The sequence below is a fragment of the Pinus tabuliformis genome, chromosome 5_2 (genome assembly GCF_031772625.1).
Source record: "Pinus tabuliformis cultivar Carrire ecotype Pingquan chromosome 5_2, CPIR1, whole genome shotgun sequence".
NCBI lineage: Eukaryota > Viridiplantae > Streptophyta > Pinopsida > Pinales > Pinaceae > Pinus > Pinus tabuliformis.
In genome coordinates, this window is record NC_142306.1 from 116943299 (window position 1) to 117015387 (window position 72089).

General features: G+C 39.2%; 1 pseudogene; it reads right to left on the minus strand.

Annotated features, from left to right (window-relative positions):
* Positions 1–16035: 16035 nt before the first annotated feature.
* On the minus strand, positions 16036–51174 carry LOC149157774 (uncharacterized; annotated as a pseudogene).
* Between the last annotated feature and the right edge of the window lie 20915 nt (positions 51175–72089).

The window sequence follows — 72089 nt, forward strand, 5'->3', positions numbered from 1 at the left end:
TTTCAATGGCAAAGTGCACTAAACAAATTTTGAGAGATAGTAACACCGAGCAAAAGATCAATTTCACTCAATGAGAACACAATCGAATCCCCAAAACACCAAAACAGTCCTTCAAACCAAGAAGAAAGCACAAAGACCTCTATGAGCTATGTGATCTAAGCCCAAACGAAGCCAAGCGAAACCCAAGCGAAAAAGAAGCAAATCACTTGAAAAAAGCTTTGACAACTACTGAGAAAATGCAAAAAGTAATCACAAAGTCGACTGGACGATCAAAGAACCCAAGACTCCTATGGAAGGCTCGATGCACAAAGCCACTAGATGCCCTAGGGCTAAAAAGTGAAATTGATAGAAAGAGGCAAACACCCGAAGGATGAAAGTCTAAAACCAGTCAAACAAGGATCAAACACACTCCAGTAATTAAAAAAGACGCGGAAAAATACAAATCCAAGCTCAGAGGGCTTGAAGACAAGCGAACTGGAAAAGTTGACAGGCCTGGCGCGACTGTCAAGCTGCAACTCACACTTTTATGGGATTGGCGCATGTTGTTTTTGAGCAACTTGCACCAATTGGTGCAACTGTAAGGCTAAAAAGCACGCTAATCAAGTTTGCTAAGTCAAAAACAAAAGCAAGCAACTCAGGGCTTGAAGATAGTATCTAGGCAAACCAGGAAGCAAGAAACAGCAAGAAATCCAACCCAGAAAGCTATCTAAGCAATCAAAGCAAGAAAAACCAAAGAGACAAGACAAACTCCAAGTTGTTTAGTCCGTAAACCAAATCGGAGATTGACTGAAGTGGCGTTGATCTACTTCGCTAATGCAAAGCAATAGCATTTCGAAGGCTACCTGGCTGTACTTCAGGCTCCGTCTAAAGTTTACAAATCAAACAACAAGATCTCCCCAGCGGAGTCGCCAAATTGTTGTGGAGGTAAATCCGCTCTGCGGACAGAGGCGATCCCTACTAGCCCAGACCGGGTCTAGCAACAATCAAACAATGCTATCACGCAAGTCCCTAATTGCAAATAAAAAGTAGATGGTGAGAACCTACTTGGATTCCAACGCTAGTGTTCGTCGAAGAGATATCGCCCTCGTTCCTTTGCCTTGGCCGGTCACGATCCCCACGATCTCCATGATTGGACACCTGCACATGCAAAGAACAACACAAATACAAGCATAAAATCCAATAGATGCAACTATATATCAGTCAGAAAAGATATAACTCAACATCAATCATAAGACAATGAGAGTGGAACCATAATGATAGTCATCTATCATTGATAAATAACAAAGAAGAATGCAACCATAGTTCTGACGTCAAATCCTCCTTTGGCTGGGTGATCAGCTACACAAGTCTTGCAAAGCTTTTTGGGATGGGAAACAAGCCTCTCTCTCCTTGGTGACAAGAATCTCCTCACTTAGATTTGGCCTTATGGGTGCAAAGAAGGCTCTTGCAACTTCAATCTCTTGAACTCCTGGAATTCTCACTATCACTAGTACTAGCTTGAACTAGCTTGCTCAAGGCAAAAGAACAAGATTTTATAGATAGAGGGGAAGAAGATAGGATCAACCACAATTTCCATGGGATTGGCTTTATCACTTAGAAGCTTCCATGAAAGGTGGCAAACCACTTCCCTTCTATGGAGATTCGAAGCCAAACCATCCTAGCTCAACATAGATTCAGTTGGTGAATGGGTTAAGGAGAACCTTCGGAAGCTTGTTTGTTAAAAACTTTACTCAATTCGGCTGGCGCGAGTGCGACTTTGAGACAGAGCGCTAATGGCGCGCCCTCTTTAGAGGATTTCCCCCATTGGCGCGGGTAGTACACTGTGGACCCGCGCTAATGCAAAAAGAGTTGTTTTCATGAGTATTCTGCAGGAGATGTCTTCAGGGCATATGAAGCTCATACTTAGAGGAATATGATGCAAGTGGTTTCAGGTCATGTCACTTCTCACAGGTCCCGGAATGAGTCCTCCAGTGTGCGGGTGAGGGGTAACAGGGACGGTGACAAACGGTGACAAATTGCTGTGTAACACTTCTATTCCTGACAATATTACCAATTGGTGAGTCTTGAAGGCTCTTACGACGACTGTATAATATATGAAGATCAACATGACTCCCAACTTAAGCAAGAAATGACTACAAATTCCATGCCTAAATTTGTGGTTAAGCTAGAAGACTTATATGATCTTAAGGACAGCTCAAGAAACCCATTGACTCAAAAATTCAAAGCTAAACTTTGAGATTTGAATTAGTTAATCTTCAAACTGACCTTAAACCTCAAAATATCAATCTAGGAGTTAGTCTTACGCTAGATGAAAGATCAGCCTTTGTTTAATTGTTAAAGAAATAAAAAAATGTCTTTGCTTGGAACTATGAAGATATCAAGACATATGATACTTCCATCATTCAACATACCATTCCCATGATATCCAATGAAAATTGATGAGCCTCATCATTGGGTAATTATATGGGCCTTAATTCACCTCCTAGCTTAGTCAAACCAACTATTCTCACAACTTATTGCATACTTTTGATCATATTTTGTTTATGAGATGGGTTAGAGTTGGATGTTTTGCTTTGTGGTCTAATGTGCACTTAATGCTAGATTAAAGGATAAAAGAAAGGAATTTTAGCAAAGATCTTTGTCAAAAATCGGATGGGACAAGGGAGAGGAATTATAGGAGGGAAATCCTCCTCATTTAATACCCCCGCATTCGAATATTCCTCCATCAGCTCAGAGTACAAACAATCAAATCATGAGGACTAGAAGGCAGTCGAGCAAGTGGAAGTCAAAGAACCAGTTTATCTCGAGTTTGGGAGCCGAGACTCCCTAATTTTAAGGAAGTCATTGGAGACTTCAGACATATAAATAGAGAGGCCTAGGACCTCAATAGGATTCGTATTCTTGATTGTAAAACTTTACTTTATTTTCAAGTTGCAAGACTTCTGATAGTTGTTGATGTAATCCATTGTTTTGATAATAAGAATGAGTTTTGTTTTGAGCCAGCACTGAGTTAACTCAGAGGGCTAAATCTCTTGGGTTAGGGCCCAACCCTAGTAGCTAAGGCTCCTCTTTATTGTACATGTATGCTAGCGTAGATTCATGGTTTAATTGATCATTTGCTTAAGTAGCTTCAATTCCATTATAGCAAGGTAGAGTAGATTGGTTGTGTTTCATATTTCTAGTTATCACATGAGCTTTGGATTTTGTTGTCTTGATTCAGACTTCAGTACTTGGTTCATTTGAATAGATCTCACTCACATTCTCATTTCCTTCAGCACAAAATGATTAAGCGAGAGCCAATAACTCACATCTTAATTAGATTATACATAGATCACTTTACCATCCGATCCACAACAAACCTAGCCAATCACCGTTAACCACATGCATATTCATTTCAACGTTTGACTTTATGTGCCCTAAATCTCCACCTTCAGTCTTTCTAGCTTGATCCAATGGCTATCGTGTCCTCTCAATACTTTATGCGCCCCAAATCTCCACCGTCGATCTGTCTATCTTGATCCAAAGGCTATCGCGTCCTCTCAATACTTTATGCGCCCCAAATCTCCACCATCGATCTGTCTAGCTTGATCCAACGAGTATTGCACAATATCACATGGATTCTTGCATGACCGATATCCGCCTGAGAGCACATGCGAAAAGTGGTTTTCTTGTTCTACGTGTCACCTAGTTAGGCTAATCGCATAAAATTTTGGAATTCTGCTTACAGCCTTGAGGGCGCATGAGAAACTGCTTACCACCTACGAAAACCCGCTCCATCATTCCACACGTTTTTCCCACGATAAGATCTCTGCCATTCATATCCCGTTAACCCTGTTCGTCCATCTATTCACTTCACCTTTGCGATAAGATCTCCACCATTCATCTCCTGTTAACCATGTTCGTCCATCTATTCACTTAACCTCTGCGATAAGATCTTCACCATTCATCTCTATTCGTCCATCTATTCACTCAACCTCCGCGATAAGATCTTCGTCACTCATCTTTCGTTAATCCTGTTCATTGATCGATCCACCCATCTCTTCATGTAATCTTCTGCGATAATATCTTCGCTGCTTATCTTTCGTTCTTATTGTTTGTTGATCGATCCAGTGGTTCATATGCACTGTTGCTTCATTACGTCTCCCTTTCACTAATTTCGATCTTCGATTGCCTTCCGCTTGACTCCTTCCCGAACTTTTTTCTGCATATACTTAAAAAGTTGCCACTCTCGAGATTTGACTTGGTCATTCAACACTATCCGATCATCGCAAACACCAAAAAAACAAAAGAAAGTGAAAATAGATTTAGTTTAGTTTCCTTGCTTACACCTTAGTTTGGTTTGATTCTCTTTACTTCTGTAGCTTAGATAGCAGCATTAGGTTAGTGTTGATTTAGCAATTTTTCTTGGTTTGGTTGTTTAAATGGTTAATTAGGATATGGTGTGATTTAGCATTACAAGTTGTTTTCTTCATTACTGCAGTAGAGTAGCTCTCTTAGAATAGATTTTATCTTCTTCGATCAAAGAATCAAGCTTCTTCTGACTCTATAGAAGTCTGACTTGGAACCCCTAGGGTCTCTCGTGAGATGAACAAGTGACAACAGGCAGGACCTTCACTTCTACTTGTGCATATAGTACTGTCACCTCCAATTTTATACGAACCCCGGGTTGATAAGTAAATCTAGTAGCCCAAGAGTTGCAGCATCCTTGCTACAATACTGGTGCTCATCACTTTTTGGCGTCGTTGCGGGGGAGGTGTCTGAGTAGAATATGAGTACTGCTTTCTTTTCTTCTATTTCTAGTTTGCTTTCTTTTCTTCTATTTCTAGTTTGTTATTTTCTGCCATTATTTTATTTATGCAAAATTAATCTAGTAGCTTCCTTTATTTCAGTTTTCATTATCTGCTTTCCTTTCCATTCAGCAAGTAGAATTTTAATTCAACAAGTAGTTTCTTTCTGTCAGTAGTTTTATTCAATCAACATTCTTTTCTGCAAAGTACTCTCTTGCTAAAAAAATCTTCCAAAAACCAACCCAAAAACATTTCCTTTCACACCTCATAGGAGTAGGGACAATTTAACAGCCAACCTTCTCTCTTCTTCGGTGGGTGTGAACTGGAGGAACCTTTAAGTGAGAAACCTGACATATTTGAAGAACCTATAGGGGAAGAAGAAGAAGAAGAACCCATTCCTATTAAACCAATGGCTGAAAAACGAAATGACAGAGGAAATAGAGAGAGAACTGAGGGTGCCTTCCCCATCAGGGAAACTAATGGGGACACTAAGATGAAGAATATAAGCCCCTCTGCTCTACCTCATTTCCATGTCCTGACCACAGAGGACCCTGACACTTTCATATTTGAGTTTTTTGTTATATGCCTAACCTATGACTATACAGATGATGAGAAAAAGTTAAAATCGTTTCCATCTATCCTCAAGGATGAAACATTGCGCTGGTTCATGGGTTTACCTGGAGATAGCATCACAACTTGGGCTCAAATGCAGCAGGCTTTTAACAACAAATATAGGGACTATTGTAGGTCAAAGGATACTAAAGAAGAGATTTTCAGGATGACCATGGGCCAGGATGAATCCTTACAAGACTACGAAGAAATATTCTAGCTCAGTTACAAAAGGGCCAGGTGCACGCTTGACCCCGAGTCACTAAAGTTGGTCCTGCTCAGAGGAGTAAGGGAGGATCTTCTAGATACCTTAAATTTGTTAGCAAGAGGAGATATCTACCAATTACCCTATGAGGATATCAAGACTATCTTTAGAAACCATTCTAGGGCAGCCAAGAAAAAGGGTAGGGGTAGTCAACCTATGGCCAGTACATCATCTTCCAACTCATCCATCAAGGGTGAAATTGGAAATATGCTGGAAGATTTCAAAAGTGAGATGCTGCAAACCCTTGCCTTGCAATTGGACACCATGAATATCAAAAGGAAGCAAGAGGAAGCAATGAAGTATTGGCCATCTTTTGTCCTAGATGCACCAGGAGGCATCCTAGGAATGAATGTCCATTGAACTGCATTGATATTTGCTTGGTCTGTGAAGAAAACCACTCCACAGACAAGTGCCCTTCTTTACCTGGACTCAAAGTTTTATATCAAGGAGCTAAAGGGGTCAATGAGCAGCTTTGCTACATCAACCAAAGGAGACCTCTTGGGCCTAGACCATACCAGCAGAGTATGCAAGGGTCATCCCATGCATATTACAACCCCAACCAAACCACAGCTATGCCTTCTTGGGGACCCCCTACTCATCCTTCCTAGTCTGCACCCCCTCCTTGGTCCTATGCATCTCAGTATCATTCCCAGCCAGCCAGCCAATCATTTCAACCTTATGTTCAGCCACAACCTCAGTGGAATACCCTTCTCCAGGGGTGGAGGCCCCAATACAACAATATTCCAGCTCTATTGCCTCCACTACCTATCCAACCACAACTCCTACACTCTACTCCACCCAAGCAACCCCAGATGCCTGCCCAGCCAAGTCCGAACCCAAACAATAGGCAGGCTCAACAAGTATACAGTGGAGAGACATCATACCGAGCTTATGCTATAGAAATCTAGGAGATCAACCTAAGATCTGGGAGAATTCTCCTAGATAACCGACCTCCCTCTCCACATAGGGAGGTTGAGGAAGAAAGAGAGGAAAGCAACCTTAAATTAAATCCACCCTTTCCTAAGAGATTAGCCCAACTGCTCCAGCCTACCCCAGAAGAAACTGAACTTCTAGGAGAATTGAGAAATCTATGCGTAAATATTCCCCTTCTCCAAGCAATAAAAGATGTTCCCATTTACAATAAGTTGATTAAGGAGAAGTGCTTCAAGCATCCAAGAAGAAGAAAAAGGGATGCCCCTACCATTAATGTCATTATGTAGATGTCTGACTTAATGCTGGGGCAGGTAATATGTCTGAAGTATTTGGACCCTGGAAGCCCTGTAGTAGATGTGCACATCAATGGCACCATTGTCCCACACACTCTGATTGATCTTAGGGTTGCCATTAATGTGATGACCAAGGACACCATGCTCAAGCTCAACCTCCAAGGGTCATTGAGGAAGACCACAACAGTTCTGCAACTTGCAGACTGTTCCACAGTCACCCCTGAGGGAATTGTGGAGGATGTGATGGTCTCCATTGACTCCTGGGAGTACCCTACAGATTTTCTAGTTCTCCAGCCTAAGGCTAAGCTTACTGGTTACCCTCTCATCCTTGGGAGGCCATGGTTGGCCACAGCTGATGCTTACATTAGCTGCAGAGCTGGGAATATGACCATCAAGAATGGGCATATGTCCAAATAGTTAGTCCTATACCCTCTTGCTCAACCTTCTCTAGAGCATGATTTACCTTTATGGTTGGAGGAGGAGGAAGAAGATGAGGTTTATTCAGCCCAACTTTATGCTTTGGAAGCAACCATAGGAGGAGGACAACAAGATGAGGATGACTTAATTGAACACCTACTCCAAAGTCCAACTCCTAGTTCATTACCATTAGAAGAATAAGTAAAGGAAATCTAGAATAGTCATCCAATTGACTTATGCTTGGCCAATTCTAGCCCATTCCACATCAAAACCATAGAATTTGGCCCAGAGAAAACTTTGAAAATTAATCCATCCATTTCTTCTCTCGAAGAGGAAAATCTATGCTACATGTTGAGAGAAAACCTAGAAGCCTTCACTTGGAGTTACAAGGAAATGAAGGGAGTGCACCCCTCAATGTCTACTCACCACATATACATCAAAGAAGGTTGCAAGCCAGTCAGGAAACCACAGAGGATGAATCCAACTCTTAAAGATATAGTCAAAGAGGAACTGCAAAAACTGCTAGATGCAGGATTCATTTACCCTATCTCTAACAGTGAGTGGGTCTCTCCTTTAGTGTTAGTTCCTAAGAAAAATGGTAAGTGGAGGATTTGTGTAGATTACAGGGAGTTGAACAAAGCCACAAAGAAGTATCATTTTCCCCTACCCTTCATTGACCAAGTGCTAGATGGCCTGGCAGGGAAGAAGTTTTCCTCTTTCCTAAATGGATTCAATGGGTACATCCAAATCCAAATCTGCCTAAAAGACCAAGATAAGACCACATTCACCTGTCCTTGGGGTACTTTTGCCTATAGGGTCCTTCCTTTTGGCCTATGCAACGCTCCTGCCACTTTCGAGAGAGAAGTCTTGAGTATTTTTGCCGAATTAGTACATGATGTAGTGGAAATCTATATGGATGATTTTACACCTTATGGCTATGATTTTCAAGAAGCCCTGACTAACCTAGACAAATTATTGCACAAACACATTGAAATGAACCTGTCTCTCAGTCCAGAAAAATGTGAATTCTTGGTGACTGAAGGGACCATGCTAGGTCATTCAATATCTCATCAAGGACTATAGGTACCCAAACAAAATAACAGTCATCCAAAGGGTCCCACCTCGTCAAGAGTTTCTCGGGTTTAGCTGGATACTACTGAAGGTTCATAAAGGACTTCAGCAAGTTGGCCTCTCCTTTATTTGGGTTGTTGGCCAAATATTTAGAGTTTATATGGTCAAAAAGCTGTCAAGAGGCCTTAGACATTTTAAAGGGTAAGTTGACCACTACACCAATTCTTCGAGGCCCAAATTGGGCCCTCCCTTTTCATATTCATGTTGATGTCTCACACAAATCCATAGGAGCAGCCTTAGGTCAGGTAAAGGATAAATTTCCCTATGCCATCTATTTTATTAGTAAGAACCTGTCACAGGCTAAGCTAAATTATATTGTGACCGAAAAGGAACTCATGGATGTTGTGCATTCATTAAAAAAATTTAGGCATTACATTACAGGTTATCAAACATTTGTGCATAATGACCATGCTGCAATCAAATATTTAATGAACAAGCCAGATGTGAATGCTAGAATTATAAGATGGTTGCTTTTATTATAGCAGATTGATCTAACTATTGTTGATAAGCCTAGTAAGGAAAATGTTGTTGTAGACTTTCTATCTAGGATGAATATCCTTGCAGGGGAAGAAGGAATGGTGGATGACTAGTTACTAGATGAGCATTTGTTTGCTATTTAAGTTCTCTCCCCATGGTTTTTTGATATAGCAAACTATTTGGTATCAGCACAGTTCCCACCAAACTTTCCCTCCAAAGAAAAGAGCAAGATAGTCAAGAAAAGTGCCTCCTTCACCTGGATTTGCAATCTTTTCAAACTTGGCCCAGATCAAATCTTGAGAAGGTGTGTAAGGGAAGAGGAATTTTTTGACATCCTTCTGACCTGTCATGATGGGACTTGTGGAGGTCACTTTGCAGCAAAGAGGACAACATTCAAAGTGTTACAAGCGGGCTATCATTGACCCACTCTTCGTCAGGATGTGAAAAAGTACATTAGTCAGTGTGATCGGTGCCAGAGAATGGGAAAGCCTACTCCAAGAGATGAAATGCTCCTACAACCTCAAGTGACTTTTGAGCCATTTGACAAGTGGGGCATGGAATTCATTGGGCCTATCAACCCTCCTTCAAAGAAAAAACAGTACATTATTGTGTGCACTGATTATTTGACTAAGTGGGCTGAAACCAAGGCAATTAAGGCAGCAACAGAAGAGAAGGTGGCTGAGTTCCTAAGGGAGAATGTATTATACAAATTTGGGTACCCTAGAGAGCTAGTCACAAACCAAGGCAACCAATTTACCTCCAACATGATTGAATAATTGCTCAACCATCACAAAATCAAGCATAGGACCTCCACTCCTTATCATCCACAAGCTAATGGGCAAGTGGAGGTGACCAACAAGGCACTGGAGAGCATCTTAACCAAGGTAGTGAGAAACAACAGGAAGGATTGGGCAGAGAGACTAGTTGAGGCCACCTGGGCCTATAATACAACATGGAAGACCACCACTGGATTTACACCCTATGAGCTGGTCTATGGGAAAAATGCTTTGTTGTCCATTGAGTTTGAATATAACACATTAAGGATGGCAGCCCAACTATAATTGGATCTCAGTCATGCACGAAAAGAAAGATTGTTCCATTTGAATGGATTGGATGAATTCAGAATGCAGGCCCTCCTACATACATAGATAGTTCAGCTTCAGAGGAAGATCTTGCATGATAGACATATTAAAGAGAGGAAATTTCAAGAGGGATATTGGGCATTGTTATATGATTCGAGGTATAAAGAATTCAAGGACAAGCTAAGGACAAGATGGCTCAGACCTTATGCAGTGGAAAGATTCCATGATAATGGTTCAGTGCAAATCAGAACTATAGATGAAGAAGCCATTCCATTGCTTGTTAATGGACACCGATTGAAAATGTACAAGAGGAATTTATCAAAGCAAGAGTTCATTGACAATATCAATAAGATGGTAATGATGGTGGAGAAAGTTCCAGCTCCTCCCTCATCAGGTCACTGAAAAAAAAAAAAAGGATTCAGATGAAAACCTCCTTGAGGCGCCTGAGTCCCATCTTTGGGTTGAAAACCTCGTGAGACGGCCTAATGATGAAAAAAAATGAAAAAAAAAAAGAATAAGAATATCCCTGGGTGAAAACCTTCCTTGAGGCGCCTAGGGCAAACATCTAAGGTGGAAATCTCTCTCAGGCAACCTAGGGATTTTTCAAAAAAAAAAGAGAAAAAGACATAATTGTTATTTGCAAGTGCGCAAGAAAGACAATAAAGGAGCAAAGAGAGGATCCAAAGGGAACCTTGCCTCACATAGTCATCTCCTCCACTCCTTACCATGCATCCCTCCATCAATTCCATTTTTTTTTCACTTCATTGCTTCAATTTAGGCGAAGACTTTGATTCCTATAGGATCCCTCGAAAAACTACAAGAAGCAATCTGAGGGTGAATGGTAGGTTGGTTAGGTCCTGTAGAAGCCTGTCCCATAGCATATCAATCATCAGCCGCAACTCTTCACTAGGATGATCCAAGAGCTCCACAATAGTAGCAGCATCAATTCTTCAGTCATAGATAGCAAAGGAGGAAGAAGAATGACCATGTAGCAAATAAACAAAGTAGCGCATATGATTTTCGACAACTGCAACATGGCATCGAGACCACAGGTAAGTATCCCGCTCACTCACTCGTATGCATCATTTGATCAAAATTTGTAAAGGTTATGATGTAGTTGGTTTATAAGTGAAAAGGTGGCCAATTAACTTGGCCAGCTTCGTTCAGTCATCACATACAAAACTGGGTGTCCTCACACGTGCCCACAGTCAACTCAAAGACAGAGGAGTAGGACAAGAAGTGGTCAACTATGGATCTATGAGGTGGGAGTTGATTACGAGAAGTGGGAAACAAAACATTGTTGCATGCATTCATGCAATCCACCTCCTCGAAACTCCCTCACTCAAGTCGCTCTATAACTCTGGCCACCCACCAGAGGCAAGGATCCATTGTTCTGCAAGAGAATTTCTACAGGAGCATGCACAGGAATTCCTACAGGAACAGTCTACAAGAGTAGTCTACAGGATACACAGAGGCAGTCTACAAGATAGGCAGAGAGGGGTTCAAGAGGGAATATCACGAGAACTATCCACTGCCACCATTCTAAAGAGGTAGGATCTAAAAATCCATCCCCATTTACAAGAAAATGAACTAGAAATGCTCTAAAATCTAGTGGATATAACAACTGTGGGAGGTGAATTACATACACAAGAAACTCTGTTTTCTCTTGAATTTAAAATTCTTGTGTCAAAACTCTCATTTCCTCCTCAAGCCTCACAAGCAAGATGACAGGAGGGTTTAATAGGAGAGAACCCACAAACACTGTGAGGATACAACAACACCCCCAAGTGCTTGAAATCTTTATAAGACACCAATGGATGGGGTTTTTTGAAAAATTCACAGGGTATGATGATGAGGTGGCTCAAGAATTTGCTCATTCCCTCACTCCACATAGCAGAATCCATGCCACTGTTATAGTTAGAGGGCTCACTATAGATCTCACCCCAGAGCTTATTAGTAGGGTCACCACACTTCCCCTAGGAATTCCATGGAGAAAATAAGACAAAGCAGACAATCAAGTGGCAAAAAAGGAACTCTTTTTAGGAGGTGAAGAAACCACAGAGGATAAAAATGGAGTATGGAGAGACAATTTACCATACCCATGGAGTGAGGTAGGTTACCAACTCATCAAATATATCTCATGTAGATACAGTGTTGTTTATGGCTACCATTTTAGGATGCTTGAAGAATTAAGATTTGGGGTAGAAACACCAGTTCACCAAAGACTCAGCATACCCTTAATCTTGATGCAATCATCATAGACTCCATTAGCAAAGTAAAGGAAGGGAATTCCCAACAATTGGCTCACCATGGGTTGATCAGGATCCTCATTGAGGATGCCCTCCAAAACCTCAAGATCCCTATAACATGGTCAATCTTTAGAGACTTACCAGTGAAGGATGACATCAAACCCTCACCTATAATATTAATCCTTCTATCAGTGAGGTGGAGGCAAAGCAAGAAGAAGAAGATACAAAGCTAGATGGGGATGAGATGGATGAAGAAGAAACTAATACAGAGGAACATGATGAAGTAGAAAAGAAGGAGGATGATGTTGAAACAAAGGAGGAAACGAAGGAAGAAATTGATGGAGATAAGAAATAACAACAAGAGGAAGAAGATAAGAAAAACAAAGAGGAAGAAGGCATCGAAACAAAAGGGGAAGAACACGAGGAGGAGACACTTAGGGTGTCTACAGAGGCCCCTGAGAAGGAGGTAGCAACTGCCTTCACTGCTCTCAGCACCCCAGGCAAACAAAAAGGGAAAAGGAGGCAAACCCCCCTATATTTCAAAACAAGAAAGAGCACAAGAATCAAACAAGAAAATCCACAAATATCAACAAAAATCCCTATTGAGATTGAAGATTCCCCTACAACAAGGGACAAAGAAGAAGTAATGAGAGATAAAATTGAGAGGGAAAATTCATGGCTGAGAGGACAACTGCAGGAAAGGAAAAACAACTAGCATGTATGGCCAGCCTCTCCTTGGAGGCCATCCAGTGTAGGATTCCAGCTAAATCCTATGCTCTTTACCTCAGAGAACAATAGCTGCAATTTCAAATTAAAACACTAGCACAAAGGGGAACAATGCAATTTCAGGACTACAGGTAGTTTATTGATCTTTGTAACCAAAGTACACTAGAGGATAGGTCCAAAATGGTTGAGTTTTACTTGCACAACATGGCACTCACAGACATGAATGTTTGGGATCCTAATGCCAAGCTAGGAGATCTAGAATTAATGGCTTTGGCATCATGGATGAACCATGAGGAGTCAAGGGCTGCAGAGATGAAAAGAATATTGGCCAGAGAGAAAAATGAACCTCTTTTCATCATAGCTAAACAATCAAATCCCATGGCCCTAATCAACACCCATAATCTAATTGCAAATGATCCTCAGCTCGCACCTAGATATCTCACTGCCTAAGAGCAATCAATTTCACATTTTGAGGATATGTTTAGGCTGCTAGGAGAAGATAGTATACATGCCTGCTTAAGGAGATGGAACACACTACCACGCGGCTTGAAGATCAGAGAATATCACACCCCTCAAATTTTGAGAGAGGCACTCAACAGGACACCAATGTATAAGCAATCAATGCAAAGGTTGAAGGTCAATTAGATAGGCCTAAAACTCAGTCCACCACTACCCCTAGGGATGCTAGAAGGGAGAAAATAAGAAGAGGAAAAGAGGCAGTAGGAAGAAGTAGAGAGGAAAGCAAGCTTCTACGAACAAGAATAAGTGACCACAACAGAAGCATGGGATGTCAAAGAGGCTACCAAGGCCATGAAGGACATGGACATTGACTAAGTTGCTCAGAGGATGAGAAACATTTTCAGTAGGGGGTGATGATGAGCCTCATCATTGGGTAATTATATGGGCCTTAATTCATCTCCTAGCTTAGTCAAACCAACTATTCTCACAACTTATTGCATACTTTTGATCATATTTTTTTTATGAGATGAGTTAGAGTTGGATATTTTTCTTTGTGGTATAATGTGCACTTAATGTAGGATTAAAGGATAAAAGCAAGGAATTTTAGCAAATACCTTGGTCAAAACTCGAATGGGACAAGAGAGAGGAATTATAGGAGGGAAATACTCCTCGTTTACTACCCCTCCATTCAAATATTCCTCCATCAGGTTGGAGTACAAATAGCCAAATCATGAGGACTAGAAGGCAGTTGAGCAAGTGGAAGTCAAAGCACCAGTTTATCTAGAGTTTGGGAGCCGAGCCTCCCTAATTTTAAGGAATTTGTTGGAGACTTCAGATGTATAAGTAGAGAGGCCTAGGACCTCAATAGGATTCAGATTCTTGATTGTAAAACTTTACTTTATTTTCGAGTTGCAAGACTTGTGATAGTTGTTGATGTAATCCATTGTTTTGATAATAAGAATGAGTTTTGTTTTGAGCCAGCACTGAGTTAACTCAGAGGGCTGAAGCTCTTGGGCTAGGGCCTAACCCTAGTAGCTAAGGCTCCCCTTTATTGTACATGTATGCTAGCGTAGATTCATGGTTTAATTTATCATTTGCTTAAGTAGCTGCATTTCCATTACAGCAGGGTAAAGTAGATTGGTTGTGTTTTATATTTCTAGTTATCGCATGAGATTTGGAGTTTGTTGTCTTGATTCAGTACTTGGTTCATTTCATCATTATCATCTTCAATCACTCTCTTTCTGTAATAGATCTCACTCACATTCTCATTTCCTTCAGCACAAAATACTTATGTGAGAGCCAATAACTCATGTCTTAATCAGATTATACGTAGATCTCTTTACCATCTGATCCACAACAAACCTGGCCAATCACCATTAACCACATGCGTATTCATTTCAACGTTTGACTTTATGCACCCCAAATCTCCACCGTCGATCTGTCTAGCTTGATCCAACGGCTATCGCGTCCTCTCAATACTTTATGCACCCCAAATCTCCACCGTCGATCTATCTAGCTTGATCCAACGGCTATGGTGCAATCTCACATGGATTCTAGCATGACCGGTATCTGCCTGAGAGCATGCAAGAATAGTGGTTTTCTCGTGCTACGTGTCACCCAGTTATGCTAATCGCATAAAATTTTGGAATTTCGCTTACAGCCTTAAGGGCGTTGTTAGAGCCTAGATTTGCCTCAGGCTGAAAAGGCAAGCTTCTAGGTCCACATCAAACCACGCTAAGCCTCATAGCTAGCCCTACGAGGATAGGAGAGGGCTCTCTCCGGGTCAAACTCAGTAAAAATATGCAATAGGGTCTGAGATGACTTAAAATGGGAACTAATTTTAGGCTAGTAAATAAATATGAAAGAGGTAATTTATTGGATGACTGAATTTTCTAGGCTGTATGGAATAAAGGACAACATGAGCTGGGAAATTAAATCAAAGACGCAGAGTATTTCGTGAGGCAAGATAGGCAGGAGGTTCAAAAATCAAATTGAAGTAATATGGAGTGGAAAGACTGTTGAGAGGTTGAAAAGGGCATAACAAATGAATCCCTTTCAAACAAAAGAAGACACACAGAGGATGAATGCTTTTCCAAGGCAGAGCAATAAACTGGATTCTACCTTTCTTAATTAAAAAACATTCAACTGGAAATGATTATGATTGAACTGTAAAACATAACAAGATACATATGAAACAGAAAGAAGAAACATGTGCTAAACTCATACCACATGAATCTCATGAATCAGAGCTACAACATTTTATTAATTTCCTGGCCAAACTATACAGTGAAGTGCTGAGTTTTCCTTCCACAATTTTTTCAGAACTCAGACCTCTTACAAATGATTTTCAATACAATAAATAAACTCAACTATGAGAAAATAGAGCGACCAAAAATAGGGGATTGTTTAATCATTAAAAGATGAAAACCCAACCATCTGTAAAAGGAGCAGCAGCGTTACATTTTCTACTCGAATCTGATGATGACCAATGAAAAGGTGAAATCTGTAGGTGTAAATCCCTTTGAAATCGTGACTAAGGGCAAGAATAGGCAATCTGTTCCTATCTCTGCTGTAGTAGATATTCTTCGTTCTAATTTTGGCTTTCGGTCATTGACTTTTCACCTTCCCTTTTGTCGTTTGAACAAAAACCAATTTTTTATAATTAGCATCCATAATCTCATATGTATACAAATGAATGGGTGTATCGTCATCCCTTCTGAACTGTTTAACATTGCTTCTAAATGTAGAAACATAATCATTATCATCATTATTTTTACTCTGGGCATCTGACTCATGGCTGACATCCTCCTTACGCTTCTCATTGGTGTTGCAAGAGGTGCTTTGAAGGTTTGCATCTGCGGTAATACTAGAATTTTCAACCATAACCCTAGAACTAACCATCTTATGAACTTCAAACAAAGGAGATCGTCCTGCAAGAATAGCATCCATAGTTGCTTCTAAGCTATGATGAATTCGCCATTCAGTCAGTGATATCATCTCCACAACACAAGTAAAAGCAAGTGGCCCTTTTCTCTCACGTATTGTTTTTTGAACGCCCCTTATAAACGCCTCATCATCCCCCAGTGTAACACTCTGGATGCCACCAACAAGCATCTCCAGAGAAGGATTTTTATTAGATTCTCAATTGTCATTCCATGAGCTGTTCCAACTAGCTGTATTCCACGTTGAGCAATCGTACTGGCAGCCAAGGCTTCAAGCTCTGTTCCAATTTCATCAATTACAATGGTCTGAGGCATATGGTTCTCAACTGCTTCTATCATGACCTAATTATAGTGGTCTTCCCAACACCTAGACGTCCTATAATTAAAAGAGAACCCCCACTCTCAACCAGGTCTCGAACCATATATGCACTTCCAGATATTGCCCGGCCAACTCGACATGTGAGGCCAATAATGCATCCCCTACGATTTCGAATAGCACTAATACGATGCAATGAATGATCAATGCTCGCCCGATTATTGTCTGCAAAGTCACCTACCTTACATATATAACTTTGAATCGCAACATGGTGCCTCGATCTTCATTCAGATAACCACAGTTTATTTCTTCACAAGCAATACCAAAGTCCACTAACACTTACTTGGAGCAAATGAGTTGAATCGATTTGATTTTCATTGAAGCCGTGATGATTTTTGGTCTTGGAGGCTCTGTGCATCGTGCCTCTTGGATGCACCATGCAAGTGGAGAAAAACACTGTGTAGAGGCGCCCAATGCGCCGCGCTTGCTCAGTGCACCGCGCCAGTCACCCAATGCGCCGCGCACTGATCCAACACACAGTTTGGCTTCAAAACTTCATTTTTTCACTTCCTTGTTTTATCTTGGCTTTTGCTGATGTCTTTGGCGTGCATATGGATCATCGAATGTGAAAATAACTCATGTATACAAAGGAATTTGATTCTTTCTTTTGACAAACCCATTTCTGCAATATTTTGAACTTTGACACTTTACACCTTTAATACATACTCTGTTCTTTGTTTCCACTGATTTTTGAGCTGATGATGAATCTTGTCAACTTTTGTAGGTGTGGTGGCATCGGATTTCGGAAAAAAATGACCAGAGGCTACATTTGAACATTTTCAACCGAAAAACCTTGAAAATATACATGGCAATTATTTCAAAAGACGAAAAGACGACTTTTTCTTCAAAACAAGGTTTTGAAGAAAAGTCATGATCAATCAGTATGACAATGAAATTTTCGAAATGAAAACATATTTTGAACCTCCCTCTAGCTTGCTGGCATTATTGGACACTTTTGAAAACCAAATTTGCAAAAACCTAGACCTGATGACTAAAATAACTCTTTGCTGACAATCAAACAGGACTGTAAATGACCTTAAAATTGATTCGATAAACAGACCTAAACCAACAGGATAAGGCATGAGGGGAAATGACTGACAAGGTCCTTCCGTTAGATTATGGCATGCCCTTAGCAGAATGCAACTGAGTGAATCGAGCGAGACACCTAAAAATGAAATGCAATAAGAGAAATGATCTCTGACAAAGGGATGTAAAGAACAACTATAACATTGGCTCCAATGGGGATGGTAGCTCCCTGGAGGTCCCAAGAACGACAGATCTTTGGGAGAGCAGACAGTGCCTTCGTCCATTGGGCTATGGAGTCCAAATCAACACCAAACTGTTAACTGATTTACTGACTAAAAATTTGACTCAAACTAACTCAATGCAAACTGAAATGACTGAAAAACTGACTCGACAAACTGAAACCAAAACTGCAATGAAACGGGAACGAAGTGCTGCCTTTGGCTGCTTATTTATTTACAAAATCTACCCTACTTTGCTGCAGAGCCAATAGATCAAGTAATGTTGTAATGCCAGATCAACCATTCAAGTAACTGTGACAAGGATGCTGCTTGAGAGTGTTTCCACCAGGACACAGATGTAATTGCTGGCAGCCATACATGCACGTAATGAGTCTGGTTATGTAAAAAATAATTTGATCTATCATTTAAACTGAAAAACATTTCCATGTATGTTGCAATAGGATCGCAAAAGCCAGACTCTGTTTGCTGCCCCAACTCTGCAATACATACTTCCAGCTGCACACTATCAATGCAAATATCCATGGGCAGCTCTATTGTTTCTTGTTTTGAAGGAGGGAGAGTTTCCAAGAACTTTTTGGGATCTCAGAATTCATATGATTGGATCTGATCATTTAAATATTGAATCTCCTTCTCAAATCTTTCAACAAGTAACTCACAGAAACCAGTTTTAGCTTCAGGAGGAAACTTCGGAGATTTCAAACATTGAAACACGGCAATGAAAAATGCTTCATCAATTTCAAAATCCACTAACTGATCTCTAACTTCTTTTACAACTTCACAAAGTGCAGGGTCTGCCACATACCCTACCATTGCATGAATGGATCAGTGAGCACTGGAATCTCTGGGTTGAGTTGGAGTCGCCAAGTGAATGTTTCAGCCTTCATATGTCTGATCGTTGTCCACCATCAACAATCAGATCTGAACTTGATACATGTACTGGGGCGATTTATAAGTTAAGTGTTACGATTACAAGCTAAACCGGAGATTGACTGAAGCAGCGTTTATCTACTTCCGCTAATGCAAAGCAAAAGCGTTTCGAAGGCTACCTGGCATGACTTCAGGCTTCGTCTGTAGCTATAAATCAATAACACTAACAAGCAAACCATTTTCTTCCCCAGTACACTATGTTAGAGCCTAGATTTTCCTCAGGCTGAAAAGGCAAGCTTCTAGGTCCACATCAAAACACACTCAGCCTCGTAGCTAGCCCTACGAGGACAGGAGAGGGCTCTCTCCGGGTCAAACTCAGTAAAAATATGCAATAGGGTCCGAGATGACTTAAAATGGGAACTGATTTTAGGCTAGTAAATAAATATGAAAGAGGTAATTTATTGGATGACTGAATTTTCTGGGCTGTATGGAATAAAGGACAACATGAGCTGGGAAATTAAATCAAAGACACAGAGTATTTCGTGAGGCAAGATAGGCAGGAGGTTCAACAATCAAATTGAAGTAATATGGAGTGGAAAGACTGTTGAGAGGTTGAAAAGGGCATAAAAAATGAACCCTTTTCAAACAGAAGAAGACACACAGAGGATGAATGCTTTTCCAAGGCAGAGCAATAAACTGGATTCTACCTTTCTTACTTAAAAAACATTCAAGTGGAAATGATTAAGATTGAACTGTAAAACATAACAAGATACATATGAAACAGAAAGAAGAAACATGTGCTAAACTCATACCACATGAATCTCATGAATCAGAGCTGCAACATTTTATTAATTTCCTGGCCAAACTGTACAATGAAGCGCTGAGTTTTTCTTCCACACTTTTTTCAGAACTCAGACCTCTTACAAATGATTTTCAATACAGTAAATAAACTCAACTATGAGAAAACAGATCGACCAAAAATAGGGGATTGTTTAATCATTAAAATATGAAAAGCCAACCATCTATAAAAGGAGTAGCAACATTACATTTTCTACTCGAATCTGATGATGACCAATGAAAAGGTGAAATCTGCAGGTGTAAATCCCTTTGAAATTGTGACTGAGGGCAAGAATAGGCAATCTGTTCTTATCTCTGCTGTAGTAGATATTCTTCGTTCTAATTTTGGCTTTCGGTCGTTGACTTTTCACCTTCCCTTTTGCCGTTTGAATAAAAACCAATTTTTTATAATTAGCATCCATAATCTCATATGTATACAAACGAATGGGTGTATCGTCATCCCTTTTGAATTGTTTAACACTGCTTCTAAATGTAGAAACATAATCATTATCATCATTATTTTTACTCTGGGCATCTGACTCATTGCTGACATCCTCCTTACGCTTCTCATTGGTGTTGCAAGCGGTGCTTTGAAGATTTGCATCTGTGGTAATACTAGAATTTTCAACTATAACCCTAGAAATACCCATCTTACAAACTTGAAACAAAGGAGATCATCCTACAAGAATAGCATCCACAGTTGCTTCTAAGCTATGATGAATTCGCCATTCAGTCAGTGATATCATCTCCACAGCACAAGTAAAAGCAGGTGGCCCTTTTCTCTTAAGTATTGTTTTTTGAACTCCCCTTATAAACGCTTCATCATCCCCCACTCTGGATGCCACCAACAAGCATCTCCAAAGAAGGATTTTATTAGATTCTTAATTGTCATTCCATGAGCTGTTCCAACTAGCTGTATTCCACGTTGAGCAATCGTACTGGCAGCCAAGGCTTCAAGCTCTCTTCCAATTTCATGAATTACAATGGTTTGAGGCATATGGTTCTCAACTGATTCTATCATGACCTAATTACAGTGGTCTTCCCAACACCTGGACGTCCTATAATTAAAAGAGAACCCCCACTCTTAACCAAGTCTCGAACCATATATGCACTTCCAGATATTGCCCGGCCAACTCGACATGTGAGGCCAATAATGCATCCCCTACGATTTCGAATAGCACTAATACGATGCAATGAATGATCAATGCCCGCCCGATTATCGTCTGCAAAGTCACCTACCTTACATATATATCTTTGAATCGAAACATGGTGCCTCGATCTTCATTCAGATAACCACAGTTTATTTCATCACAAGCAATACCAAAGTCCACTAACACTTGGAGCAAATGAGTTGAATCGATTTGATTTTCATTGAAGCTGTGATGATTTTTGGTCTTGGAGGCTCTGTGCGCCGCGCACAAGCCCAGTGTGCCACGCCTCGTGGATGCACCGTGCAAGTGGAGAAAAACACTATGTAGAGGCGCCCAAAGCGCCACGCTTGCTCAGTGTGCCGTGCCAATCACCCAACGTGCCGCACACTGATCCAACACACAGTTTGGCTTCAAAACTTCATTTTTTCACTTCCTTGTTTTATCTTGGCTTTTGCTAATGTCGTTGGCATGCATATGGATCATCGAATGTGAAAATAACTCATGTATACAAAGGACTTTGATTCTTTCTTTTGACAAACCCATTTTTGCAATATTTTGAACTTTGACACTTTACACCTTTAATACATACTCTGTTCTTTGTTTCCACTAATTTTTGAGCTGATGATGAATCTTGTCAACTTTTGCAGGCGTGGTGGCATCGGATTTCAGCAAAAAATGACCAGAGGCTGCATTTGAACATTTTCAACTGAAAAACCTTGAAAATATACTTGGCAATTATTTCAAAAGACGAAAAGACGACTTTTTCTTCAAAACAGGGTTTTGAAGAAAAGTCATGATCAATCAGTATGACAATGAAATTTTCGAAATGAAAACATATTTTGAACCTCCCTCTGGCCTGCTGGCATTATTGGACACTTTTGAAAACCAAATTTGCAAAACCATAGACCTGATGACTAAAATAACTCTTTGTTGACCTAGTCATCGAACAAGACTGTAAATGACCTTAAAATTGATTCGAAAAACAGACCTAAACCAGGAGGATAAGGCATGAGGGGAAATGACTAACAAGGCCCTTCCGTTAGATTATGGCATGCCCCTAGCAGAATGTAACTGAGTGAATTGAGCGAGACACCTAAAAATGAAATGCAATAAGAGAAATGATCTCTGACGGAGGGATGTAAAGACCGACTCTAACAAGCGCGTGAGAAACTGCTTACCACCTATGAAAATCTACTCCATCGTTCCACATGTTTTTCCCGTGATAAGATCTTTTCCATTCATCTCTTGTTAACCCTATTCTTCCATCTATTCACTTCACCTCCATGATAAGATCTTCGTCATTCATCTCCCATTAACCCTGTTCGTCCATCTATTCAATTAACCTCCGCGATAAGATCTCCGCCATTCATCTCCCGTTAACCTTATTTGTCCATATATTCACTTAACCTCCGTGTTAATCTTGTTCATTGATCAATCCACCCATATATTCATGTAATCTCCTGTGATAAGATCTTCACCGCTCATCTTCCGTTCTTATTGTTCGCTAATCGATCCAACAGCTCCTATGCACTGATGATTCATTACGTCTCCCTTTCGCTGATTTTGATCTTCGATTGCTTTTCTGCTTGACTCCTTCTCGAACTTTGTTCTGCATATCCTTAAAATGCTGCCACTCCCAAGCTTTGACTTGTTCATTCAATACTGTCTAATCATCGTAAACACCAAAAAAACCAAAATAAAGCGAAAATAGATTTAGTTTAGTTTCCTTGCTTACACCTTAGTTTGGTTTGATGCTCTTTACTTCTGTAACTTAGATAGCAGCATTAGGTTAGTGTTGATTTAGCAATTCTGCTTAGTTTAGCTGTTTAAATGGTTAATTAGGATATGGTGTGATTTATCATTACATGTTGTTTTCTTCATTACTGCAGTAGAGTAGCTCTCTTAGAATAGATTTTCTCTTCTTCCATCAAAGAATCAAGCTTCTTCTGACTCTATAGAAGTCTGGCTTGGAACCCCTGGGGTCTCTCGCTAGATGAACAAGTGACAACAGGTAGGACCTTCACTTCTACTTGTGCATATAGCACTGTCACCTCCAAGTTTGTACGAACCCCAGGTTGATAAGTAAAGCTGGTAGCCCAGGTGTTGCAGCATCCTTGCTGCAATACTGACACTTATCAAAAATCCTGTGCAATAGAAGTTGAGAAAGATTCATCCGAATTTAGAAAATCAGATCAAATCTTATTTAAATAAGCTTCTCAAAGCCAAAATAATTTTTCATGTAAAGTATTCAAGGTGAGTTTCTAACCTTGTCCCAAACAGGAAAAAGAATGGTGATATTCGAATATGTATAGACTTTCGCAGTATTAACAAAGCTTGTCAGAAGGACAACTTCCCATTACCTCATATGGAACAGATACTGCAATTAGTTGCAGGCTCATAATTGATGTCTTTTCAGGATGGATTTTCAGGTTATAATCAGATTCTAGTACATGCAGATGACCAGCTAAAGACCACATTTCAAACTAAATGGGGCACTTATGTCTATCAAAAGATTCCATTTGGGTTAAGCAATGTCGGTGCAACATTTCAGAGAGCCATGGACATAGCTTTCAAATGTTTGGTGAAAAAATTAGTGGTAATTTATTTAGATGACATCACTGTGTATTTGAAAAAGGCGCAGTAATCATTTAAAACAAATCTTTGAGCGTTGTCAAAGGTATGGAATTTCTCTCAATCCTAAGAAATATTTCTTTGCTTTAAATGAAGGAAAGCTCATTGGATTTATCGTATCCAAAGAAGGAATTCTTATTGATCCCGATAGGATAAGAGAAATTTTTGAAATCCCTTTACCTCATAACAAAAAATCCATGCAATTTTTCCCAGGTCAGATAAATTTCGTCAAAAGATTTGTCTGACTTTTCACGAATTGTTTTGCCTCTCCAATCTATGAGTAAGAAAAGTTATGTTTTTAAATGGGGACATCCCAAGCATGAAGCTCTTAATCTGATTAAACACGTAATAATAAATGCTCCCTCTTTAGCAACTCTGAATTTTTCTAATCATTTCATTTTATATTCCTTTGCTTCCGAGACATCATATGCAGCTATACTCACACAAGTCAATGATGACAAAATCGAAGCACCGATTTCTCTTTTATCTCCAATTTGCAGGGAGCTGAATTAAACTACTCAGATGTTGAAAAACAAGCTTTTGCTGTTTTCAAATCAATACATCATTTTAGACCCTTCCTTCTCATGACTTGCACTAAGGTAATAGTCCCATTCCCAGTAGTAATAAATTTACAGATGCAAAGAGAGGTGGGTGAGAAAAGAGAAAATTGGGTAACAACACTGAAAGAATATGACATTGAGATCAGACCAGCTAAAATTGTTAAAGGTCAAAGTTTTTGTAGAATGTTAGCAGGAGCATCCAATTTACCAACACTACAAGATTCAGGTGACGATATATCTATGTTTCTTTGAAGAGTGAGGAATGATCTCACCTATTATGTCCAGTCCCCATTGTTCAAATGGTTGTTCAATGTTGACTGATTGTAATGGTAATGCGGGTTTCCTCTGTCTTCCAGCAGCTGTTTGACAAATTTTACATTTCCTTACATATTCGTGTGCATCTTTGAATAAGGTTGGCCAATAATAGCCAGCATGTAGGATTTTATGTGTTGTTGTGTCTCCTCCAAAATGTCCACCAGCTGGTCCATCATGGAGTTCCTGCAAAACCTTTTCTGCCTCAGATTTTTCAAGGCATCTAAGAAAAACAGAATCATATTTTTTTCTAAACAACACATCATTGATGATTTCATATTGCTTAGCTTTTATCCTCAAAGCCCTTTTTCTTTTGTAATTAAGTTGCATAGGGGCATATCCATTTTCAAGTAAAAGATGATATCAATATATTTGGATTCAGTATCGTTGAGGCTTACCTCACATTTTTATATATCGTCACCTGAATCTTGTATATCAGAGGAGGATATATCAGCATGGGAGGACCAAATCCTCTGCTTTAGCGGAACATGCAGTGAAGACCAAGCATCATATATGCATTGAGGAGGCTAAGGTCGTCACAAAAATTTCTCATTTTCATCACCGCAAGTTTAGGGAAGCCATTGAAATTGAGCGGTCTTCTAATAATATTAATAGGGATGACGACTAGAAAATTAGTAGTTGTTGGATTCCCGCCCTCTCTTCTTAGTCTTTCTCCTCTCTATCTGAGCTTTTTATCCCCTTTCTTTGTTTGTTTCATGCTCTATTCCCCTCTTTTATAGAGGATTACCCTCTCTTTTTATTTATTTTTATTGTTTTTTAGTAATATTATTTATTACTATTATTATTATCACTATTAGCCTTATTATTATTATTTATTGATTTTTATTAATTTATGTATTATTATTATCATTATTATTTGTAACAACGTTTATTGATCTTGTCCTGAAGATGAACCACACTGGTTGGTTCGAAACGCATCGACGAGATTTTATTTTATGTGATTTTTACCGAAAATGTTGTTACAGTTAATATGGATCACATAAGTCTAAATTCTACAATCACTATTATTATTATTATTATTATTCATTTATTTATTTATTTAAGAACACACTCTTTTTTTATATATATTTTTAAATAATTTTCATTGTATTATGATTTATTTTTCCCTTCTATTATATTTATTTATTTTTACTTTTATATATTTTTTTCGTTTATTTAATAATTACTTGTATATTTTTACTTGTATATTTTTACGTATTTTTATTTCATTTTATTCTATTCTATTCTATTCTATTTTTATTTATTTATTTATAAATAAATTATTATTATTATTATTTTTATTTAGTGTATTTTTATTTATTTGTCCTTTTTATTATTTATTAACTTTAAATTTTATTTAGGTTAGCTTATTTATTTAGTTATTTATGCATTTTTATTTTATTTTATTTACCCATTTATTTATTTATTTATTTATTTATTATTATTTATTATTTTTTTTCCTAGTTGGATAATCAAATAAATAAATAAATAATATTAATCAATAAATAAGGAATGAATAAGTTAATTAATATATTAAATAATTATTATTTATTAATTATTTAAACAATTTAAATTAATCCCCTTCCCTAGTCATATATAGCCTTTTAGTTGGTTTATAATATTATATATAATTTTCCCTCCCTAATCAAATATAGCAGTTTTCCTCTAGCTGTTAGGTTGACCTATCTTCTTATTTAACCTTCCTCTGAGATCTGTCTCTTCATCTTATCCTGAAGATGAACCACATTGGCTAGTTTGAAATGCGTCGACCAAATATTCTCTATATGATTTTTTCCGAAAATTTTCATGAATTAACAAGTTATGGATCACAGAAGCTTGAATTCGAATATCATTGAATTTATTGATCAGTTTATTATTACCAGATTTGGTCTACCAACTGCCCTCATGTTTGACAATGCATCTTATTTCATAGGCAATGCTATGACAGAATTTGCTCTTAAAAGAGGTTTTAAACTTAAATATTTTGCTAACTATTATCCTCAGGGAAATGGTTTGGCTGAATCTACAAACAAAAATCTCATAAGAATCATCAAACGAACTGTTGATCAAAGTCAGAAAAATTGGCACAAATCTTTGACATTTTCTCTATGGGCAGATCGAATAACACAGAAGGCCTCAATAGGCACTTCTCCTTTTAATTTGGTCTATGGGAAAGAAGTTGTTCTCCCTACAAATATAGCTATTCCCTCTCTAGCCCTGGTTCAATTTATTGAAGAAACTCCTTCCTCTTCTATGCAATTAAGGCAATCGCAAATCCTCAAGCTCGAAGAAGAAAGAGATAAAGCCAAAATCACACATGCACATCATCAACAATTAGTTAAATCTTCATTTGATGCAAATTCTGTAAGTCCTAAATCCTTTCAGCTTGGAGACCTTGTATTGAAGTGGGATAAAGCACACGAGGAAAAAGGTAAGCATACCAAATTCCAAAGAATGTGGCTTGGCCCATTTCAGATTGCGGAGCAAATTGGCCCATCCACCTTTTTACTGCAGGATTTATCAGGCAAGAGAGATTCTCTACCTGTTAATGGGAAAATTTTGAAGAAATATTTTTCATAGAAGATAACCTCTTCTATCCCTTGTACACTATTGCCTTTACTTTTTCTAGGAAAATAAAAGTTAAATAGCATTTACTTTTGGCCTTTACAATAATAATCTCTTTTATATTTTGACTTTTTGCTTGTATAAGTAGAGACTGTTGAGAAGATAATTTTCACATTTGAAACATAAGCTAAGTTCTATTACTCTGAAATCTGCTTGTTTTCCACCAAAATTACTTGTCCTTTGCAAAACCTCAACTTTATAAAGAAACCTTTGTTCTACCATCGGTCAAGAAAAGTATCTATAACAAAGCAAAGACTCTCTGCAGAAAAGCATCCTTAGCTCTATAATTGTCATCCAGAAACTCTTAAGGAGATCCAGAATGGTGATGCCTTGTCTGTACGAGAACGGTCCCAGAACAAAAACAAAAATAAGTCATCAAGTGGGATATCTAAATCTTGAGGGAGCTCTAAATCTCCAGGAAAACCTATAAAGGTGGTGTGCTGGAAATGTGGAAAGGAAGGGCACTACAAAAGGGATTGTAAATCTAAAGCTCCTGATAAAGGAAACGGATCTCATGATGCTCCTTCTACAGAGGCGAAAACCACCTCAAATGAAGGTGGGGATGTGTACTTGGCTTCTTCATGTACGCATGCAGATCATGAGGCATGGTTGATTGACTTAGGTGCATCCTTTCACTTCACTCCCCATAGAGAGTGGTTTTGCAAGTATGAGAAATACGATGGTGATGATGTCTTCTTAAGGGATGATAGGAAGGCTAAAATCGTTTGTCGTGGGAAAGTAAAGTTGAAGTTGCAAGGTAGAAGGGTTAGAACACTTCTTGGTGTTCTGCATATTCCTGCATTGGCTAGAAATCTGATTTTTGTAAGCAAGTTGGATGATGCAAATGTAAAAACAGTGTTCGAGAAGGATACCTGCAAGATGGTTCGGGGAGCACTAGTATTGATGCAGGGAGTTCAGATTGGAACTTTGTACAAGCTACAAGATAGCACTGTTGTTGATGGGTGCAACAGTTTTGTGATTCCTGAAAGTGGAGCAGAAAATCTAGTGGTCTCTGGAGAGAAGACCATGCTGTGGCATCAAATGCTTGGACATATTGGAGAGAAGGGCCTTTGAATACTTCACGGTAAAGGTATGGTAGAAGGTATGAGTAATAGCTCTCTGGATTTTGATTTATGTGAAAATTGTGTATATGGGAAGCAGAATCGGGTGAGTTTCCCCTCTGGTGGTAAGAGGGCAAAACATATATTAGAGATTGTGCATAGTGACGTGTTTGGACCTGTGAAGATTCCATCAGTGGGTAAGTTTGTGTACTATGTATCATTTATAGATGACTTCTCAAGGAATACATGGATATATTTCCTTAAGAAGAAATCTGAAGTCTTTGATAGGTTTAAATAATTCAAGGCTCTGGTGGAAAACCAGACAGAGAAGAAGATAAAGGTGTTGAGGATAGATAACAGTGGAGAGTTTTGCAGTAAGGAATTTTAAGAATTCTATAAGGAGTGTGGTATAGCACAACAAAAGACTACTCCATATACACCTCAGAAAAATGCAGTTGCAGAAAGAATGAACAAGACGTTGATGGAAAGGGCAAGAAGCATGCTCAATGGTGTCAGGTTAGGACAAGAATTATGGGCAAAGGCGATGGAGACAACATGTTACCTAGTCAACAGATCACCTTCATCAGCAATGGAGGATAAAACTCCACAAGAGGTATGGACTGGTAAGAAACCCTCTCTTTCACATCTGAGGGTATTTGGATGTAATGCATATGTACATGTTCCAAAGGAGAAACGAACCAAGTTGGATAGTAAATCTGAAAAGTGCATCTTTCTTGGGTATAAGGATGGTTTAAAGGGTTATAAGCTTTGGAACCCAATAACAAGGAAGGTTGTGTACAACCGAGATGTGGTGTTCAAAGAGGTGAAAGATGTTATTAAACATGAAGTCCAACCAAAGGAACCTGAGAAGATAGAGTTTGAGCTAAAGGAAGAAGAATCAGACTCTACAGCAAAGGGGGAATCAAAAGATGAAGAGCCACAAACTGTGGGTATGAGAAGATCAGTTCGAGAAAGAAGGCAACCAAAAAGGTATAGTCCATCTGCTTTCTGTTCAAATTTGTTTTTATCTATTGTTGATGATCATCCCAGAACTGTGAAGGAAGCAGTAGAGTCAGAGGATGGAAAACTCTAGAAAGAGGCCATGGTTGATGAAATGGCATCTTTGCACAAAAATGAGGCTTGGGATCTGGTGGAGTTGTCGACTGGAAGGAAACCCATTGGCAGCAAATGGTTGTTCAAGAAGAAGACAAATGCAGAAGGAAAGGTGGAGAAATACAAAGCTCGGTTGGTAGCAAAAGGTTATTCCCAGGTGTTGGGAATTGATTTTTGTGATATTTTTTCTTCTGTTGCCAAGGTAACTTCTATTAGATTAATTTTATCTGTTGCTGCTGCTTTTGATTTTCAGGTAGAACAGATGGATGTGAAGACAACGTTTCTTCATGGGGATCTGGAAGAGGAAATCTACATGAAGCAACTTGAAGACTTTGTGGTGAAGGGTAAGAAAGAACTGGTATGCAAGTTAAAGAAGTCTTTGTATGGGTTAAAACAATCACCAAGGATGTGGTATCAGAAATTTGATACATTTATACGGGGACTTGGCTTCACCAGAAGCAAAGCAGATCACTGTGTGTATTTTAAATTAATTGGTGACCGTGTTATTTATTTGGTCTTGTATGTGGATGATATGTTGCTGGTTGGAAATGACAAAGAAATTATCCAGGATTTGAAGACCCAATTGTCCTCCAAATTCGACATGAAAGATCTTGGTGCTGCAAACTATATTTTGGGCATGGAAATTAAAAGAGATCAGGAAAAGAGGAAGCTCTGGTTAAACCAGAGGAAGTATGTCGAGACAATATTACAGAGGTTTAATATGCAGGATAGTAAACCAGTGAAGGTTCCTATTCCTGTAGGTGTAAAGTTATCTGTTGAACAGTGTCCCAAGACACAAGAAGAGGAAGAGGATATGTCCTGTGTTCCATATGCAAGTGCAGTCGATAGCCTGATGTATGCAATGGTTTTTACTAGACCAGAAATTGCACATGGAGTGGGAGTATTGAGCAGGTTTATGTCAAAACCAGGGAAGGAGCATTGGATAGCAGTGAAGCGGGTTTTCAGGTATTTGCGTGGCACTAGTGATTATGGTTTGTGCTACCAAGGAAGACCAGGATTGGACAGAGTGTTGGATATTTGTGGCTTTGTTGATGCAGATTGGGCTAGAGATTTGGATCAGAGAAGATCTACAAGTGGGTATGTGTTTAACCTATTTGGAGGTGCAGTCAGTTGGATGAGTAAGAAACAACCTGTAGTGGCACTATCAACTACAGAGGTAGAATACATGGCAGTCACTCATGCAAGCAAGGAAGCAGTTTGGTTGCAAAGATTGTGTTCAAGTATGGGATTAGTACAGGGAGCTATAAGGATAGACTGTGATAGCCAAAGTGCAATTTTTTTGGCAAAGAACCCTACTTACCATTCAAAGACAAAGCACATTGATGTTCAATATCACTTTATGAGTGATATGATAGAAGACAAAAGGGTGTTGCTGGTAAAGGTGGACACTTTGAAGAATACTGCAGATGCATTGAAAAAATCTGTGAGCTCTAAGAAGTTCTCTTGGTGTAGAGAAATAATGGGCGTTGCAGGGCTGGATAAATGACTAAGCTCTCTTGTGGCCCCTTGTGGAAAGAAAACAACAAGTGGGAGAATGTTGGGTTGTGTTATATTCTTTCCACGACTAGCCCACGTAGTTAACCGGGGGGTTAGAAGGGGGGCGAAGCCCCCCCCTTCATTGCGCCGATTGCATAGTAGGGGGAGTCATAGGGGGTTTGAGGGGTGCAAGTAACCCCACTCTATGGGGTCCGGGGTAGTGCCCCGGAAAATTTTGGTTTTGGACCCTATATTAGGTTGGGCGGACCTACCTATGGTTTTGTGCATGTTTTTCACACATGGTTTTGGACGCGATGGTTTTCGGTCCATGGTATTGGATGCTTCGGCATGTATAAATATGTATTGTAACATTGAAAGGAACATAATGAAAAATCAAGCTGGTAGTCGCAGTTTCGGGACAGGGAAAAATCTCTGTGTATATGTGCTTTATGTGTTATGCTCTCGCATTGTTTATTTTCTATGTTTTAGAATTCGTATGTAGGTAATTTCTGTACGGGGTTAAAACCTACAGGAATTTCATCTGAGAAATCAGAAATGGTGTCGCTTTTCTCTAATACCACATGCAGTAGAGACGGAGGAACTTCGACATGGGAGGCCATGTACAACTTGTTAGAAGAAGAGAATCCCAGGCCACTGGTAACAAAGGCCACGACAGATGCTCAGGAGTCATCTGATGCCTCCTATTTCGAAATAGCATGTTCTTCCTCAACCACATAGCTACAAGACCAAAAATAATCCCATACACGGACATGGTCAAATGGGTAATTAACGAGGTAGACATCATAGACAAAACCTTCAAGAATCACAAGCAAGAGGTCATGGGGTCTTTCTCAACAGACAACCTACGACTAATGTACCAGTTACCTGAGCCGCAAAAGTTCTACAACAAACGGTTCCTTGAGCAATTCGCCAAGTAAAATGAGGACCCATCAGACGCCATGCGAAAATCAAACGAAGGCAAGCTTAAGCAAGACAAAATTGGTATGTACTCAACGACATCCATTTCTCACCCTCATAGTTTCATAGCAGTAATGATATGTAGGTTATTCGATAGACCCAATAGAACCAAGTTTTCCATGGATTGGCTCCCATTAATAGATGCAGCAGTGAATGCAACAATAATGAACTAGGCTCAAATTTTATCAGATAATTTGGCAAAGGCCATTATAGAATATAGAAGGAAAAGAAGTTCCTCTTTAAGGGTTTATCCCCCTTTTTTCATGAGTGCTTTTGTTATGGATGCAATCTATTTTTGTTCTCAATTTCCCAAAATGGGATGGAAATGGATTTTAGAGAACCCACTTTCCATCCATATATATCATAATATTTTTTGGGAATCTAAATTCCACCCCCATTTTTATAAAATATCTCAAGGGTTATGCTACCCATTCATAGAGAAGTATATAATAGGACCACCCCTAGGTTTTTTAAAGAGGTCAAAGTAGATATCTTGCTAGTAGATAGATGGTTTGGGGAAAAAACATTCACCTACATTAGAGTTTTTGGGAGCATTGCTTCACCACATGTCCTCCCATATTATGTCCCCAACAAACTAATGGCCAAAAAAATAGCCTACCAAATAGCAAGGGAAGGTGGAATGAGCAGAGGACTGAAAGAAAAAAAGAAGGCCATTTGGCCTACATTCCCATTACAATGTGGTGCTTTTGCACTACATGATTATGGACATGCATTAAAAGAAGTAGAGATTATTAAGTCTCTGAAATTAGCTACAATTTCGGGAAGGTAGTATGACCCAAATGGCATTGTTAAGGAATTTACTACTACAGTAAAAGTAAAACAGTTCACCCACGAAGAGGACGCCTTTGATGACCTCTTCCTATAGGCAGAAACATTTTCACAAGTTTTGCATATGGCATCACTACTTTTGACCCCAGAAGATGTTAAGGCTTTCCATGTGTATAGAAAAAAGATATTATTAAAGGTCCCATTGGACCTACTGCAGATTGAACCAATAAGGGAGCCAACTCCCAGCGTAAGCTTGGAGGGCAGCTCTAAAGAAACTCAAGAGAGATCTACACATGAGTCAGAGCACTCAAAGCGGAAGTCTCAAAATGGGGGAGGAAACACCAATAAAGAATCTAAAAAAGACACAGCTCAAAGTACAGAGGAGACGGCTGAGTAGGCCAAAGCAAAGAAACAAGCAGAAGTTGCTTCTACTTCAACTCAGTCAGGTAAAGCTCCAGTCATTGACCTCGAACAAGAATGGGAACAGTTCAAAAAAAATCTCCACACAAATACAAACCCTAAGCAAACATCTGGAATGAAAACTCCCAAGCAAACCTAGCATAAGTTGAATCTAGAAACAACAGAGGAAAGAGCTATAGGCACTCAGGACGTTGAGGTTATTCCTGCTACTCCTACTTCAGAAATTGTTTTAAGAATTGAGGAAATACCTCCTCTAGATGTATTCTATATCCCTACCCACAAAGTTGTAGTCAAGAGACAAAGGAAGAAAAGAAAATTGGACATTGTAGCTGTTACGACTCTAGAAAATGAACCAATGGACATCGTATGGAAGGACTCACATATCGACCCATCTAAGAATCTCACAAAGCTATCACAATTCATGGGAGCCTATGCCACAACAACTATTGACAAGGCGACAGAGGTCCAAATGTTGCTCAAGGAAAAGGAACAGAGAATTTTGCTGCTAGAACAACAATTAGCCCAAGAAAAATCTAATCAGCAAGCAGAATTACAAGTAGCCCAGCTCCAAAAGGAATTCGAACAGATGAGAATACAACATCAAGCCAACTTAGCAGAAAAGGATTTGCAGATACAAGCCATGATAGATAAACTTAGAGACAATCCGCAAATCGACGAATTCATCAAGGAAGCGCTCAGCCTCAATTCCTTACTAATGCAGCAAAAGGAAGTATTTTGCCAAAAAATCTCGCAGATAAATCCTTATTGCGAGACCAGTGATAAATTAACAAACCAAGTTATTGATATGAGGCTTGAGTATGACAAAATCCACAAAAGGGTTTCTGAGTTTATCACCTAGCAAGAATCAGAGGATGGGAGGAAGGCTGACCTACCAAAGCTGGAAGAGTCTCATAAAGATATTCTGTTCACAAATTGGGATTCTCAGTTGAAACAGGTGGAAAGGGCAACAACGATAGCAACGACAGCAACAAACAGCATAATAGAAGCCATTAACGAAAATCTTCATGCGCCAATCTAGTCAAGGAATGTGTACCAGGATTTCTTCCTAATGCCAAACAGCTAGAGCAGCAGTGGAAACAGGCAGCGCAAGAAAGGAGGAGGTAATCAAACAGTTAAACAAGATGAATTGGGAGGCATACTGGCAGTTTTTAGTGAAACCACACAGCTAATGGATGACTCTAAGATGTTTAACAACATCTACACAAAAGATAGTGCCAACACTAACAAATTCCATATTTGTTGGGTAGTTAAAAATTGTGATCAGCCAACCGCCTCAGCTCAAGCCCATGACTAATATTTGCGACCTTAGAGATCAAGTTCAAAGGAGCTAGTCATTAATTTTTTTTCCTTTTAATTTTATTTTTGCATATTCTGAGGAAGGTTGTTTGAAACCTCCTTAACTATTTTTGTAATAATTTATTTTAAGACATATAGTTTAATATTTAAACCCCTCTCATGCATTTAGAGAGGGGTCCAGAAATTTTATCAAAAACACTTTTCAAAACATTGCACTTCTGTACTTTTGAGGAGGTTTTGATGAAATGAATGGAACAAGATCTATTTTCTTTAAATATCTAGCATGCTCTACTGAAATGCACTTTTGTACTCTTAGAATGTGTTGGATTGATTGAAATTGGGTCAATATTGCTAAAGCACATGAGCAGGACTTATCATATATGGTACTTTTATCTTATGATCATGTTTTATTTATGTATCAAGCAATACTTATTCTTTCAATTGTTTTATGTATGAAAGTCTGAATTATAGTTTTAGCATTATTGCACTTTTGTATGATGTTAGCTCTGATTCCGTTGTGAATACATGAACGATTTTATATGCGATATATTTTTCTCAATCATTTTGTATAACTATTTATCCAAAACAATTATTGTTAAACGATTTAATTTCTTGTTGCAGTTGAATGATCTTTATTATCAATTGTTGTAAGACATCATTGTAGATCGCATATCATATTTTATTCCAGAGTATACTTATAGTTAAATAGTGTTAAAATAGGATATATGCATGTGTTGGTCTGGGGTGTGTTAGCCTCCTGTTGCAACAGGGTTTCATCTTTCATGATTGACATTTTTACACGCCAAATATGTCGTACTTTGCAGGCTGCAGTGTTCCATATTTCCACAAGATGCCATGAAGTGTGCTAGTCCAAATGCCACTGCTGTATTCCAATTTTGATGAGTCATTCCATTTTGAAGAGTTCATTCAGTTAAGGGAAGGCTAAACAGTTTAATCTTGGCCTCCCTAGGTTTCAATTTCCTGTTTTAGAATATAGAGAATGTATCTGTCCAAACAACTTAATCTTGGCAGATTTGTAGATAGGTAGAGAATCAAAGGGACCCAACTGCTTAATCTGGGCCCTTGGCAGAAATAAGTGTAGATCCAGATAGGAAACATTCAAAAGAAAAATTGTAAATCTGGGTCTGCAAATCTAATTCCACCCAAATCAAAAGAAGAAGAAATGTTAGGTAAGTAGGCCGGGTAGGTAGCTGTGAGGTTGCAGAATGATGATTTACGATCAATTTTGTGTTACAAAGTGTTTTTGTCTTTTCAGATCACAGTTATCAGGCAGGTTTTTATCTGGAGGAGCTCGAGCTAGACATAACTAACTTCCCCTTCTTCTCATTTCCCAAGTCACTTACTAACTTCCCCAAAGAGGTCAAGATCTGCTTGATTCCTCTTAGTTCCATCATTCTCCATATCAGCTGCCTTGGTGAAGGTCTGCTTCGCTCAAGGATTTCATTTCTTTACAAGTTATTTTCCCCAAAATTAGCCTAAGGACCCTTAACTTAGCGCTTTCTGGTCATCTCCATATTAACTGCTGACTGTATTATCTAAATCCCTAATCTGTATCCCCTTCCCCTGCTAAAACTATGTATATAAATCCCAAAAATATTAAATATCCTCTCCCTGACACTATAGCCATATTTCTTCTAAGTCAGGGAAAAAATGGTCCATCAGGGGCTGTTTTTAGCCCATCCGTGTCATAGCAGGAGTTAGATGACACCTGGTCATGCTAACAACCTCTCCCCTAGCCCTAAAACCCTTAAAAAACCCACTTTTGGCTCCCTTACCCTAAGTTTTGTTCATAAAAACGTTTATCCGCGCTCATTAAACCCATACAACCCTCAAACTCCGTCATTCCCTAAGTTTTAACCCACTGCCGCACATTATTAAAATCAGAATATTCTGTGTATATTCCCGCCCCTTATCCCTCCGCCACCTCACCTTCGCCGCCAGCCGTCAGATCGCCCGCCCCACAGATCTACGATGGGCGGGCCTTCCCATCTCCAAGACGCCCGAAGGTTAGCGTCCGGGAGATGGGCGGTATTCCTGCCGTACTCCCACCACGCGTCACCTTCTGGGCTATGGCGGAGCCCCCTCCCCCAAAACCACCTCTGTCCAAAGGCGGTGCGCCCCAAAACCGGAAACCGCCTCCTGCCCAGTGACGTCACCCGCTTGCGTCACCCCCCTGCCCAGTCACCATGACACGTCATCCGCCTGCGTGGCCTCCTGCCACTATACCGCCGAGTCACCCTGCCACCATGTCCCCTGCCGTGCTGCCACATCACCTCCGTACGTGATGATGTCATCATGCTGACGTCATCCTGCCGCGTCATCCGCCGTACAATGTTCCACTATGCTGACGTCATAAGCAATTTTGGCGCGAAGGGTGAAAATCGCACTCTGGAGCCCCGGAATCAGTTTCTGAGGCAGTTTTTGATGCGCGATTTGCGCCAAATCGCGCATCGCTGGATAAATTAGGCCAAAATGGGGAATATTTTCATCACACAGCCCCCAGCAAGCCCGAAAGGCGCCGAATGACCCGTTTTTCTTCGCGAAGCACTCAGAAAGGAGCAGAAGACAGTTTTGAAGGAAACCGAGGGCCGAACAACGACCATTAAATGTTGATTTAACGCACAGCACATCAGAGCAGTAGCCTAGTTTATTGTCAAAAAGTATCAGAGGAAGAAGAAGAGCCAAAGAGTATCAGCCAAGATTTTTTAGGGGCTCAAAGCACCTGAGCATTAATGAGTTCCTAGAAAGTCAAGTCAAGAGGCGTAAGCCCATCCTTGCCCTCAAATCACAATTAAAGCATTCAAAGCCACCAGACAGCAAAGAAGCGGAAACCCATGCTCATTTATTTCAAAAAACACTGCACCAAGCCACCGAGGACAACATAATTTACTCAGTTTTGATACGGCTGCCCTCAGCGCAGCCTGAGATATTTTCACGCATTTATTTCTGATAGGATTAGGTTAAAGTAATCATCTTTCTTTCAGACCTGTTTAGGTCAAACTATAAATAAGCAGTTTTGAAGAGTTTTTTTTTCTATATATACGACCCACTGTATTGTTTCAAGGGTTTGTCGATTGATAACTCTCACTAGAGACTCGCACTGTATACCTGAGATTTTTTCTATAATCAAAGACTGCTGAAGAGTTGGAGTATGATGGTGTGATGTGTTGTTAAAGATTTCTGGAGACTAAATGTGGAATTCTTGTGCTGCAACCTGGAACAATAAGTGCATCTTACCTCTGTTTTATTGTTAACCACTATCTGAATAGCAGAAAGAAAGATTAGCTTAGAATTTGTTTACAACACTCTATGCTCAATTTCTGTTGTTTCTATATGTTTTCATCTGAATGAATTGGTAATGAATATGAATTCCTTCTGGCTCATATTTACCCTAATTCCCCTATGTTGGCCAATTATCTAGGGATTCTTTATTGCCCCTAGGTAAAGCTCTGTTACTTCCCTCTGTTAAGCTGAAAGAGAGATTCTTGATTGCCTCTCATTCCTTAGCATTCATTCCATCCTTTAAACCTGAAACATTGTTTCATGTGCAGCTACCTTGCTCCACATATCTCTCCTGTGACCAAGAAAACACACCACCAATCTTCCTCCTCGACTCCATGCCAAATGGTTTGAAACTTATCAGACTATGCTTAGCCTCTCTACTTGAAGACATCAATCTTCCCACCAAAACCAAAACAAAAACCCTTCAAACCCAATACCTAGCCTAAAATCATTTTCAAGAAATCTAAATCAGAAAGAGAGAGCCCTCTCTGATTGCAGTTGGCTAGAACTTGTAGTCCAAAGTTGGTCTGTGGTTACCTCGGCTGTATCCCTTTTTACAACCTGAGGGACAACCTGAGTGATAACATAATGGCGACTCCACTGGGGAACTTTCCTCGGTTAATTTCACGAATAAGGTTGTAAAAATCCACAGGAAAAATTGATTTTCTAATTGTTGTATATCCCTTAAAACTACAGATGAAGCCTGAATGTCAGCCAGGAAGCATTTGAAACTGTTCTTGTTTTACATTTACAGGATTAGATGAAAGCTTCTTCAGTCAATCTTCATGCTAGTTTTAAGCTATACATAGTTATTCCAAAAATCTGATCAGTTCCTTGCTAATTACAAAAATATTCCCAGAAAAATACCAAAAAACAAATTCGGAAGCTGACTCCTAAGAAAAATCCACGATACACAAGGTCAAATCAAGATCCAGACCCTCTAGCTGTTTTTGAGAACCCGAACTTAATCCCAAAAATCCTTAGGAAGCAAGAAAGACAAGAAAATTTTGCTGATTTGAGTCCTAAAACAGCTTACCCTAGCTCTGTTCCAACTCCTGTCAAGTTTTATTCCGGTCTACCCCTGTTTCCCCGTGTTCATCATCCACATCTCAAAGCACTCCTTCCACACCTCCATTCATTGCAAATACCACAGCTACTGCTGTTCCTGTTATCCCAGTTATCTCTGTCGTCCCAGTTGTTCCATTTATCCCCGTTGTTCCACTTATCCCTGCCAATATGGCCAATAGATATGCACCCCTGCAACTGCCTGCTAATCCTGGGGATTTAACTCAAGAGTACCAATCTAAAATCACATATTTTGATAGTACCGGTCCTTTTACTGCCCTTCAGCACACTAAAAAGATGCAAGACTATTTTGAAAACTACGAGATAGACGATGATAGCGTGAGAATGAGAATTTTTGTTCAAAGTTTAACAGGTGATGTAAGAACTTGGTTCAGATCACTTCCTGCAAATTCCATAACCACCCCAGATGAGCTTTACCAATCCTTTACCAACAGATGGGAGAAAAAGAAAGACCCCTTGCACATACTAGCCGAATATGATACAATTAAAAGAGGTCCTCAAGAGACTGTTTTTGAGTACTGTGCAAGATTCAATAATGTATATAACGCAATACCACAGAACCTAAGGCCTCCCCCTGATCTGGCCTTGTATAAATTTCCTGATGGATTCGACCCGGATATGGCATACCAGCTAAAAGTAAGAGCTCCTCAGACCCTTGCAGACATGCAAAACGTTGCTGTGAGCGTAGAAGCCAACTTAATTGCCAAGAGAAACAGAGCTAGAATGGAAAGAAGAACCACCTTTAAGGAAGAACCCTCAGCCTTTGATCAAAAGCTTGATGCTATTATTAGTGGCCTACAAAGGCTGGGAGAGAGAGTAGAAAATGTTGAGAGAAAAGCATCATGGGAAGGACAACAGTCTAATACCATAAGGAACCCAAATTTTAGGAAAACACAGAACACAAATGCTGGTAGGTCTAACCAAGACCATGATATAAGACCCCCTTTTCAAGATAACTATGTTGAAGGATCTACTTCTAGTGAGCCCATAGAGGACACTCACATGAACCTGATGGATCTAAAGGGTGAGCATAAAACATTTCTGAGCCAAGAAGACCAAAACGAACGTGACTGTAATCAGTTTCAGACTAAGTCTGGCGAGTCTTTTGATTTTAAACAAGGTTACGTTACTGTTGTGTATGAAGTACACAAACAATATAAGCTGAGAACTAGGACCATTGATATTTCCGAACCTAGCAAAACAAAGGATGGCAAACAACCCAACAAGATTAAAGGCAAGGTTGTCATGACAGAACCAGCTGATATACCTCTCCCAAACCCACATCAAGTGACTGTAGAAGACATAACAGACCTGCAGCCTTCCAAAGATCAGCCTTTTCCACCTTCTTCCTCGAAAGAAAGCTCGAACAGGGTTCCAAAAAACTTTCGTGAAATTGAAAAACCGCAAGCAATCAGTCCTCATAACGCTGATAAACAAGAGCAAATTGCACATAATTCAAATGAAACAGAAAAAACTTCCATTATCAACACCAAAACTCCATTAGAAAAGCCATTTAATTTAGAGGCAGAAATAGCTAAGTTGAAGATATCCATTCCCCTCTCAGAACTTGCCAAACACGATGTATATAGGCAACAAATTCAAAGATCACTTCAAATGCCAGAGGTTAAGGATGATGTAAATATTTTAGATGACACCCCAGAACTGCTGTTTGGCCCAGAGGTTAATGGGAAATCAACACATGGACCTGTCCCTCCCTTTTATATCAGCTTACACATACATGACAAAGTCTTACACAACGCTATGTTTGGTTTTGGGGCATCGCACAATCTTATGCCCAAAGCAGTTATGGAAAAACTGAATCTTGATGTTACAAAACCTTACAAAGATTTATACTCATTTGACTCAAGTCAAGTGAAATGTGTAGGCCTCATCAAAGACTTGTGTGTCTCCTTAGTTCAATATCCAAATAAGACCATCCTCATGGATGTAGTCATTGCTGACATTCCACCAAAATACGGTATGCTCCTGTCAAGGTCATGGGGAGCAAAGCTCCAAGGATCCCTTCAATTAGACCTTTCCTATGCCACCATTTCAGTCTTTGGGCAACCAAAGAGACTGTATAGAGAAACGCTCATGAAATATGTGGTGAGTAGTGAGAGCAAGCCTGAAAATTTTCCCATATACTCAATCCACTCTGATATGGATTCTTTTATTTTGTTTAATGATGATACAAATTCTCCAATTGATAATGAGCCCTTCGCTCTAGAGCAACAAGCACACATCAACGAAGATTCGGTTGCACATACCCATGAAACTGTCACAACAGTTAACGCAACCAGCATGTTAGAAGAACATCCCCAAACAGAAATTGCAAATCTGCCCAACCCTAAAACAACTGGAACTCTTAGCACTAACCACAAGCTAGAAATCACATGGTATTTAGAGTTTGATGGTTCTGTCAACAAGTTAGGAGCAGGGGCAGGTGTCTGGATTCACAATACGCATAATAATCATGCACAAGGCCATGCCTATAGACTGAATTTCAAATGCACAAATAACATGGCAGAGTATGAGGCTCTGCTGTTAGGCCTTAAACTCCTCAAAGCTCTAGGAGCTGCAAAGGTGTCTATTTTAGGTGACTCTGATTTAATCATACAACAAATGAAAGGTAACTTTGTTACCAATGACAATAGAATGAGAGCCTATAGGACGGCTGCCACTAATATACTCAATGCATTCACTCAATTCAAGTTGGCCAAGATTTCAAGAGAGCATAACATTCATGCACACAACCTAGCCACCTTTGCTAGTACATGCAAGCTTCCTTTTGACCCAAACCATCACTTCACAGCTGAAATAAAACATAGGCCCGCTGTGCCAAATAACGTTAAAGATTGGCAAGTATTCGAAAATGATGCCCGGATTAATAATTTTCTTACCCTTGAGCATGAGTTTTCAAATATTAACATCGACATGGATGTTATGAATGACTCCCAACACCAAACAACTGAAAATCAGCAAGATGTAACAGCTGCAACAGCCAAACAGATCCTGAACCCAACTATTTTTGACAATGAAAACATTGGACAGCTGAAACAAATGCTCTTGGAAGAGACAGTCAAAACAGAGGGAGAGATCATTGACTTAAAGGATAACTTTCTGCCTACTGGCTTAACCCCATTAGAAGACATGTTTGACGCCAATGATGCGCCCAGAAAGCCATAATTGCAACCCATAAACACTGATATAGAGGAACACAACATAGGGACAAAAAGAAACCCAAAATGATCAAATTGTCCAAAAATGTGCCATCTGATCAAAAGCCCAAGTATATTGATTTGTTCAAAGAATTCCAAGATGTATTTTCTTGGAGCTATGAGGATTTGAAATCCTACGACACCTCGGTGATCCAACACACAATTCCATTGAAACCCAACCAGAAACCCTTCAAGCAGAAACTTAGAAGAATCAACCCTATGCTTCTTCCCCCAATTGAGAAGGAAGTAAAAAGGATGTTTGAAGCAGGCATAATAGCACCCATCAAATTTTCTGAATGGGTGTCCAATCTTGTTCCTACAAGAAAAAAGACAGGTGAAATCAGACTTTGTGTAGATCTGAGAAATTTAAACCAAGTCTCCCTAAAGGACCACTATCCTTTGCCCAAAATGGACCACATCCTACAAAGAGTAGTGGGGTCATCTAGAATCTCTTTGCTAGATGGCTTTTTAGGTTTCAATCAAATACTTGTTCACCCGGACGACCAAGACAAAACTGCCTTTACCACACCGTGGGGAACATTTAAGTATGTCAAGATGCCATTTGGACTTAAAAACGTTGGTGCTACCTTTCAACGAGCAATGGATATTGCATTTGCCAAAGAAATACATGACTTCCTAGTTGTCTACCTTGATGACTTAACCCCATTCTCAAAATCTGATGAAGAACACCTCAAGCATCTTAGGCAAATTTTTATGACATGTAGGAAATATGGCATTTCCTTGAACCCCAAGAAGTCTCTGTTTGGCCTTGAAGAAGGCAAATTACTTGGCCACATCATATCAAAAGATGGCATTAGAATTGATCCTGAAAGAATCCAAGCCATCCTCCAAATCCCATATCCAAGAAACATAAAAGAGCTACACGCTTTCCTTGGGAAAATCAACTTCTTAAGAAGATTTATCCCAAATATAGCTGAGTTAATAAGACTGTTAAGCAACATGTTAAAAAAGGATGCCAAGATAAAATGGTCTCTCGAAACCCAGACCCCTGTACTCACCAGCCCACAGTTTGACAAAGATTTTATTATATTTTGTTTGCATTTGATCGCACGATAGCAACTGTCCTTTTACAAAAGGATGAACAAGGAGCTGAAAAACCGATTGCATTTTTCAGCCGAGCTCTAAGAGACGCCCCTTTGAAATACCCAATCATGGAAAAGCAGGCCTACGCATTGGTTAAGGCCATTAAGGATTTCAGAGTGTACATCTTATATTCATACGTGATTGCCTATGTCCCACATGTTGCTGTAAAAAACATATTGACCCAAGAGGGATTAGAAGGCAAAAGAGGCAAGTGGATTGCAAACATCCTTGAATATGACATTGAAATAAAACCAACCAAGCTGATAAAGGGACAAGGTTTAGCCAAACTGATGTCTGAAACAAACTTTCAAGCCCTAGACATTAACCAACTGGACAATGAACCGGAGCAGGCGACTCCACAGATCAGTGAAATCTTTTTACAATCTCCATGGTACGCTGATATATGCTTTGTATTGTTAAACCTGTGTGCTCCCCCGGGATTGTCCAGGACCAAGAAAAGATTTTTGAAAATGAAGGCTTTAAAGTTTTGTGTTATAAATGGTGCATTATTTTGGAGAAATCATGAAGGTATATTGCTTAATTGTTTAACCATGAATGAAACTAACAATGTCATGAAAGAATTCCATGCAGGTGACTGTGGAGGACATCTATACTGGAAGTCCACCGCTGATAAAATTTTAAGGGCAGGTTTCTATTGGCCCTTTCTTTTTGCAGATGTAAAGAAGTTTGCCATGTCATGTCACAAATGCCAAATCTTTGAGGGCAAGAGAAAGTTGTTACCCCTGCCCCTGAAACCCATCTCAACCGAAAAACCTTTTCAACAATGGGGTCTTGACTTCATTGGAGAAATCCATCCTCTTCCTCAGGCCAGCACAAATGGATCCTAATAGCCACCGACTATTTCACTAAGTGGGTTGAAGCCATTCCCTGCAGACAAGCCAATGACACCATCATTATCCAATTCCTTGAGTGCAATATCCTTTCCAGATTTGGCCACCCTGAGAAAATCATCACTGACAATGCCGCTGCCTTTAAGTCCAAAAAAATGATCAATTTCTGCCACAGATTTCATATTACCTTGGGCCACTCTACAACTTATTACCCTCAAGGTAATGTCTTGGCTGAATCATCTAACAAGAGCCTCATCAACATCATAAAGAAGGTGCTAGAAGAAAACAAGAAGAACTGGCACAAAAAGTTGGTGAATGCCCTATGGGCAGACAGACTCTCGAGCAAAAGATCCATTGAAATGAGCCCTTATGAGCTAGTATATGGCATGGAGGCTAGATTTCCTTCATCCCTGGGCATTCCTACTATCAAACTGTTACAGGAGATTCAGGCTGAACCAAATGACATTCAGAGAAGAGTTAATCAAACCATTCATCTTCAGCAAACCAGAGAACAATTTTATGACAGAGCTCAAATTTTGCAAGAAAAGCTCAAAAAGATGTTTGATAAGAGAGCTAAGGTTGAGGATTTCAATGTTGGTGACAAAGTTCTAAGATGGGACTCAAGAAAAGAAGACAAGGGCAAACATGCCAAGTTTGATTTTTTATGGAAAGGGTCGTTCGTTATTTCTGTTGTTCAAGGAAATAACACATATTTTCTCAAATCTGTAGAGGATAGTTCTGCTAAAAAAGGCCCTGTCAATGGCTGTATGCTGAAACATTACCATGATCCCTTTTAAAGGAAACAATGCAGCCTTGTATATATCTTTTGTACAATCTTATTTGTATATATCAGCACTTTATTTTTCATTTTCGTATAAGCAGGCCTATTGTTAAAGGAGCAACAGTAAATTTTGCGAAGACACGGCCAATGCAAGTATTCCAGTGCTAAAAGCTCTGTCTCTACACCAATTTCAGCAAAACAGCAAGAGGAAAATTGTCACATTACAAGCAATTCATGGTAGAAAAGAACTATTTGCAGTCAAAGGCATGTTCCAGCAGCATTGTACATAATTATCAAGCACGTAGAAGAAAGCAGACGATCTTGTACAGTTCACAGTAACTCAATTGAGGAGAGAATGGTTCAGATTTCAAAGTTTCACATTTTTTAGCAGCCAGAACAAATGTTTCCAGTCTACAGCAACAAATAGAAAATCAAGGCAGTCTGCCCTGCTGTTCTTGACTTTTCACAAGGAAAAGCCATCCCCAAGTGGAGCCACTGTTAACCTCTTGTTGCAACAGGGTTTCATCTTTCATGATTGACATTTTTACATGCCAAATATGTCGTACTTTGTAGGCTGCAGTGTTCCATATTTCCACAAGATGCCATGGAGTGTGCTAGTCCAAATGCCACAACTGTATTCCAATTTTGATGATTCATTCCATTTTGAAGAGTTCATTCAGTTAAGGGAAGGCTAAACAGTTTAATCTTGGCCTCCTTAGGTTTCAATTTCCTGTTTTAGAATATAGAGAATGTATCTGTCCAAACAGCTTAATCTTGGCAGATTTGTAGATAGGTAGAGAATCAAAGGGACCCAACTGCTTAATCTGGGCCCTTGGCAGAAATAAGTGTAGATCCAGATAGGAAACATTCAAAAGAAAAATTGTAAATCTGGGTCTGCAAATCTAAGTGCACCCAAATCAAAAGAAGAAGAAATGTTAGGTAAGTAGGCCGGGTAGGTAGCTGTGAGGTTGCAGAATGATGATTTACGATCAATTTTGTGTTACAAAGTGTTTTTGTCTTTTCAGATCACAGTTATCAGGCAGGTTTTTATCTGGAGGAGCTCGAGCTAGACATAACTAACTTCCCCTTCTTCTCATTTCCCAAGTCACTTACTAACTTCCCCAAAGAGGTCAAGATCTGCTTGATTCCTCTTAGTTCCATCATTCTCCATATCAGCTGCCTTGGTGAAGGTCTGCTTCGCTCAAGGATTTCATTTCTTTACAAGTTATTTTCCCCAAAATTAGCCTAAGGACCCTTAACTTAGCGCTTTCTGGTCATCTCCATATTAACTGCTGACTGTATTATCTAAATCCCTAATCTGTATCCCCTTCCCCTGCTAAAACTATGTATATAAATCCCAAAAATATTAAATATCCCCTCCCTGGCACTATAGCCATATTTCTTCTAAGTCAGGGAAAAAATGGTCCATCAGGGGCTGTTTTTAGCCCATCCGTGTCATAGCAGGAGTTAGATGACACCTGGTCATGCTAACAACCTCTCCCCTAGCCCTAAAACCCTTAAAAAACCCACTTTTGGCTCCCTTACCCTAAGTTTTGTTCATAAAAACGTTTATCCGCGCTCATTAAACCCATACAAGCCTCAAACTCCGTCGTTCCCTAAGTTTTAACCCACCACCGCGCATTATTAAAATTGAAATATTCCGTGTATATTCCCGCCCCTTATCCCTCCGCCACCTCACCTTTGCCACCAGCCGTCAGATCGCCCGCCCCACAGATCTACGGTGGGCGGGCCTTCCCATCTCCAAGCCACCTGAAGGTTAGCGTCTGGGAGATGGGCGGTATTCCCGCCTTACTCCCGCCACGCGTCGCCTTCTGGGCCGTGGCGGAGCCCCCTCCCCCAAAACCACCTCTATCCAAAGGCGGTGTGCCCCAAAACCAGAAACCGCCTCCTACCCAGTGACATCACCCGCTTGTGTCACCCCCCTGCCTAGTCACCATGACACGTCATCCACCTGCGTGGCCTCCTGCCACTGTACTGCCGAGTCACCCTGCCACTATGTCCCCTGCTGTACTACCACGTCACCTCCATACGTGATGACGTCATCCTGCCGCATCATCTGCCGTACAAGGTCCCACCATGCTGACGTCATCAGCAATTTTGGCGCGAAGGGCAAAAATCGCACTCTGGAGCCCTGGAATCAGTTTCTGAGGCAGTTTTTGATGCACGATTTGCGCCAAATCACGCATCGCTGGATAAATTATGCCATAATGGGGAATCTTTTCATCACGCAGCCCCCAGCAAGCCCGAAAGGCGCCGAATGACCCATTTTTCTTCGCGAAGCACTCAGAAAGGAGTAGAAGACAGTTTTGAAGGAAACCGAGGGCCGAATAGCGGCCATTAAATGTTGATTTAACACACAGCACATCAGAGCAGCAGCCCAGTTTATTGTCAAAGAGTATCAGAGGAAGAAGAAGAGCCAAAGAGTATCAGCCAATATTTTTTAGGGGCTCAAAGCACCTGAGCATTAATGAGTTCCCAGAAAGTCAAGTCAAGAGGCGTAAGCCCATCCTTGCCCTCAAATCACAATTAAAGCATTCAAAGCCACCGGACAGCAAAGAAGCAGAAACCCATGCTCATTTATTTCAGAAAACACTGCACCAAGCCACCGAGGACAACATAATTTACTCAGTTTTGATACGGCTTCCCTCAGCGCAGCCTGAGATATTTTCACGCATTTATTTCTGATAGGATTAGGTTAAAGTAATCATCTTTCTTTCAGACTTGTTTAGGTCAAACTGTAAATAAGCAGTTTTGAAGAGTTTTTTTTCTATATATACGACCCACTGTATTGTTTCAAGGGTTGGTCGATTGATAACTCTCACTAGAGACTCGCACTGTATACCTGAGATTTTTTCTATAATCAAAGACTGCTGAAGAGTTGGAGTATGACGGTGTGATGTGTTGTTAAAGATTTCTGGAGACTAAATGTGGAATTCTTGTGCTGCAACCTGGAACAATAAGTGCATCTTACCTCTGTTTTATTGTTAACCACTATCTGAATAGCAGAAAGAAAGATTAGCTTAGAATTTGTTTACAACACTCTATGCTCAATTTCTGTTGTTTCTATATGTTTTCATCTGAATGAATTGGTAATGAATATGAATTCCTTCTGGCTCATATTTACCCTAATTCCCCTATGTTGGCCAATTATCTAGGGATTCTTTATTGCCCCTAGGCAAAGCTCTGTTACTTCCCTTTGTTAAGCTGAAAGAGAGATTCTTGATTGCCTCTCATTCCTTAGCATTCATTCCATCCTTTAAACCTGAAACATTGTTTCATGTGCAGCTACCTTGCTCCACATATCTCTCCTGTGACCAAGAAAACACACCACCAATCTTCCTCCTCGACTCCATGCCAAATGGTTTGAAACTTATCAGACTATGCTTAGCCTCTCTACTTGAAGACATCAATCTTCCCACCAAAACCAAAACAAAAACCCCTCAAACCCAATACCTAGCCTAAAATCATTTTCAACAAATCTAAATCAGAAAGAGAGAGCCCTCTCTGATTGCAGGTTGGCTAGAACCTGTAGTCCAAAGTTGGTCTGTGGTTACCTCGGCCGTATCCCTTTTTACAACCTGAGGGACAACCTGAGTGATAACAGGGTGCTCACGATTAGAGTACTCGCTCTGCAGGGTTTTTTTCTTTCCACAGTTTACGGCTTGAGTGACATTGGCTACACTTGAAGGGGGTAGTTTACAAACCACTGTTTTTTGGTTTACCTCTTGTCTTCATACTCTAACTACAGTTTCCACATTGCAACCAAGGGTGAACTTCTGAGGTCACGCATTTTCTATTGAAATCTTACGGGACTGTGGGTCAGTCTGGCAGGAGCATTAAAATAAACCCTTATCTTTTTTGTGTCAAAATAAAATCCGTTTTTTGCAAGAGGGTTTGAAGCAGAGCACAAGGGCATTTTTCCAAGAATGGCAGTCTCAGGCAAGTGTAACCCCAAAAGGAAGACGCGATGGAACGACGCACTATTGTCTTCGGTAGCTGGTTCCCAGATGGATGAACAACTACTTGAATACACTTCTGACTCCCTTGTTGTTGAGGATATTTGGGTCAATTTCTCCCGACCAGCTCCAGCATTGACTACACCGGTGATAGCTAGCTTACCGGTCACAAGGGTTGAGCCAGGTATAACTCAAATGGAATATATGGTGGTCTCTCTGCAGACCCTAGAATCAACTCTGCCCCCAACAGTTACGGAAGGAACATTCATCCTTGAAGAAGGTCCGAAGTTACCCTTCCTACCCATTCCTTCCCCGTCGGACCTGAACATATGGTCGCAGGCCTTCCCGGCAAGAATAATTACCCAAGGTGGTGTGAGTGTTTTAGGAGAAGGACCGAGTAACTTGGGTCAAACAGCACAAGGATTGTTGCCTGAACAAGTAGGAATCCTCGGGATTGTCCCCTTCTATACAACATTCCAACCAATCGGCTCAGCCCCTCCTTTAGGCTGCTTCATTGGCATTCCCAGACTGGACCACACTTAGGAAGGAAATTGTTATGATTCAGAAGATATTGGCCTTGAGGAAGGAGAGCAAGCAGCTAAAGCATGGTCAAAACATCCAAAAAAATTAAGGAATTCAAAAATTAGAGAAAGGGACAGGTGGTTAATCTTTGGAGAAGGAATCTCTATCGCTCAAGTGGCCCTCATGGAGAGCACGATGTTAGTTGGAGGATGAGAGGCCGAAATTACTCCCCGATACACCTTCGAAAGTGGACAGCAGAAATTTGGGGGAATATAGCTCCCAGGTATCCTCTCGCTCTCCAGGGGCTAGTTTGCTCTGATTTTCGCTCATCCGAACCAGGTAGACTGGGTCCTCATGAAGTACTAGCACATCGAGATGACACCAATGCTATTGAAGTGATGGTCGCCAATGTTTGACCCAGAAAAGGAAAATCATGGAGCGGGGCCAATCTAGGTCTGATTGCCTACTCTCCCATTACAATTTTGGGGGGAAGAAATATTCAAGGTAATAGGAGATGATTTGGGTGTCTATCTAGATCATAATAGAACCTACCAAGACACATGATGCCTAACATTGGCACGTATTCTAGTGTATCTAGATACCAGATAAGATCTGGTAGAGAGCTACTTACTTCAGATGGGTGACATCACTCAGGGGCAAATTCTAGATTACGAAGGCATTCCCTTCTGCCGCCGCAAATGTCACGAAGTGGGGCATTTATGCAAATACTATCCAAGAATTTCAGGGTAGAATCAGATCCCGGCCAAAGTGTTGGTCTCAGCCTCCACTCAAAATTTGGATTCAAATTTCGATTCTCAATTGGACCTCCAAGAAAGTACTATGCCCTCTAGTCTGACTTCGCAACAGGCCGTAGCTCACCATTTCGCAAGGGCATCGGATCGACCCCCTGAAAAATCTAGATCCTGGGACACGGCTTTCGCAGGTACTCCCTTCTCCACTCTTCCTCTTTTTTCTCATTCTATTGAAGGTTCAGTAAATTTATCATCTTCTTTGAGCTGCGTCATCTCTTAAGCTGAAGTTAATAAGTTATGTTCATCGGTTTGTCCTATTCCCGCTATGCCTCCCCCATTCCCCAACCCTCTGTGGATAGGACCACCTGCCCACTCAATGATCGCCCACTATCAAGTGGGCCTCACCGATATTTCCTCAGATCCCTTCCTGCTACTCCCTCTTCAGTCTTAGGCCTAGACCTTGACCCCCCTCCTTCAATTACTCTCAAGCCTCCAAGAGGCCGTCAATCAAAAATTTCTAAGGCTATTAAAAGGGCTAGTGCTGAAGTAGCCTCCAGGGTCCAATCCCTAATTGACTAGGTTCTTAGAGCAAAGAACAACCCTCACTCCTCTCCCACATGATCTGTCTTTCCTTTAATTGTAGGGGTCTAGCCAACCCTGAAAAAAAGCTGGCTCTCAAGAGGCTCTGTCTGTCTAAAAAGCTGGATGTTATTTTCCTTCAAGAAACTCTAGGGGAAGGTCACCAGATAAATAAGCTTCTCTTAAGTTTTCTCCCAACCTGGGATTTTCATTTTTGGATGTGAAGGGCCGCTCTCATGGCTGTGCCTTGGGGTTTAACACTCCTTCTACAAAAATCCTCAACTTTTGGGGAGGAGAAGGTTTTCTTGGTGCAAATATCTAGTTTATGGAGCTCGACAAACCATTTAGGATCGTCAACATCTATGGCCCTTGCCAGAACAAAGAATTCTTCTGGAACAGAAATAAGGAGACTAATTTTATGAATCAAGATAATATCATTATTGGTGGAGATTTAAATTTCTCCCTTGGAACAGCGGAATCCTGGGGTTTCAGGGGGCAATGTGATCATCTCACAGCATTTTTTGAAAACTTGTTGGATGCTCACAAATTTCTAAATATTGACCCTGTTAAACTCAAGCCAACTTGGAGGAATCGCAGTTTGGGGGTAGATGCCCTTGCTAGAAGATTGGATAGATTCTTGATCAAAGCCCCTCTTATGGCAAGTTTAATTCTCTTTCGTCAATGGGTGGGGAGTGGTGGGATCTTTGATCACTCTCCTATATTTGTAGAGCTCAAGGGTAATATTTCTAAACCCTCTTCACCTTTTAAATTTAACTCCTCCTGATTGCTGGAGTTGAGTTTCAGGAACTTGGTCTCGGCCACTTGGATCCATTTCTCCTAGAATGAAACCTCCTCCCTAGGGGAGCTCTTTGTAAAAATATAGCAGTTCTAAAAGGAAAAACAATAACCTGGGCCAGATTAAAACAAAGAAAAGAAGATGAAGATCTTCAAAGAATTGAAAAGGCTCTACTAGCCTTCGAAGAATCAACTCCCACAGGATCGAACTCGGCAGAACAAAAGTTGCAACTGATTCAGCTGGAAACTAACAGAATAAAGCTTCTTCACTTAAAAGAAGAAACCTGGAGGCTCAAGAGTAGAGAAATCTGGCTCAAAGCAGGTGATGAAAATTCAAAGTTCTTTCAACAATATGCAAGGGGTCGGAAAGCCATTAACTCAATTTTGGAATTACAAGACTCGAAAGAAAGGAAAGCAGGCAATTTTGAAAAAATGGTTGACATGGGGATTAGATATTACTCTAATATCTACAAAGCCTCCATTGGAATAACCCTTCCAAGCATCATTCGCACTGCTAAAGCTCTGCCCAGATTCATCGAGCCAGAGGAAATTGAAGAACTAAACTCTCAGGTTACTAGAGAAGAGCTTGAAGCTGTGCTGAAGTGCTTTCATAAGGATAAGAGCCCGGGTCCTGATGGGTGGCCGGTTGAATTCTTCAGTTCCTTTTTAGATTTAATTGGAGATGATCTCATCCAGACCATTGAAGAAAGCCGAAAGTCTGGCAGAATTTTGGAGGCCTTCAACTCGACTTTCCTGGCCCTTATACCCAAATCTGATAACCCTTCCTCTTTTGAAGATTACAGACCCATATCCCTCTGCAATAGCATTTACAAAATCATATCCAAAACAATAGCCCTCCGTATTAAACCTTTTCTTTCCCAAACGATATCCAAGGAACAATTTGCCTTTCTCAGCCATCGCCAAATCCATGAAGCAATTGGTACTACTCAGGAAGCTCCATAAACATTCTGTCATCCTAAAAATTGATCTTTCCAAAGCCTTTGATCGTACCTGTTGGTCCTACCTCAAGATAACTCTCACTCACATTGGCTTCCCCTTTGCTTTCATCAATTGGATCATGGGTTGTCTTACTTCAGTCTCCTTTAGTATTCTCATCAATGGAGTGGCTTCGGGTTTCTTTCATGCGGAACAAGGCCTTAGGCAAGGATGTCCTCTCTCCCCGTTGCTCTTTCTCCTCATCATGGAAGGCTTCAACAGACTGATAACAAAAGGTAGAGAGGAAGGCTCTTTCGCTGGAGTCAGGCTCTCGGATATGTCCTCTATAACCCATCTTTTATTTGTTGATGATGTTCTGATTTTTTTAAATGGATCTTTTCAAGACTCATATGATTTCAAGGCTATTCTAGATCTTTTTTGTATAGCTACAGGCATGCAGCCAAATATTGCAAAATCAACTATTATCATAGTTTCCTGCCAGCTGAATGAAGCAAGATTAGCTAGCCAATTTTTTGAATATGAGCGTCAAGATCTAGATGATGGTCTTAAATATTTGGGTTTCAAATTGAAACCAAATGGTTATTGCATAGCATATTGGACTTGGCTTATAGCCAAGATTGAAAGCAGAATCAATATTTGGCAACAACGATGGCTTTCTAGAGCAGGTAGGCTAACTCTCCTCGAGTCGGTCCTACAAGCTATTCTGGTTTACTGGATGTTGCTGGCCTAGATTCCCAAAGGCATTTTAAAAAGAATTCAACAATTATGTTGTCGCTTCCTTTGGCACGAACAAATTCCAGGGAGAAATTTTGCTTGGGTCCGTTGGGACAGCATTGACAAACCCAAAAAACTGGGGGGTTGGGGCATAAAAAAATTTCATTTATTTGCTGAGGCTTTGGCTACAAAACTGGGCTGGAAACTTATTAATTCCAGAAGTCTTTGGCAGGAAATCACTTATCATAAGTACATATATCCGCTCTCAATTCTGGAATGGATCCGTAGACCTTTAGTTCCTATGGCTGGATCCTCCATAATTTGGAAAGCATTTTCTTAGTCTATCTCTTTGATCAAGCATGATCTGGCTTAGAAAGTTGGCAATGGAGTTCAAGTGAGGATTGGTTTGGACGCGTGGAGTGGATGTGGGAATGGCCATATTCTCCCCCGTCCTCTTTGCAATTTCCTTCAAGACTCAGGCATCACCCACTTATCACATATAGCAGATGATATTCAGGACAAGTGGAAAAACCAGACCTGGAAGGACCACAAAACACTCAACATTTCGGCAGTTTGGGTTGATGATTGGCAGAGATTCATAGGCTCATTAGAGGAGGCCAATGTGTGTATAAACGACAATCAAGATGTCCTTATCTGGGCATTGGATCCCCAAGGTAGATACTCCCCCAAATCAGGTTATGCTTATACAATGGCAGCCAGACACACAGGTGATTTCTCTTGGTGGTGGAGTCATATATGGAAATTAAAGGTCCCTCCCAAATCTAGGCTTTTCATGTGGTGCATTTTAACAAACAACGTTCCCACTGAACTAATGTTGAGGCATCGTGCAAACTGCAGGCCTTCTAGATGTTATCTGTGTAGGATGCAAGAGGAAGATACTTCTCATCTCTTCTTTACCAGTTCTGTCTCAAAATCCTTCTGGCAAAGGATCCTCACCTCACTAAATATACATATTGATTGGTCGAGACGAGATATTTAAGAGGCTTGGCAAAGATGGTGGATAAAAGCCAACTCTCATAAAACTAGGTGCCTTCCACTGCTAATTTGCTGGGGAATCTGGCTTAACAAGAACAAATCCATTTTTAAGAATGCCAAAATAGTGTGGGACTCCTCCAGTATTTCGTTGTTGGCTTTATACAATTCGCTCCCAGAGGACCAGGACATCTGACCCCCTCGGATCATTACCCAGGAATCCATAGACATAAACTCCCCCTGGGGTTATTTTGACAGCTCAGCACAAGCTGAAGGTTGTGGTGGAGGGGCGGTGCTGCATATGGATAATATAGTGTCTTATAGAATCAAGGTCGGCCTTGGTAGAGGCACCAACAACTATGTTGAATTGAGCAGTCTAAAATATCTTCTCCTTTTTTCAAAAGAACAAAATTGCCAACAACTTCAGATATTTGGAGACTCACGGCTCATAATTAACTGGGCAAATGAAGTTCATCATTGTCACTTTCACACACTTAGAGATATTCTGACCGATATCATTTCTCTAAAGTTCCAATTTGATTCATTTTCATGCTCACATATATATAGGGAAAGGAAGGATATCACTGATCGTTTATCCAAAGAGGCAGTGCAGCTGAACAGAGGTCAATGGCAGATACAGGAATACAGGGGCGGTAGATTCTACAGTTACTATCATCTTCCTTTTATGGACATGATTGGTTCCTATCAGAATGATCACTAGATCATTTAGTAGTTTTTCTTTTACTTTCTCCTTCTAGGTATATAACTTACCAGTTTTCAGGGTATTTTTGGACAAAACTCATATTCTCAGAAACTTACTGGACTTCTCAGAAGTTTATTATTAGTAAGCATCATAATAGTTTTTGTAAAGTTTATAATAGCTCTAAATAGTACTCCCTTTTTGCTGACAACATTTCATATCTGCAGTATCATACAACATGTAATTTTCTTATCTTTTTAATCAAAATTACGCCTTTTTCGAGGAAAAAAAGGATATATGCATGTGTTTAGAAGTTATATTAGATTACACTTAGCTTAACCATTTCCTATTACATCATATATCATCACAGCATCACTATCAAATCTTTTATGGGAAACTAGTCCCATTATCCCCTGTCGGAGCCACTATACCAAACAGAAAAGGAGTTGCTTTCAAGGTTTGACCGGGTGGTTTTCCCCCATGTTGTCGCAGCGATTTTCAAGGCTTCAATAGGTAGTTGCTTCGTTGTTACTAATATCATTCTCTTGATACCACATGTTCTCAACAAATAATGAACACAATTATTCATATTTCCTTCCACGCATATGTGATCATTACCATGTGTAAGAGGTCTCGAATTAGAGTGCTTTGTGTCCTTCGCACTGTGTGGTTTTGGTCAAAATTGTGGATAATACTACTTAAATGTGTTGAATTAACATGGGGTACCATGACATCTGTTAAGCCCCTTATAGAATTTCGATGTTGCAACCCATAACATCCTGTTATCTAATCACTTTGATTTATATTTCTTGACCTAACGATAATATTTTTTGTTTATATCATTTGATACCATGTTTTTCATCATTTGCAGTGTTTTAGTCATTAGGACTATGGAAGATTCCACCATCCCAACTTCATGTTCAGTTCTAATTGCCCAAACTAAAGATGACGGGCTTTATTGGCACATTTTTAGGCTTCAACATTTTAACTTCTAAGGATGTGGAGGTACTTTTTTTGTAGAATGTCCTCCAAGATCATTCTTATTCGTTTCAATAGATTTTCTAGATGCTTGTCCTTTAACAATGTTGCTTTGAAAATATGTTGGATGATTATGCTCAAGTCCCCTAAGGTTGTGATCTTTTTTATTTGTAAATTTATGGTTAATGTGATTCCTTGTAACAATCCATACATCTTTGCTTGGTTATTTGTATTTTGGCCCAATCTCCATGCACACTTCATTACTATGTTTCCTTGAGGGTTATACAAAACCTCTCCCCCTCCTCCCACCCGTGTTTTTTTTTTAAGATCCATTAAAATGAAGGATCCAACTTTCCTCCTTCTTCTTCCATTATTGAAGTGCTTGGTTAGTTAATATCAATGTCCATCTTTTATCTCCTTATGTTTCCATTATTTCTATCGTTGTAATTCCTTTCCTTGCATCCATCAATTTTCCAAGCCATTCTTGTTCTAGCATGTCCAGAGTTTGGTATGATTTTCCTACCTTTTGGCATCCAAATTTCTCACATATCGTTAGAGATTTCATGGTTGTTGACCTTGGTAATTTATTATAATCCTTAAAAGTAGCATAGTTCCTACCTAGCCAAATTTGCCAACATAGAACTTTTGGGATGGATTCCTAAAACATTTAAGCCTAGGCTTGCCAAAGAATGAGGTCGTATAAAATTTGGACCAAGATGAGAAAAATACTAGAAGCCTAGTGGGCCAACATACTATTTTATTTACTAGAAAAAAGGCTTTCGCCCAAACTTTTTTGGTCTATGGGCATTGCAGAAATAAGTGTGGAATTGTTTCTTCTTGTTGTTTTCACAAAATGCATCTCAAGGGTCCCTATGTTCCTCGCTTCTGAAGGTTTTCAGAGGTTAGAATTTTCTTATGTGCTAATAACCAACAAAAGGTATTAACGTTTGGAATTGCATTAACTTGTCATAGTTTCTGCCATAGGTGTGATTTTGGGGATAATTTAGCTGAGAATAGAAAATCTTCATAACTATCTTTGACAGAATAATTAAACACTTTCCATCCCACCTAATCTTCTTCCTGTTGATGCCAAGGAGCACATCTTGCTATCTTATGTTTTAGGATCGTATCTAGGTGTGTAAGATGAGATGGTATGCCACTAAGGTTCCATCCCATCCAATGGTCGTTGTCATCCCAGATAGATATGTCTCCCAATGAGTATTTTTTCTTGTCATCCAGGATTTCTTTTAATGGTTGTAGTTCAGCTAATCTTCCCAAAGTTGGCTTATCCATATTGTGATCATTCCAAACATTAATTCTCCGTCCATTTCCTCAAATCCAATAGAGGTCTTTATTTATTATATAAGCAACGTTGGGGAGGATCTTCCATATCATTGATACCATTCGAGTGGGTTGGATTTTCCCAAGACTTCTTTCACATTCGGGTAGGTGATATTTTACTATTTGAATTGATTTCCACCAGTGTTATTTTTGTGTCACAAGCCTCCAAACTAGATTTTCCCCCAATTCTTTGTTCATGAGGATGGGATTTTTAATTCTAAAACCACCAAGAGATTTTGGGGCCTTAACAGTGGCCCATTTAATCAAATGAAATTTATTTGTGCTTGATTTACCTCCTTCCTAGAGAAACTTCCTTATTTCTTTGCTCGGATGATTTAGGACACTTTGTGGAGCCAAAAGAGCAAAGAATTGATAAAGAGGGAGGGTTGCGAGAACAACTTTTACTAGGACAATACAACTTACTAGATTGAGATAACCTTTTAATTTGGAGAGTGTTATCGCTCTATGATTTTTAAGATTGGCAAGAAAAATTATCATAAAGGACACATCAAACCACTTTGGAGTCTAGGATCTAGCCATCTTAGACTCAGAGAGGGTTGTCTCTATATATTTGAGATTTTGATTTTTCTTTTTAGTATTTTAATATTTTAGGCCAGTTATATAGATAAAAGAGTGGTTATTTGATTGATTGGTTGGTTGGGGTAGATCTTGTTTAAACCTTTTCCATTGGGCTATGGAGTCAACAGCTGGATTGTAGCATCAAAATTTTCAGAGCATTCACAAGGCTAGCTAACTATCTCTACTGGATCTTTAAAGCACAATAAGGAATGAAATGACAAAATGGTGAAATCAGTAGTGTTTAAAACGCAATTAAGTATTTTTTAACCAAACTTCAGAGGAAAACATGTATATGTAAACATAGACAAAAATAAGGTGCTCTAACAACATATCTTACTCTAAACTTTCTGTTTTACCACAAGATTTGAATGATGCATACTATAGAAAACAACGAAACATTTAACACAGAAAGAAAAACATCACCAAATAAAAATAGCTCAAGTGTCTTGCAAATGGTCTTTATTATCAATGCTCCAACTCCAAAATTACAGTGCTCCAAAAGAAAAAGTGTTTCAATTGCTAAGGTCCAACCCCTAATACTTCCAATGCATGAAGTATTTAATTAAAATATACAACGACTGCCGTATACACTTGGCAATTTGTTATTAATTACAACAAAACTAAAATTTGACTAATGTAACCACGAAGTGGCCACGATGAGATAACTTGGACATCTGGTCCCTTTTTTTCTGAATGTCGTTGCTGGGTAATTAATTCTGTTGTAGTGGTTGATTTGGTTGCTCTTTAATATGGTGTGTTGGCTTTGTTGACTCGGTTGGGTGTTGACTGAGCTCTGCGATGTTCCTTCAATCCTGCTTGTACTATTCCTCTTGGTAGTCACACAAGTCACTCCCTTCATCTTCATTTGGGATTTTGACTTTAATCATCCTATGATATACCTCATATGCTTCAGTGTACCTTGCAAAAGTGGGCTTTACTGTAAAAATGTGCTTCAATTCATGTTCAATATAGATTGGATTGTTGATAGCCTCCAGCATTGCTTTTCATGTTATGTTGCCTATGATATTAGAGAGATTGACAGCATCCTTTTCTATGTCTTTTAGCCTCTTGACATAATCTTATCTAGTGATGAGTTTGTCATTAATGACAAACAGAGAAGGGAGATCCTTTTGTGTTAAAGGCTCAATTCTGTTAAAAATATGTTTACTGTCAGTTCCAAATTCTGACATTTCTCCTCAAGCTGTACAGCCAAGTTCTTTTTGGTTAATACCCTTTTCACCTGTAGGATGGTCTCTTTCCTGTCTACTACTCCTAGCTCTTCAAGTTCATACTTGTTCTTTGAATTCGGAAATTTGATGATTCTGTTGGTTGTTGCTGGCATGTCTCCCAACTCTAGGTTAGTAGTTGAAATAGCCTCCTTAGCTTTTTCAACTAGCTCCTTCTATTCAAATATAATTTGAATGTTGGGCCAGATTTCATTCATGCCATTGATGATATTGTTCCATGTATTTTGAAGTCTTTGTTTGCAAGTGGAATATGGTCCAAGTCCACTGGTGGGTGCACCATTAGATTGAACAACTCCTATTCTTTCCTCTTCAGTGGCATGGTTGTCTTCTGCAAATTTTTAAACCTGGACTTTTTTTTTGAATTTGCAGGTGAACTATAATGGAAAAGGAATGAGAATAAGAGGGAACTCAGAGAGGGAAAACAGAAAGGGGATGAATAGAAAATGGGATTCAAGAAGGGGGATGTCTGCTAAAAGCAGAGAAGTGCAGCTTTTTGCAATTGTGTTATTGTTTCATTGTGTATGCTCGAGAAAGCCTTCACCTTCTCCTATAAGCAAAAGAGAACATATTCAAAACTCGGTAACTGAGTGAGATTATGCATTTGTAGTTTCGAAGAATCCCCGTTGGAGTGGCCTGAAGTGGCGCGAGTCTGTTGGCTACCGATCCAGTGAATTGAATGTGCAACGGTATAGCGTGGGAATGTAGGTGATAGGCGGATGGGACAGATTGGCATCGCGGAGCGGCAAGATTGGTGAACAGTCACAATAGAGGGGTGGTTTATTGGAAGTGATAACCACTTTTTGGAGTGCCTATGGGTGATGGGGGGGCCGAAAACTCATCTGGGACATTGGATCAATTATCAATTACGAGGATTTGATGAAAGGTGTAGGGTGGGTAATAGTTGATGTGACGGGAACATGAGTGGTGGGGTAGGAAAATGAAAAAGGGGGCGGAGTATAGGATAAAGTTAGGAGTAATGTATAAGACCCCTAACCTTTTTTAATTTCTTTTTTTTTTTAACATTAGGAAAAACACATGAACTATGTCATAAAACATTAAAGGAATTTTTCATGTCCTTTTCCCTTTGTAATTCTTTTCAATCTATCTACCCTTAGTTTCTAATCTAACATTTTTTCTTTTTTGTATTTGCAGGGTGCAATTGGACTTGCAGACCCTCTTTCACTTTCTCTTTTTTTATTTCTAACCTACTCTATCACTTATTTCTCCTATTGGTCCAGATTGAGCAGTTGAACCAATTTCATTTCTACCTAGCTACTAATTTGCCAAGATTAAACTGTTTGGCAGATCTTTATTCTATCCTATCAACAAAAATTGAAATTTGTTCAAACATGCTTAGACTGTATGAATTGAACAATATTTGGGGTTTTCTTTTCTTTCCATTTTGTCTCTTTTGTTCTTTTCCTCCTTTTTTTAATACCCTCTTTTTTTCTTCTTTTATTTTTTATTTTTTGGAAATCAATTGAATATTGAGATCTATGAACAATATGAAATCTGTAAAATGTGAGATACCCAATCACCTTGAGATCCTATAAATTATAGGACCCTAACAGTGGCTCCAGCTAGGGATGGCACTTCTCAGGTAAAGTGTCAAGAACATTAGATCAGTAGCCTTGAGCTCTCAATATCTGCATTGTCATCAATAGATTTATTTTTGTAGTAATTTCATCAAAAGCAGGCTTCAACCTTTGTCAAATGAGTGATCCAATAAAAAACATAAAATATTGTGGTATTTACAATGGAATGAGGGAAATCTTTGTGCTTATGAGAAGTAATGCTTCAACATCCTACCATTGACATGACCTCCTGGAAACTTTGTTCCATCCAACTCCTTAAGAAAAGATGCATTATTTCCTCTTAAAGCAAAAACAATGTATGGACCTTTCCAAATATTTTCAAATTTACCATGCTTCCCTTTATCTTCTCTTCTTGAGTCCCATTTCAGCACTTTGTCTCCCAGGCTGAAATCATCAGCTTTGGTTCTTTTGTCAAAAAAATTCTTTATGTTTTCCTAGACAACCTGAGTTCTATTGTATACCTCTTCTCTAGACTGCTGCAACTAAATTGTCTGATTTATCCTTCTTTGTAAATCATTTGGTTCAATTTGTATCTCTTGAAGAATCTTCATGACTGGCACTCCCATGGAAGAAGGGAAAACTACATCCCTTTCATAAACCAGTTGATATGGGGACACGCCAATTGATTTCTTTGTATTGAATCTGTCAGCCCATAATGCGTTGATCAATTTGTTGTGCCATGACTTCTTATTGTCCTCCAGTATCTTCTTAAGGATATTTACCAAAATTTTGTTTGAGGATTTAGCCAACCCATTACCTTGAGGGTAATAATCTATTGAATGACCCAAAGAAATATGGTACTTGTGACAAAAATCCACCATATTTTTTTATTTGAAAGTTGCAGCGTTGTCAGTGATAATGTTATATACCTAGGGGGGATAATATGGGGTACCAAGGGAGGTACCCAAGGTAATAATGTAATAATGGGATGGGCCATAGTAATAAATAAGGTGGTTAACCCATGTCATGTAAGGGACCACAAGTAGTTAATAATAATGTAATGGGCCCATGGTATTAGTTGATGGTATGAGGAAACCATGGTAATGATGCATGGTATTGTATGTATGAGGCCTATATAGAGGCTAAAGACTCCACATGGAGAGATATGAAGATGAAGAGAAGTATTATTGTATGAACAAGCATATGGCTTGTGGAGTGTTCTCCTTCCTTAAGGAGTGAATGTATGGTGTTGCCCTACCTTAAGGGTTTGATTAATAAAGAAGCATTTTATATCTATTTCTATGTTGTTATTCTTGGGTTATCTCTATTCTCATATATCTTTTGGATCAGATCCACAACAATTGGTATCAGAGCTCTTTCTTGGGCACAAAAGTGAAGATTTTTTTTTTTTTTTTGTCAGGGTTTCTGGGCGGTGAGATTGCAGATCAGATCTGTACGTTTTGGTGCTAGATCTACAGAATCTAATTGTAGATCTGTATTCTTTGGGAAAAAACACCCGATTTCAAAAAAAAAATCGGTTGAATCGGAGTCCGGATGAAGGAGATATTACTGAGTTAAAAATCAGTGGGGTTGCAGACAATTTTCAGGACAGCGAGTTTGCGGCGCAGATGTAGAAGTCCTGGTGCTAGATATGCAAGATCTAATGGTATATCTGGAATCTTTGTGAAAAAGCACATGATTTCAAAAAAAAAATCAGTCGAATCGGAGTCCGGATGAGGGAGATATCACTGATTTAAAATCAGCTCTTTTTGCAGAAATTTTGGGTGACGACGGGAGAGTAGCAGCGCAAATCTGGAATTCTAGTGCCTGGATCAAAATTTCTATCACATGGGCAGATGCAGAAGGGTTGTTCCATTTCCAAAAACAGGTTATAATAGATATTCTGAGCAATATTGACGGATCTGTGACCATTTCAATTTTTTACCAATATTTTTGTGATGGCGGGCCTAGATCGGAGTTCGAGGGACTTGTATAAATTTGACGGTTCTCACACGTCAACATGGCTAGCACAAATGGAGCGGTATTTCAGATTGAATCATATCCTAGATGATTGGACTAAGCTTAGTGTGGTGACCATGTACTTGGACAATAAACGATCGCTATGGGCGGAATGACATCAGCGTTGCAATGGACCTTTTCAGAATTGGGATGCCTTCAAAAAAGCTCTTATAGAGCGCTTTGACCGTAAATCAAAACTTGTGGATAAGCACACACAGACAGACACACAGCCTAGCAAAGCTTTTATTTTTACAGGAAAGAAGGAAACCAAGGAACCAAAAGGGTTATTTTTAGCTGGTATCTCTGTATTGCAGGTTCACGGATTGATTCAGAAGGAGAAAATCATTGTGTCTATCAATCCAAGTTGCAAACAAAATCTTATAAATGTCAACTTGGCAAAGAAATTGCAAGTCCCAGCAAAACAAATTGAACATACAGAGGTTGATGATAAGGATGTTCAAATCTATAAGGATTTGAAGCTTTCTATGGATAAGTATGTGTTTCATGGTGATTTTTATGCTTCAGATATGGATAACATGGATGTTGTTTTGGGATACCCTTGGATGGAATCCGTGGGTACTATCAATATTAATGTGCAGAAGAAATTCCTGAAGCTATGGTATAAAAAGAAGAAAATTACATTACAGGATATTTCCATCCATAAACAGGTAGAGCACACAGAGGCTGAAGCAGAAGATGTTCAAGGGACTGACATATCAGATGATGAGCAGTTGATGGTTGACAATCAAACACAAACAGAGGTTGAAGCAGAACATGTTACAGGTGCTGACACATCTGACGAGGGTTCAGTGGTTGAAGTCATAGTGAAAAAGAAGACACCACAACAGGCACCACAGCAGGGTGAAGTCAGGAAAAAGCCATTGTGGGTTAAAACTTCAACATATCATCACCCACATCACCCCACAAGACAACCATCATGGAAACCAAGTAGTCACATGTTGGATAGAAAGGAGAGACGATCCACCTACTACACATCAACACAGAAGAGCTGCCACGGTCAACTTCCATCTCAAGCGAGCGAGGCACCAGCGAGATCGAGGGTTCACCTTTCTCTTGGATGGCTAGATGCACGTGCATGGTATCAGTGGACTACTCTTTTGAGTAGATCTTATTATTTGTGTTCTTCCCATGTTTCGGGGACGAAACATGCTTAGGGGGGTGGAATGTTATATACTTAGGGGGGATAATATGGGGTACCAAGGGAGGTACCCAAGGTAATAATGTAATAATGGGATGGGCCATAGTAATAAATAAGGTGGTTAACCCATGTCATGTAAGGGACCACAAGTAGTTAATAATAATATAATGGGCCCATGGTATTAGTTGATGGTATGAGGAAACCATGGTAATGATGCATGGTATTGTATGTATGAGGCCTATATAGAGGCTAGAGACTCCACATGGAGAGATATGAAGATGAAGAGAAGTATTATTGTATGAACAGGCATATGGCTTGTGGAGTGTTCTCCTTCCTTAAGGAGTGAATGTATGGTGTTGCCCTACCTTAAGGGTTTGATTAATAAAGAAGCATTTTATATCTATTTCTATGTTGTTATTCTTGGGTTATCTCTATTCTCATATATCTTTTGGATCAGATCCACAACAGATAAGTTTCTTAGGACAGCCAAATCCGGAAAGGATATTGGTTTCAAGGAATTTTAAAATGATAGAATCAGTAGCAGCCATGGAAGGGATGGCTTCTATCCATTTGGTAAAATAGTCTATGGCATTCAGGATCCATTTGTGTTGGGCAGAGGATGGAGTATGAATTTCATCAATGAAATCCAATCCCCATTGTTCGAAAGGACTTTCAACAGAGATGGGTTTCAGGGGTAAGGGTAATAATTTTCTTTTCCCTTCAAAGATTTGGCATTTATGGAAAGCAGTTACCACCTTATGGATGTCTGGGAAGAGTGTAGGCCAATAGAAACCAGCTCTAAGGATTTTATTAGCAGTTGTTTTCCAATAAAAATGGCCTCCACAATCACCTTCATGGAATTCCTCTATAACTCTGTCAGCATCATCTTTTAACAAACATTTGAGTAATATACCTCCAACATCTTTCCAATATAATGTATTTTCAATAATGCAAAACTTAACTGCTTTTAATTTTAGAAATCTAGCATTTGTTTTGGATAATCCAGGAGGAGCATTCATATTGAATAGAACATATAAAAGGTCTGCATACTAGGGGGATTTTAAGAATGTTTCATCTATTGGTGGAGTCGCCAGCGCTTCTTGATCATCCAAGGCAAATACCATGTTGATATCTAGTGCATTAAAATTTTGTTTAGCCTTCAGTTTGGCTAATCCTTGTCCTTTGATCAACTTGGTGGGTTTGATTTCTATATCATATTCCAGAATAACAGCTATCCATTTGCATGTCTTTCCATCAGGTCCATTTTGTGTTAGAATATCTTTGAAAATCACATTAGGCACATAAGCAATGATATGAGAACGTAAAATATAAACCATGAAATCTTTAATTGCTTGAACCAGAGCGAATGCCTGTTTTTCCATGATATTGTATTTTAAAGAAGCATCTCTCAAAGCTTTGCTAAAGAATGCTATTGGTTGTTCATATCCTTCTCTATTTTTCTATAATATTACAACTGCAATAGTATGTTTAGATGCAAAAGGAAAGATAATAAAATCTTTGGTGAAGTCTGGGCTAATTAAAACTAGAGTTTTTGTTAACACATGTTTGACCAGATCAAAAGATTGTTTAGCTTCGACATTCCATTTAATTTTTGTATCTTTCTTGAGCATGTTTGTTATATTTCTAAGCAATTCAACAAGATTTGGTATGAATCTTCTCAAAAAAATAATTTTTCCAATAAAAGATTGAAGTTCCTTTTTGTTTCTTGGATGACTGATTTTAAGGATACCTTCAATCCTACTGGGGTCAATTCTGATTCCATCTTTGGAAATGATATGGCCTAGAAGTTTGCCTTCTTCAAGCCCAAACAATGTTTTCTTGGGATTCAATGAGATACCAAATTTTCTGCATTTTTCAAATACTCTTCGCAAATGTGTCAGGTGTTCTTCATCAGCCTTTGAGAAAACTATGATGTCATCAAGATAAATCACAATAAAATGTCCAATTTCATCTACAAAAGCAATATCCATTGCTCTTTGGAAAGTGGCACCAGCATTCATTAATCCAAAGGGCATTTTCACATACATGAAAGTTCCCCGTGAAAGTTGTTTTATCTTGATCATTAGGAAATACTAAAACTTGATTATACCCTGAGAAACCATCTAACAAGGAGACCCTACTAGAAGCTACTACTCTTTGTAATATGTGATCCATTTTTGGTAAGGGGAGTTGTCCTTAAGGGAAACCTTGTTTACATTTGTAAAGTCCATGCACAATATTATTTCACCGATCTTCTTTCTTGTAGGCACAATATTGGATACCCATTTGAAATACCTGATTGGGACTATGATTTTAGCCTCATACATTTTCTTGATTTCCTTTTCAACCAAGGGCATTAGGACAGGATTTATCCTACGCAACTTCTATTTAAATGGTTCCTGGTCTTCCTTGATTGGAATTTTGTGTTGTATAATGCTAGTATCATAAGCTTTAAAATCCTCATAGCTCCAACCAAATACATATATGAATTCTTTAAACAGAGCTATATACCGTCATTTTTCCATGATAGGCAGTGATTTTGATAGTTTCATGATATTGGGGTTTTTTTCACTGCCTATGTTGCATTCTTCAATATTTATTCCTATTGGTTCCATTTTTGGTTTTTTGGCAACGTCATTAAATTCAAACAGCTCTTCTAAAGGGGCAAGCCCTCTGGGCAAAATGTTATCCTTGAGTTGAAGTACTTTTAATTCCTCTTTTTTCTGGGTCTTTATGTATTTCAATTTCATATACAGTTTTATTTGCTGAAATATCTATATCAGAAACAACAAGTTGCTCTACACTAATATGTACATCAGTTTGACTGTCTAGCCCATCCTCCAAATCTATGTTGCTATTCTTAGATTCATCTTTTGATTGTAAAAAACTCTAAATTTGTTTATCACTTCCCAAAACTTGCAAGTATCTCATGTTATCAGTTACTATGGGACGATGTTTCACCACAATTGTGTGTTGTTTGTTTGGGTGAGGTAATTTGTAGGTACTGGCTGAGAAAGCTAAACCATTTTCCAGTACATTTTGGATCCTTGGGATGACAGCAAGGTCATACTCTTCAAATGTTTTTAGGAAATCAATCACAACATTTATGTACTCTCTCAATCTAGGATGCTTTGCAGAATATTGTCCTTTAATTTGTTTTATGATCAATTCAGAATCTCCCTGGACTGAAATTCTTCTAGCACCTAATTTTTTAAGAAATTTCAAGCCTAATAGTAATGCCTCATATTCTGCTATATTGTTTGTACACAGAAAATTCAATTTGTAAGAATGACCTTCACCCTGATTAGTCTTTGAATTGTACAACCAGACTCCTGCCCCAGAACCTATTCTACCACATGAACCATCGAAAGTCATATTCCAAAAAGGCTTTGTTTCAGGGTTTTGTTGCAAAATTGGTATTTATGGGTTATGCTTTTCATTAAAATCAATTTCTGCATGAATGACCTGTGTATCTATATTCCCATCATTATATAGAATGAAGGAATCAAGTTCAGTATGGACAGAATAGAGGGGATAGTTGTCTGGCTTTTCGTGGTTGCTCACCATATATTACATTAATGTTTATCTATATCGTCTCTTTAGTTGGCCAAATACAGGTATTGTGGCATATGTCATATCCATTTAAAGTGTTCCTTGTGACTTAGATGCCCAAGAACATAACAATAGCATGCCATACTTAGGTGGAATGTCTGCTACCACTATGTCCATGACTAAACTTTTTGCTGGTATCTGAGCTAATGTGACAAAGAGGTCCTTGATAAGACCTAGACACCTAACCTTACTAGAGTCAAATGAGTACAAATCTTTGTAGGGTCTAGTGATTTCAAGTCCAAGTTTTTCCATAATTGTCTTTGGCATAAGATTATGAGACGCACTTGAATCCAACATGGCATTATGAAGGATTTTGTCGTGAATATTAAGGCTGACATAAAATGGGGGAACCCCTCCTTCCTTAGGCTTGCCATCAACATCTGGTCCAAATAGCAACTTAGGCTGATCATCTTTCAAGTTTACAACATCGGTGATTTCTCCTATGTTGAGTACTTTTAGGACCTGAGACCTTTACACATTTTTGTTTATCAATTTAGTTAGAGGAATAGAAATTTTGAGTTTAGAAAGTTCATTCTCAATACTGAATGGTGTTTGAATTTTAAGAAAATTTGAGAAATCAGCTCTTTCGGCTACTGCTTTGGTGATAGGTCCAGTTTGTTGACTTGTATTAGGGATATCAGTTTGGACAGTTTTAGTGGAAACATCAATTGTTTTCCTGGTAACATTCCTTGTGTTCTTTTCTGAACTGTTTATATTTTCCTTAGAGCTTTCAGTTGTTTTCTTGAGATCGGGCTCAGCAGTGTTCTTGGAAGGGTTATCAAAGTTCGTTTTGTTTGAGTTGTCACTATTTTTATTACTTCTAAGATTATACTGTCTGTGGACTTCTAGTATAGAATTCTCAAATCCATGTTTATAGTCATTAGATTCTTCAGATTTCAACTCTTTTTGAGCTAAAAAAAATAGTTATTTTTCCTCTTGTGTAAGAAAAAACAGAACTATCTTCATTTGTCCCCATTAAATTAATTTGATTTTCCTCAACTTCTTCAACCACTCCTACATCTTCATCAACATAATTTTCTTGAAATGGGGGTCTAATTTTTTGATCTCGGCCTCTTTGTTCTCTTTGTCTAATTTGTGGAGTGTTTCTCCTGGGATTTGGATTTCGGTTCTAGGGAGCAGGTTGGTTTTCCCTAGGGACACTTGTCTCATTCAAACTTATTCTCTCCATCATTTTTTCCATGGTCCCCACTAAGGAAAGAAGTTGAAGCTTCTTCTCTTATCGTCACCCTTCTTTCAGTTTTCGCCTAGCTCTTTTTGCTTGTAAATTTGCTTCTACACTCACAGCATCTCTTTGCATCGCTTCTAATGTTGAGGAATTCCTTTCTCTAAGCTGGTAGGACATATCCGTATCAAAGACATCTGGGAATTTTATCAAGGCTAAGTCCTGTGGTGGTTTAAGATTTATAGGGATTGCATTATAGGTATTGTTGAATCTAGCACAATAGTCCTGAACACTTTCACCAACTTCCCTCTTAATATTTTCATATTCTGATAAATCTGTAGAGGGTTCTTTTTGACTTCCCATCTATTAAGAAAGGTTTAATGGAATAGAGGGAGATCATTTATACTATTTGCAGGCAAATATTTAAACCATTTCTGAACTTCTCCTCCTAAACTTTGAGAAAACATTTTGAGCTTGACACTTTCTTCATCTACCACTTGTAGGTCAAAACAATCATTCATTTTATCCACATGTTGTTGGGTTGTTAAAGGACCAGTCCCATCAAATAGTGTGATTTTGGACTGATAGTCTTGTGGCATATTAGCCAATGGTGTTGGCAACACCAAGGGAGGATACCTGGCTGCCATGATTGGTGGTGGTGGTGGAGGACTACTTGAAGGAAGTTGAACGGTAGATGAGGTTGGATTAGTACTAGGTGGAAATGATAGTAAAGGAATTTGAGTAACCTTATGTTGAAGGATAAAATAAGGGGTGGTGATTATGGATGCAGTAGGACTTGGTGAGTGAATATGTGCAAATTGAGATGTGAGGGAAGAAGCTGCTATGTTTAACGCAAATAATTCTATTGATTGTTGAAGTTAAGCATAATCAATTTTTGAGGTGAGATCTGTTACTAAATCTTGAAGAGTATCAAAATGTTGTAAGAGCTAAAGATCTTATTCAGTTAGTGAAGAAAGTTTTCTCACTGGGATATTTGGTAAAACTAAGGGATCAAAGATAATACGATCTTTCCAATTCTCTAATTTAGTCCTGAATAAGCCTTGTTCAAAGTGTAAATCAAACTGGATATCCTGAAAGGTAACAAAGTTTTAAGGGAGTGAGTTGGATTTGTGAAGGAATCTGTTGCTTGTCTGACTCTCAGTTCTAGGAGTTTTTCTTAGGATCTTTTCTAGATTGTCCACTATGGTAGGAGGATTTGGATCTGGGTGGGATCTAGTAGAGATTCTTTTGGGAGCCAGTGTTCATATTTAAAACACAGACAAACTGAATATATACAGGAGTGGAAAAGAAACCAATCTTAGGAATGATCTTATCATACAAAGCTTTTGACTGGGTACTCTAAATTCGAATGAAATGATAGATTTTCAATAGGTTCCCCAGTATGGTCGCCACTATGTTATCGCTCTATGATTTTTAAGATTGGCAAGAAAAAGGATCATAAAGGACACATCAAACCACTTTGGAGTCTAGGATCTAGCCATCTTAGACTCAGAGAGGGCTCTCTTTGTATATTTGAGATTTTGATTTTTCTTTTTAGTATTTTAATATTTTAGGCTAGTTATATAGATAAAAGAGTGATTAATTGATTGATTGGTTGGTTGGGGTAGATCTTGTTTAAACCTTTTCCATTGGGCTATGGAGTCAACAACTGGATTGTAGCATCAAATTTTTCAGATCATTCACAAGGCTAGCTAACTATCTCTATTGGATCTTTAAAGCACAATAAGGAATGAAATGACAGAATGGTGAAATCAGTAGTGGTTAAAAAGCAATTAAGTATTTTTTAACCAGACTTTAGAGGAAAACATGTATATGGTAAACACAGATAGAAATAAGGTGCTCTAACAGCATATCTTACTCTAAACTTTCTATTTTACCACAAGATTTGAATGATGCATATTGTAGAAAACAACAAAACATTTAACACAGAAAGAAAAACATCACCAGATAAAAATAGCTCAAGTGTCTTACAAACGGTCTTTATTATCAATGCTCCGGCTCCAAAATTACAATGCTCCAAAATAAAAAGTGTTTCAATTGCTAGGGTCCAACCCCTAATACTTCCAATGCATGAAGTATTTAACTAAAATCTACAACGAATGTAGTATACACTTGGAAAATTTTTATTAATTACAACAAAACTAAAATTTGACTAATGTAACCACGAAGTGGCCACGATGAGATAACTTGGACATCTGGTCCATTTTTTCTGAATGTCGTTGCTAGGTAATTAATTTTGTTGTATTGGTTGATTTGGCTGCTCTTTAATATGGTGTGTTGGCTTTGTTGACTCGGTTGGGTGCTGACTCAGCGCTGCGTTGTTCCTTCAATCCCGCTTGTACTGTTCCTCTTGGTAGTCACACAAGTCACTCCATTCATCTTCATCTGGGATTTTGACTTTGATTATCCTGCGGTATACCTCATATGCTTCAGTTTACCTTACAAAAGTGGGCTTTACTATAAAAACGTGCTTCAATTCATGTTCAATATAGATTGGATTGTTGATAACCTCCAGCATTGCTTTTCCTGATATGTTGCCTCTGATATTAGAGAGATTGAAAACATCCTTTGCTATGTCTTTTAGCCTCTTGACATAATCTTCTCTTTTCATGAGTTTGTCATTAATGAAAAATAGAGAAGGGATACCCTTCTATATTAAAGGCTCAATTCTGTTAAAAAATATTTTTACTGTTAGCTCCAAGTTCTGACATTTCTCCTCAAGCTGTATAGTCAAGTTCTTTTTGGTTAATACCTTTTTCACCTATAGGATGGTCTCTATCATGTCTACTACTCCCAGCTCTTCAAGTTCATACCTATTCTTTGAATTTAGAAATTTAATGATTCTGTTGGTTGTTGCTGGCATGTCTCCCAACTCTAGGTTAGTAGTTGAAATAACCTCCTTAGCTTTTTCAACTAGCTCCTTCTGTTCAAATATAATTTGAATGCTAGCCCAGATTTCATTCATGCCATTAATGATATTGTTCCATGTATTTTGAAGTCTTTGTTTGCAAGTGGAATATGGTCCAAGTCCACTGGTGGGTGCACCATTAGATTGAACAACTCCTATTCTTTCCTCTTCGGTGGCATGGTTGTCTTCTGCAAATTTTTAAACCTGGACTATTTTTTGAATTTGCAAGTGAACTGTAACAAAAAAGGAATGAGAAGAAGAGGGAACTCAGAGAGGTAAAATAGAAAGGGGATGAATAGAAAACGTGTTGAAAATGCAACAAGATGATGGAGCTTAGTGAAAAGGAGTCGCCTTCACTAGTGGGCCCGCGGGCTATTTTTGGCGCAAAGTATATTTTTAGACATATGGATCATGGTCTATGAGTTGCAGGATGCTATTTGTGGATGATTGGTCATGTTGGTAAAAATAGATGGACTTCCATTTTTAGACATATGGGAGGATTCTATTTTTAGATTGCCAGGCTAAAAATAGAACAGTCGAATGTTATTAGTTCATAATAATATTTGGACTATAAACATTATCTTATCCTCTTGGAGCACTTCAGTTTGAGCTACAGATGTGGCACATGCAGGTGCCAGAAGGAAATACGCTTTTCTTATGGGTTAGTTGAGCTATTGCATGATGGACTTCAGTTAGAACTCATGTGGTTGAGTTTGGTGGAGTAGATTGAGGAGTTGATGGAGTTGTGTTCAGTTTGACTTGGTTGAACTAGTTGTATTTAATCTAACTGCAGAATACACTAGTGATGAGTGATGTGAATTAATTATTAATTAATTCACTAATTATTAACTCATAAAACAACTAAAGAATACATCAGTTAACTCAGTGCATGGACAGTTCAGTGGAGACAGGTTTTAGAGGTTGAGATTGCTATCAGTTGTGACTATAGTTGTGCATGAGATCTTGCACAATCAATGGATTGAGTAATGCCAATGAGGATTGCATG